The sequence below is a fragment of the Nicotiana sylvestris genome, chromosome 8 (assembly GCF_000393655.2).
Source record: "Nicotiana sylvestris chromosome 8, ASM39365v2, whole genome shotgun sequence".
NCBI lineage: Eukaryota > Viridiplantae > Streptophyta > Magnoliopsida > Solanales > Solanaceae > Nicotiana > Nicotiana sylvestris.
Window position 1 is genome coordinate 101,829,477 of NC_091064.1, and position 65,602 is coordinate 101,895,078.

A 65,602-nucleotide genomic window follows, 5' to 3' on the forward strand; every position below is an offset into this window, starting at 1 on the left:
TTTTTCGCTTGGTACTTTTTCGAACTTACGACTATTGATATACCTTGATTCATAGCCTCAATTATCTATGCTTATGGTTTTACAACATCTAGGTAGTTCATACTATATCCTAACTCTTACTTTAGTTTATTATTACCAAGTTTTGCCACCCAACTCTGGGTTACTCTTTCGATGCTTGTCCTATATGTATAAATCTAAGTCCTTTAATGCTTCCTCATTACTATTCATCTTAATAATGACGGCCCAATCTCATCTCATACTTTACAACTTTTATCCATCCATTAGTGATTCACCTTAATGTTGATCCATAATATACTATTGATAACTTGAAACCTCTTATGTAATACATTGTCACTATGACTCACGTCTCATCGGGGAACATCTGAAGTGATTTGCCTGCCTTCACAGTTATCCTTAAATGTAACCAATTACTTTTCCTGGTCGTTCTATCACTTGTTGCATGAATACTTGGCTTGTCTTATTGCCCACGAATACTATAATTTCTTGTACTTCGTATGATCTCAAACATCACCTTTGATGACTTTTTTTTCCATTCATTAGCCATGATAGGTGCCACTTTCTTATGCAGTGTAACAATATCGTAGTGAGACTGTTGTTACAAGAACATTTACTCTTTATCTCACTATGCTTAGATGGAAACCTTCTTCCTTATTTCCTCAGTTAGTCTTTCATTGTAGTATTTAGGGAGACCTTCTGGCTTTTGTAAAGTTGCGAGCTTGTTATATCGTACACCCGAAGGAAATTTTCGTTGTTCTTACTCGCCTATAATAATCCTTAGTTACATAACTTCGTGCCCTTGTGCTCGTAGGGTTACTTCTAAGCTCAAATTTTGATTGTCTCCTTAGTGAAACTTTCTCTTATTTTCATAAAACTTAAACGGTACCTTTAACTACCTCAACTCCTATCTAAATTTTTTTAGATGATTGCGATCTCGTATCTGTGAGACTGAATTCCCTATGCTGCGGTTTACTACATTTATCTTGCATGATCTATTGATTTATCTGTGACCTCTTGTCTAGCCATAACCGCGCTCTTCCTGAATCAACTACTAATTACTCGTTGGTCCATTCTTATATATATATATATATATATATATATATATATATATATATATATATATATATATATATTTTGCATAATCTCTTTTGGGATATATCTTTTGGCTTAACTTACCTCTCGGCACTAGCTCCTGATATATCAAGTGTCCATTCACACTTATTTATCAATAACATCCTGGCCGGAAACTTTTACTGCCTCTCCCCGGTGTCGTGCTTGCATAATGTTCTAGAGTCGCAACATATCTGTAGGAACTGAATAAATGCAACATCATCCATTTCTCCTTTTTACCACATTCTTCCTTTACCATTCCATAGTTACCTGAACCGCTTAACTCTGACTTAATACCATATCACACCATATTCCCCCCTTTAGGGGAGTACTAAGATTTAGTACTACAACGATCTACTTATAGATGTTTTACCTCTTCATCTTTGGCGTCTTTTCACATTATCAATGAACCTTAATCGTCTTATGGTAACCTTCTGTACCAGGGATAACTAAATTTCTTAGGCACAAAGGTGACACCTAGTGTAACTGGCACACTTAGTCTCTTAAGATTAACTCTGCTCAGAGTGCTTGCTTTAGGTAAGCGACTTCCTAAATGACCTTTAAAGTTTATTCGTCTGTTGTCTATTATATTATTGTTGGAGCACGATCTCTGTCATTCTCACGATGTCGACCATTATCAAATCCTCCGATCCCTAACTCATGTTCGGTTTTATCTTGTTTACTAGACCATACTAATTTCTATTACTACAGGGAGTCTAACTTAGCCTTCTGGTAATCGCGTTGGACTCACCAACTCATTTCTCAAAATAAGGATATGACCTTTAGCCTATACTCTATTATTGTCTCAAGGCCTGTCACCTCTTGTGTTTTCCTTCACTTGACTATAGACTCTGTCATTCTATCATATTTTGATTTACCATTATCATCTATTTATCACATCTTACTCATAATGCTTCAATTACTCTCTTCTTATTCTCCGGCTAATATTTCTGTCTATCACTTTATTCTGATAACTTCAGCAAAACATTCTTTCACTTTTATCTCCCCTTGCTTCATCTCACTGACTCTTTAGGTCACCTAGCATTCTCTCTTTACTAGGAACGGGAGCCATACAAAGGTAAATATTTATCCCTTCTAGGATTCCAGTGCCAATCTTCTAAATTTTTCCAGACATTCTAGTATTTATATCTAAATGTACTATTCTAGATTACACCATCGGGGTGTCTCATGAGGAGAACTATTACCACATTTGCAACATCTTTCGGAAATGTTAGCTTATGATAATAATCCATCTACCATTTGCATTACTCTAGCCCCAATTGGATCTTGCTATCCACTTTTTCTCGTAAACTATATCGGTCAACTCCCATAAGGCATAATGAGATTGGCGTGGCTAATTTTACATACCTCTGTTACTGTTGAAGGTAACTCATAATACGTATATTTCTCCGCCTGAATTGTAGAAACGCAAAACCTTCACTAACTGGTACCTCGTAACCTTCGCCACCTTGCTCCTTTTACTTGTTGAAACTTGTATCTACCTTCTGATTCTCTTGTTGCTTTTTAAACAATATGGGTGGATAGATATTCATGCCTTAGGCCTCCTTATCAAGAAACTTACGTGTCTTAGGAATACATAATCTACTGAAGACCTTACATTTACACATCATAAGCATGATGCAAAATCATGTTCATCTTATCAACTCTTCCACAACCACATTCAATCTCTTACCGACTGTCTTTCTGGATGTAGGCATCATCGTATTATGAATAAGATAGAGTTTAGGAAATTGAGTTCTTACAACTGAGCTTTACCACACGATCTAGAATAAGAAGAAAGAGTGACAGTCCTAAATGCCTTGTAACCTCCTGCTTATAAGTATGGTGCACAACACACCCATAAACAAGACTCTACTAGACACGACTTGTAGACTCCCTAGGAAAGAATTGCTCTGATACCACTTTTGTCACGACCCAAGCCGAAGGGGCCGCGACGGGCACCCGGTGCCTTACTCAACCTAGTACCAACGTAACATATATTTCTTATCATACTATCATGGGTAAATGAGCCAGAAAACCCGTCATGAGATAACAAGAATGAAACATAAGGGAATACTCAACTTATAACAGCCTAGCATGATATGCAAACTTATACATGTGACTTACGGGCCTATAAGGCCGACATGAACTTTTGTAAACTCAAAACATAAGCCGACAAGGCCATACAAGTATCCATACACCTGACATCTGTCTATAACCTCTAAGAGTACATAATATCTTAAAGGTCTGGACAGGGCCCCGCCATACCAATCAATACATATCCAAAGCATACTGACCAAATAGGCAACTCCGGAGCAAGTGGAGTGCACCAACACCTTCCGCTGAGCTGATAGCCTACTTGTTGGACTATCAACATATCAATCGGGACCTGCGGGCATGAAACACAGTGTCCCCATGCAAAAGGGATGTCAGTACGAATAAAGTACTGAGTATGTAAGGCAGAAAAACTTAAACAAGAACAGTAATGTAAAGAGAGATAGAGGAGATACAACCTGTAACATATGAGTGCCTCTGGGGGCTACTGACATGAAATGCATAATACATATATATACGTAAACTTTTAAAAAGCATACGCCTCTGTGGGCATCATCATCATCATATCGTACCCGGCCTCAAAGAGGACTCGGTAAAAATGTACCCGACCATCATAAGGCTTGGTAGAATTGTACCCGACCACGTGGAGCTCGGTAATCCCAATTGATCAGTGGTTGCACAATAGGTGCCGTACTTGGATGACTATACCGCGGCTCGGTAGAGTAAAATAGATACATATATATAATGCATGTATGACACATTGGAATCATTTTCTGAACCTTTCGGAGTGACGTAAGGTCGATATTCTCCGTACACCTTATTAGAAATAACTCTTCATTAAGAATCTTATAAGAATCAGGAAGTACCAACAACATTGATAACATAAGGATAAGAGAAGCAACCTCAATATCAATTGTTCCACAAGAAGGGAAACAATGTAAGTACTGGTAGCTTCTAAGAGTAGAGTACCTTTGGAAGCTCGTTCATTGCATTATGTACAATCGAAGTCATGCAAAAGAAGGAAAGGGATAGCCTCACATACCTTGTGTATGTACTGTCCAACCTCAAGCTATGCAAATGTCACGACTCCTTAGTCTATAATAAGAGAAATGACACTATCATTATCGTTTAAGCGTCGTAACTATTATGTATCGACCACAACCTATTTTACGATGAAACGGACAACACCTCCCCTATATATATGACTTCACACAAGTCAAAACAATCACCAAACATCCCAACATACTATCACTTCATACATAACACGGCCACAATAATAGTGTCAAACAATTCGAAAATGTTACGACGAACGACCAACAAACAATCCTGCCATTATGTGGTGTTTCTCCACACACTTCCTCCTCTAAACTCCATAAAATAGTAGCAAAATAGAAGACCCAATAGCAACACAAAACAACCCACAAAACAGTCGCACAAGTTCATCAACTCAAAATTAATTTTTTTCAGTTTACTTAAACATTTTTCGACTTGTCTTTTCTTTTAAATTGAGAAGCACAACCAAAAGTACATAATTATACCTCTTATCCAATAAACCAGCCATGATTTCAACGTAAAAATAAGTTCACAACCAGCCAACCATGACATAAGAACAAACAACATACCATTCTTTCGAAACTCGATAGGTTTATTCTTTACGATCGAGTTACAACTCGCAAACGCATAGATAATGGAAGGAGAAGCATAACCTTACCTTGTACTGAGTATAACCCACGAAACCTGGTCCTTCTTCATCAAAAATCAGTTCCTCAATATGACTACAAGAAGGAGAAAGAGAAACTAGCAAGCTGTCCAGACTTTTCAGTACTAGAATCATGTCGTAACACCCGAAATACCCTAGGGTTTGTTTGCGATTTTTAGGGAGGAGTTGTATGGGTTTAATTAGGTTTTCAAGGTCTGAAATATGGGTGAAATAAATGAGTTTATAATCCCTTAAAAGTCCCAACTTGGCTGACTTTGGGGCTTTAAATTGAGTCCTCTCATTTTGGCAAGTAGGTGATGCACCTACTTGTCACCTACCAATCTGCGCAGTCTCGCAAAAATGTGAATATGTCTATACTCTAAGATCGTATTGATAAACGGTTTAATGCATTGGAAACTAGACTCATGTATCTTCAATTTGATATATATGTCATCCCTTGATTCCAAGCATATTGGGAGAAAAGTGCAGCTACATTTGACCTAAATTTCAGCACATTATGAATGCAACTTGTGATGACCTTTGCCAACTTTTTGTTCCACAACTCGCTTGACGTAAAAACATAACACACGAATATCATACGAATAAAATAACTCATAACTTAACCTCCTCATCATGTTAATCACCCTAGTTTCACACCAAAAATATATGTTATAACATTCCAAACTTGTCGACTTTCGACGAAACTTATTTTCTTCAATTCGTTTAGCATTTAAGCTTTCCAACCCTTTTGGTACTTGTTATTCATGATATTAAAGATTTGAACCTTCAATATAAAATGATGAACTTACATTATGTACCTTCAAAAATGATCTCATTTTCGAGCTTACATCAATTGGCTTACGACTTATTCTCACGTACGAAAATATGGGATGTAACATTTGGAGTTAGCAGCCATTATTCATGCGTTGAAGATTTGGAGGCACTATTTATAAGGCGTGTCATGTGAGATGTTCATGGATCATGAGAGTCTACAGTATTTGTTCAAGCAGAAGGAGCCAAATTTGAGGCAGAGAAGGTGGTTGGAGTTGTTGAAGGACTATGATATTACCATTTTATATCATCCGGGGAAGGCCAATGTGGTGGTCGATGCTTTGTGTAGAAAGTCAGCTAGTATGGGTAGTCTTATGTATATTCCGGTCGGTGAGAGACCGCTTGCTTTGGATGTTCAGGCTTTGGCTAATCAGTTCATGAGGTTGGATGTTTTCGAGCCCAGCCGTGTGTTAGCTTGCACAGTCGCCTATTCTTCATTATTTGAGTGTATTAGAGATCGGTAGTATGGTGATCCTCATTTGTGTGTCCTTAGGGACACAGTGTGGCACGATGGTGCCAAGCAGGTTACATTGGGAGATGATGGAGTTTTGAGGCTGCAGGGTCGAGTTTGTGTGCCTAATTTGGATGGACTTCGAGAGTTGATATTAGAGGAGGCCCATAGTTCCTGGTATTCCATTCATCTGGGCGTTGCTAAGATGTATCAGGACTTGCGGCAGCATTATTGGTGGAGGAGGATGAAGAAATATATTGTTGTACATGTGGCTCGGTGTTTAAATTGTCAGTAGGTAAAGTACGAGCATCAGAGACGTGGTGGTTTGTTCCAGAAGATTGAGATTCTTGAGAGGAAGTAGGAGCGTATCACTATGAATTTCGTTGTTAGACTCCCACAGACTCAAAGGAAGTTTGACGCAGTGTGGGTTATTGTTGATAGGCTGACCAAGTTAGCGCATTTCATTCCGATGGAAGTCTCCTATTCTTCTGAGTGGTTGGCAGAGATCTATATCCGGGAGATTGTTCGTCTTCATGGTGTGCCCATGTCTATCATTTCTGATCGAGGTACGCAGTTTACCTCATGTTTCTAGAGGGAAGTTCAGCGTGAGTTGGGCACATGGGTCGAGTTGAGCACAACATTTCACCCTCTGATGGACGGGCAATCCAAGCGTACTATTCAGATTTTAGAGGATATGCTCCTAGCTTGTGTTATGGACTTTGGAGGCTTGTGGGACCAGTTCTTGCCTTTAGCGGAGTTTGCCTACAACAACAACTACCAGTCAAGCATCCAGATGGCTCCTTATGAGGCTTTATATGGTAGGCAGTGTCGGTCGCCGGTTGGGTGGTTTGAGTCTGGAGAGGCTCAGTTGTTGGGTACGGATCTAGTATAGGATGCCTTGTACAAGGTCAAGATCATTCAGGATAAGCTTCATACAGCTCAGTCCAGGCAAAAGAGTTATGCCGACCATAAGGTTTGTGATGCGGCATCCGTGGTCGGCGAGCGGGTGTTGCTTCGGGTGTCACCTATGAAGGGCGTGATGAGATTTGGAAAGAAGCGCAAGCTAAGCCCTAGATTCATTAGTCCTTTTGAGGTTCTTGATTGAGTGGGAGAGGTGGCTTACAAACTTGCGTTGCCGCCGAGTTTATCAGCCGTGCATCCAGTGTTTCATGTGTCCATGCTTCGAAAGTATTACGTTGATCCATCCCACGTGTTAGATTTCAGCACTGCCCAGTTGTACAAGGACTTGTCCTATGAGGAGGAGCCGGTAGCTATTCAAGACGGGTAGGTTTGTCAGTTGAGATCGAAGAGTTTCCCTTCTGTTCGTGTTCAGTGAAGAGGTCAGCCTGTTGAAGCAACGACCTAGGAGTCTGAATCTGATATTCGGAGTCGATATCCCCATCTTTCTCCTACTTAGGTGCTTTCTTATGTCCATTCGAGGACGAACAATTTTTTTAGAGGTGGAGAATGTGATGACCCAAAAGGTCATCACTCCTTTTGGAAGAAAATTCTGTGTTCCGAGGCCTTAAAAACCTCTTTTTGTCTCACCTCGATTTGCATGCGCAGTCCGGGCGCGTTTCCAGAAAGCGTTTATGTGAAAACTAAGAAAAAAACGGAAATTGACTTTTAAAATTGAATAAAGTTGACTTTGATCAATATTCTTGGTAAACAGACTCGGACTCGTGGTCCGACAGTCTCGTAGGGTTCGTAGTAAAATATGGGACTTGGGCGTATACCTTGAATCGAATTCCGAGGTCCCAAGCCCAAGAAATGAATTTTTTAAAGAAAATTATTTTCTGGAAAATATAAAGGCTTTTAGAATTGAATTGATGTAAATTCTTGATGTTATCGGGCCTGTATCTTGGTTCCGGAGTCCGGTACAAGTTTGAAATAATAATTAAGCTGAATCTGTGAAGTTTGGTAAGAATCAGAGTTCGTTTAGTATAAATCGGACCTTTATTTGAGAAATTGGAAATTTTGACATTCTTGAGTGATTTCATGAATTGAGGTTTAATTCATATTTATTGATGTTATTTTGATGATTTGATTGCACGAGCCCGAGGGCTCGGGTGAGTTTTGGATATGCCACGGAGTGAAATTTAACTTAGGAAAACTGCTGTTGTGTTGAAGGTCTACATTGCGAAGCTTGGCTCTCAAATGCGAGCTCGCATATGCGAAAAAACATCACAATTGCGATGATGGGCTAGGGCAGGGAACCTTCGCATTTGCGAGGCTTATGTCGTAAATGTGACCTTAGCAGGCATTGCAATTGCGAATAGTTGTTCGCATTTGCAAAGAAAGCAGAGGCAGGTCTTATTCGCAATTGTGAAGCTTTGGATGCAATTGCGAGTTCGCATTTGCCAACATGACATCGCAAATGTGATATCTGCGCCTGTGTAAAATCAAACTTAGACGAAAATTTTTCATTTTTCAAAGTCCCTCAAACCCCAAGCTCTCTTGGGCGATTTTCCAAAGAAAAGTTCTTCTCCAAATCGATTGTAAGTCATTTCTATGTCATTTTCTTTAATCTATAACATCTTTTCACATGATTTCAATTCAAAATCAAGGGTTTTCATGGAGGAAATTGAGTGTTTTGGGTAGAACTTAGAATTTTCAAATTTTGGGGATTTGGACCTCGATTTGAGGTCCGATTTCAAAACAAATTATATATTTGAGTTTGTGGGTTAATGGGTAATCGGGTTTTGGTTTGAACCTCGTGTTTTGACCATGTGGGTCCGGGGTCGATTTTTGACTTTTTGGGGAAAACATTAGAAAACCTATTTTCATGCATTAGAATTGATTCATTTAGTATTTATTGATATCATTAAGTAAATTGTGGCTAGATACAAGCAAATTGGTGGTGGAAACAAGAGGTAAAATGGTATTTGAGGCTTGAATTGTGTTCGTGACATTGAGGTAAATGTTTGGTCTAACCTTAGCTTAAGGGATTAGGAGTTGTGTCTTATTTGCTATGTGTTAACTGTTGAGTACGATGTATAGGTGTGGTGACGAGTATCTATACGTCAGTGTCAAGCATGGCCGTGAGTCTTATACTATGATTAATGCGACTCCGTTTCATATTGTTCATGCTTTATATGATGATTTCTATTGTTGAACAAGACTTGTGGAAGTATTATTGGTAATTGAAAATTGTAGATCATTGACTCAAGTTGAGAATTGAGTTGGGAAGTAATTGTGGAAGAGAGAAGAGGTTTATGATATTGTCTCCCTTGTCGGGATGTTGTTGCTTTTGATATTACTCCCTTGCCGGGATGTTATTACTCATGATATTGTTTCCCTTGCCGGGATTTTGTTGTTATGCTATTGTTCCCTTCTCGGAATTTTATTGTGATATTATTGATTCCCTTGCCCAAATTGCTTTGTGATTGTTGCTTAGGTGAGAAAGAGTGTAAAGTACGAAGGGTGATGTCGTGCATGATTTTGAGAGTGTTAATGCACGAAGGGTGATGCCGTGCCGATATTGTAAGGTAAAAGCATGAAGGGTGATGCCGTACCGCACGATGTAAAATACCGTGCCATAATATGAGTGATAATACACGAAGGATAATTCCGTGTCTTGATTATGTGAGGTAAAAGCACGAAAGGTGATGTCGTGCCGATTATATTGATTCTTATGGTGAGGACGAGAGTAAAAGCACGAAGGGTGATGCCGTGAACTTGTCTTTGATTTCCTTAATCTTGATTACAGTTGAATTTTTGTGTTCCTTTCACTTCTTTACTGAGATTTGTTTGTACATGATATTCCCCGCAGCATGTTTCCCCTTCCCATATTTAACTACTAGTTTCTGTCATTATTACTTGTTGTATATGATATAACTGCACAGGTTTATTTGGTAGTTTTTTCCTAGCCTTATCACTACTTTGCCGAGGTTAGGCTAGGCACTTACCAGCACATGGGGTCGGTTGTGCTGATACTACATTCTGCACTGTGTGCAGATCCCGGTGCTGCAGCTTTTGGACCATAGTGAGGTTGCTGCCTTCAGTCCATCAGGTGACCCGAATTAGTCCTACATGCATTCGCAGGCCTTGGCGTCTCCTTCTATATTTCCCTTCTATTTCTTTTATGTATTTAAGAAATATCTTTGTAATTACCTTTCAGACCCCTATTTGTAGTATTCTTAGATAGTCTGTGAGATTGTGACACCAGTTCTGGGTAGCTCGTGCTCTATGGATTTGTATCGGTATTATTTTAAATTATTACATTTTATTCTTTCGCTTTATTATTTCCGATGTTTATAAATGTTACTCACAATTGCTAAGGGAAAAAAATAAAAAAGATTAAGTAATTGGAATAATGAACTTGCCTAGCTTTCACTAGTAGGCGCCATCACGATTCCCGAGGGTGGAAAATCCGGGTCGTGACATCTTTATACAATTTTTCATTCTCTAATAAAGCCCAACGATGATCCTCCGTTACTTGGAGGTAGTTAAGATCATCCAGTGCATGATGAACGGCTAGTGCCTTTTCCATCTCTAAAATCTCCTTCATCAAATGCCGAATAACTTCTAGTTCATTTTTTGTGTGTGTTAGTTTGGAACATTGCAGACAATGCTTGTGGTACAACTAGCCCATTCCAATGACATAATACTTTATAATCACACCTTTTTGAGTATAGGGGAACCCATTGTAGGTTTTCACCCCAAATTTACATACCTTCGGGCTTTGTAGAATACACTTCCCCCTCAATAATGTGCCCTGCAATTTTGAGATCTAGATGTATATTGATGGGCTTATTTTTCAAGGGACGTAAAACACCATATCACTTGTCATCCACCAAATCAGTATAGCAACCTAGCATGTTTTTTCAAGGAAGGGATCGATTATGTTTTGACGTGTTCCATGTAGATCTTTTGAACTACCTTCGCCCTTTTGCCTCTTCTTAAACCATTTATTAAATTTAAGTTGCATTTTTGAAACTGTTGTTTAAATGAATAACTATAAAATAAAATTTGGTTCAACTTAAGAAGAACCAAATAAGAGGTAGTTCAACAGGACGCATGTGCAATATGCGCTATCTTATCTTGTCGACCTGGAAAAGCTTGTACGCACTAGTACCGTAAGGATTCCAGTGTAAGTGAACACATGGCGCATGAACAATATGTGATATGTAGTAGCTTAGTAAACAATACAAATTTAACATGTGTCTTGTCTTATCGACCTGAAAAGGCATGCACGCACTTGTACCGTAAAGAATTCATTGTAAATGAAACATAGCACATTAACAATTTACGTTATACACCAGCTAAGAAATAGTATAAATTTAATGCACGTCTTGTCTTGTTGAACTGAAAAAATCTTGTTTGCACATGTACCATAATTATTCCATTCTTAGTGAAACATGACTCATGAACAATATGCGTTATGCAACCTAAAATCACTCATTCTAACCGATAAAACCCCCGCGCATTTTGCGTTATTCTTTGCAGATCATCACAACTTAATCAAACAAAGAATACTGTTTTCCATAAATTTTCAGGTTCAAGTAATACGATATGTTTGGACGCGATGAGGTTCCTAGGTGTTACTGCGCAAAACGTGCGATTTTGAATCCATGTTGGTCAACTTGCAATCTAGGGCGCAGACGTTGGATGTGTAAATAAGTTGTGAGTTAATAATATTAAAATTTATGTTGAGTAATAGATTATTTATAACATCTTCATTAATAGTTCATTTCTTATCATCACCATTTGTAGGACGAAAATCAATGTGATTCTCAAGAATAGTACGATGAACCCATTAACCAGGAACACTACAAATCATGTTTGCTAAACCTTTGGAATCGTAGCGGGGAGTACAAAATACAGATTTAGAAGCTCGAAAACTAACCTGCGGCAGTGAAGGAGCAACTGAAAGAGGCAGAAGAATAAAATAATCGGTTGCAAGAAAAATTTCAGAGGTTGAAGAAGAGAATAATGGGCGATAGGGACTAAACGAACATATGACTGTTTTAAGTGTATTGTTTATTTTATGTTTTATATTTCATGTATTACGTGTTTTGTTTATCATATTTTAATGTATGTTAATCTGACGTATTTTTTGTGTTCTAGTGTTAACCTAATCAATAAGACTAAAACTAAAAACACAAAGCTTATAATGTAAAAACATCAATAATATTAAAAATAATATTTAATGTGATATATACAAATTAAACTAAATATCAATGTGTCCCACAATCTATATGCTTTAGTGCATTGGCTGGCCTAAGGGGCATACCTTCTCAACCGGCTACACTATCCAGATCATCCTCGTCTTGTCGCCTCTTTAGCTGAGGATGCGTTGCAGCATGATCATTTGGAAGGCTAGCAGGATCAATAGAGGCGTCCGTTGGGCCAGCAGTGAGCTACAAAATATTAGCAGATTTTAGTATATGATATATAGAATATTAATATAATAGCTTAACAAAATTTCTAGTCAAACCAGTGTCTCCGCTGGCTCCTGAATAAGATCCTATGTCTCCGAAAATGGAGTATCACACGATGTCGTCTCCATAATAGGTGATGGCGAAATCTTAAAAAAAAAAGAAATTAGATATTACTGACTAATAATGAAGGTCAAATAAATTTAAAATAATGGTAATACAAACAAACCTACGTCTGAGTAAAAACACAATGCTCCGAGGTGAGCTGGACTAGATGAAGGCTGTGCCGTCTCCACCGGATATGATGTCTCATTCTCCGTGCCTGGAGGATCCTCAGTATCCCTCGATGCATAGCAATAAATCAAACGTCTGCCACTATGCACATCTCACACTGGACGATCCTCTGCAACCCTCGATGAGCCTGGAATATCAGGATAATACTCATCCCAATCAAACGACGTAATGCCAGTGCCCCGTGATCAGTAATGGAGATTTTGGGGTAAATTGTGAAGTCTCCGATGACAACATTCTGAATGTAGGAATATCATTGCCATCGTCCTGTGCCGCACCAAAGTCATACGACAAATCTTTACCAATATCTTTCAAGGGTGCCTCAGCACCCCCTTGCTGGGGAACCCATCTTCGCCGAGCACCACGACCATGAGGGTCACTCCTTCCTCTCTGGCCACGCCTGGCCCATGAAGTTAATCCTCAAGCAGTATATACACATGATCAAAACCTAATCGTGCATCTGCTCGTGCAACTACCAATGTGGTAGTAGCAAGCTGAGAAACCTAACGACCCTAATGGTGCACAAATGACGCCTCGTCGCCTACATGCTACTGCATCTTCAAATCTATCTGGTAAAAATGGTGTAAGCCAATAGCCTACATAGCATATAACATATTAATTAAGGAAGATAAGAAAACCTAACATGAAACGTAAGCATATCAAATAATATATCAATGCCTTATGCCACACGGCGTATGGAATGTACTGATCACCCTCCCAATGATCGGGATTACCGATCAGAGTGCGAGTAACACGACGATACCAAGCCATGTACTCATGATCACCGTCAATACGGTCATGTGGAGGATTTGATGGAATCATGACTAGTCCCAGATTGCAGTCCTCTATTTGGGCCTCTAGCTAGGCCAAGTGTGTTTGGTCAATTCTGTTGTGATCATCCCGCTCGTAACATATAGCATGCCAACTAGGAGGAGCAAGTATAAGTTGTCAGCGACCAAACTGTCACAGGACTCTTCCAGTCGGATGATTCTTGACTATATCAAGACATATCAGTGGGAACCTTAGACATCTATATAGCTCGACCGCGTGAGCAATACTCTGTCAAACTGGTGATGATCTCGTCGCTATATGTCCTCCATATGAACTATTAATTAAAATCAAGAATAGTAAGTAAACGCAACACAAATCAAGTATTTCCAAACCAACTTAGTCAAATATTTACCTGAGAAGCTTCTAGTAGATCCAACAGATCCCTGTAAGAAGAGAGATGATGCTGAGCCTCGACGTTGTGGGCGCGGCCTCGCCTATCTACCCACCTCCTAGCACGTGGTAGAAACAGCGGAGGTGGTGCATCTGGAGCTAACAGTCGAGGAGGGGGTTGCATATGCAAGAATCCCTCCCAAGCCCAAACCTAATTTTGATTGTGGACGTAAATTTGAGTATTTTTTTTTACCATACCAATGATAATCATGAAAAGAACTGATAATGTTATCACCTGCAGTAGCGGAATAAATCCAGCGACTTCTCTCACTCTACCCATCGATGCCCTACACAGCTACCTATAAAGGTATGCTAGAACGGCTCCACCCCAGCTGTACATGGGTAAGTGATCTAAGCGCTCAAGAATATGCAAGAACCATAGGCTCAATTTATAGGAATTTCTTCCCAACTTTGTATTAAACTCGTGCTACAAAGAACACATATAAACAGCCTTACAAAAAGGAATCAAAGACAACCAACACTCTGCCTTGACAGTTTGCCTATCTTAACATAAATAGGCAATGTTTTTGGCTCAGAGCCCTATCCAAAACCTAGCAGTTGACATCCCCAACTGCAAGAGATTTTAAATTTTAAATTTCAAACAGACAACTGCCAACAACCCCACATAGCCACTCAATGCTGAAAAATAGGAAACTGCCCAAACTGGACAATTGCCTTGCATGTGCATGGCACATGGGCGCAACCTTTGAATTTTGGCGCCAACAAGCCAACTCTGTCATGTCTTCGTGCTAATCCCTCATGCATCATGCCTTGCGCGCATGTTTGTCGCTGCCGCATGCCCAACTCGCCTATGACACTGCCTTGCCCGCGCCCATCTACCTTGCCATGCCCTGCCTTAGCTTGCCTTAGTTTTTCCAGCCTTTACTATGCTTTTGCTATCCATTTTCTTTGCCTTGCCATGGACTTGTCATGCCTTGGCACCTTAGCAGCATGTCATCGTGCCACAGTCCATGCCCATAAACACCTGCCCATGTCAGACAACCTTGTCAACATGATGCCACAATAATCATAGGGCCAAGCTGAGGTTCATCATGTAAATCCCTCATCACGCTTATGCCATGTTCGATCAATCAAGACGAGGGGCTAACAAACTTCCCCCAGCCAGATGAGTTTGTCGCCCCCAATGAGGCAGAATCCAGATATGCCTTGATTTGATCCTGAAATTTCCATAGAGACGGTCCTTTCTCCTGAGTTGTATCACACTCATGCTGTCCCATCCATTGAACCAGGAACTCTATTCGCCTGTTCTTTTTGCTTTGACCCAGTATACAGTGATCCAAAATCTTCTCAATAGTCTCCGCAAATTGCTTGCGCTCTATTGGAGTAGCACACTTTGGCACCACCTATGTCGGATCTTCAACATTTTTATGGACCGTTTCAGGAAACTCACATGGAAAATTGGGTGAATTTTAAGACGTTCCGACAATTCAGTCGGTAGGAAACTTCACCCACGTTCTTTACAACTTCAAACGGGCCGTCATATTTTGGAATCATCCCACGATGATACATCTTGCTACTAATTTTGTTCCATATCTGTGGAGTAAGCTTCAGCAACACCTTGTCACCAATATTGAACTCCAAAGGCCGCCTATTTCTGTCAGCATTCCTTTTCATTCTTTTAGCCGTTGTTCTTAAGTTGTCTCGCACCTCAGCCAACAACTCATGCTTGTCGTGAGCATATCTATAAGCAGTAGGACACTTGCCCCCTAGTTTCAACTGAGCAACTTCCAGCGGTGTGTCAGACTGTCTTCCTAACACTATCTTAAAAGGACTCATTTCAGTTGTCGAGGACCTGTGCAAGTTGAAATAAAACTGCGCACTGTCTTGTAACTCAACCCAATTCCTCTGACTAGAAGTGACATACTGCGTCAAGTACTATTTAAGTAGATGATTGATACGCTCGGTCTTCCCATCGGTTTGTGGGTGATTTGCAGTCGAGAATTTCAAATCAGTCCCCAAGAATTTAAACACAGCAGTCCAAAATCGGCCTGTAATCTTGCATCCCAATCACTCACAATATCCCTTGGAACCCTAAAGTGATTCACAACAACTTATAGAATAATTCAGCAGCTACTTAGGAAGAACACACAGTTGGAGTAGCAACAAAAATTTCATACTTTGAGAATATGTCTACCACCACCATAATTGATGCTTTGCCATCAATTTTTGGAAGCCTGCTGAGAAAGTCCATAGTAACAGAAGCCTATGGACACTTCGGAATCGGTAGAGGTTTTAGTAAACCATCTTCCTTCTTTCGTTCAGTCTTGTCAAGTTGACAAACTAGACAAATTTTCCCATAGGCCTCAACATCGTCTTCCATTTTCGGCCAAAAGTAATTCCGAGAAAGCAACACCAACATCCTTTCAACACCCCGATGACTAGCTTAAGGAGTATCATATGTCTCCTTTAGAAGAGAACGGCGCAATCCAACAACTTGAGGAACCACAATTCTCCCCCCTTTAAACTACAGCAGATCGTCCTCGATCCAATACCGCTTAACTGTCTCGTCTTTCATTTGATCCATCAATTTCATATACAATAGATCATTCACAACGCATAACTTGATTGTATCTAGAAAATCAGATTCAATTCAAGTAAGTGCATAAATTGCAGCAAATACCTCTTTGTGACTAAGTGCATCGGGAACCTGATTTTGTTTTCCAGGTTTGTGCACCCAAACAAAGTCATACTCAACCAAGAATTCTTGCCACTGGGCATGCTTCAGACTCAATTTCTATTGAGTTTTGAAGTAGGTAGTCCGTCTGCACCACAAACTTTGTTCCCAGCAAGTAGACTCTCCAAACTTGAAGGTAATGAATTACTGCAACCATCTCTTTTTCATGTGCAGAATAACGTTGCTCCGCACGTTTTGCTTTCTGCTTTCAAATGCAACCGGATGATATTCCTGGACCAGCACACTACCAACAACATAATCTGAAGCATCTGTATATACTTCAAATGTCAAATCAAAATCTGGCAGCTTCAAGATTGGTTCGGCTGCAATTGCCTACTTCAATGCATTGAAAGTCTTGTCACACGAATCCAACCAAACCCATTTGACATTCTTTTTCAGCAAATCCATCAAAGGATCAACCCTTATTGAATAGCATACAATGAACTTCCGGTAATAATTTTCCAAGCCTAAAAATGATCTAAGTTCCTTTATCCCGCTTGGTGCTTGCCAATCAACTCCGCACTTGGTTTTCACTAACCAAATGGCCTAGAAACTTTATCTCGTGACTTGAAAATTAACACTTCTCCATCTTGACATAGAGTTGATAGGCTCTAAGTCTTTCCAACACTTTCCTTAAGTGAGAAAAATGATCGTCAACGGTCCGTCTATAGATGACTATGTCGTCTAAGTAAACAACTACAAAGTCATCAAGATACTCATAAAGAACATTGTTCATTGAATTACAGAAAGTTGCCAGGGCATTGGTTAGCCCAAACGACATTACAAGAAATTCAAAGCTACCATATCTAGTTACACAAGTGGTCTTAGGGGCATCCCCCTCGGCTATCCTAACCTGCCAATAGCCTGACCTTAGGTCTAACTTAGTAAAATAACTAGCATTCGAAAGCCTGTCCAGTAGATCTTGAATCAAAGGGACCGGATACTTATTTTTGGCAGTCACCTTGTTCAACGCCTTATAGTAAACACACATCCGTAATGTACCATCCTGCTTTTTATGGAACAAAACAGGAGCACCGTATGGAACATTCGATGGTTGAATTAACCCAGCATCAAGCAACTCAGACAATTGCTTCTTTAGTTTAGTTAGTTCCATTGACGACATGCGGTAAGGAGGCCGCGCAGGCGGCAGTGATCCAGGAATAAGTTCAATCTTCTGATCAATCTCCCTCCTTGGTGGTAACTCCCTTGGCAATTCTGGAGGCATAACATCTTTGAATTCTTTCATCAAATCAACAACACAATCTGGGACCTCAATCTACACATCTGGCTTGACTTCAACGAGTGCAACGAGGTAAGTCTCCTCACCCCTCTTCAAGCCTTTCTCAAATGTAGTGGCAGAAATCAAAGCAGCAATCCCAGCATTCTTTCTTTCATCCCCGTAAGGCCAAATACCTTTCACAAAGCTGGAGTTTATCTCCCCCATGAACATAAGTTCATCCAAATGGGGAATTGGAGCGACTTTGTTCTTCTTCAGAAAATCAATTCCCAATAGCACATTGAAGTCATCCAATGGCACAACAGTCATATTGAACTTTCCAGACCAATGGCCCAATAGCATTGAGACATCCAGTGCCACCCCATAACCAGAATACGCCTCTGAATTCACAGCCTTCATCTTCGGTGGACACTTTGTCACATGCAGCCCATACTCTTGAACAATTCTGGAGGCAACAAAGGTGTGCGTGGCTCTGGTATCAACCATTGTCACGATACTCTTGTTTCCGATTTTCAGATCCACATACATTAGTGTGGAATAAGCATCGGCCAAATCATTCCCCGTAGCATTCATATATGCAACTTCTTCCTTGGCAGCATTTTATTCATTATCCGCCACATTACACAAGGCAAAGTGTTCAACAGCAGCAACAGATTCACATAGACAACAACTTCCTATCACTTTCCTTGTTTCTCCTATTCGGCAAGAAGAGAATTTATCTTTCCTTGATTTGGACAGTTTCATGCATAATGTCTAGTTTTTGATATGTCCATCAAACCTTTTCACCACCCATTGGCCTATTTGTTTTTGACGAAGAAGCATCCATCTTGCCTTTGCCTTTGTCATTTCCATCTTGCTTCTGGTTGTCCTTCTTCCGGTCCTTACTATTCTCCTTTTTCTTTGACATAGAAAAAGAGGCAGGATCAGAAGTTAGACCAGTTGAGCAAAAATCCACCAGTGCGTCCGCTGCCACAATTGCACTAGGCGGGTCTTTAACTTTCTGCCTATGAATTTCGTTTTGTGCCCAACCCTGCATTCCGGAAATGAAATTGTGTAGTTTATCCTCATCCGACATGTTTTGGATGTCCAGAAACAAGGATGAAAAATCCTTGACATAGTCCTGAATAGAACCAGTCTATATTAACTACTTCAAACGATCCCTAGCAACCGAAGACGAGTTGCTAGGCAGGAACTTTTCCCTCAGCGCATCACGAAGTTTCTCCCAAGTATCAACCTTGGGTCTTCCAGCACTTACATCGTCTGTATTTTTCGTACGCCACCACAACCATGCATCTCCTCTGAAATAACGAACTGACATAGTCAGTTTGTCCTTCTCCAGGACGTGAGCAGTAGAGAAGTAATGCTCCAACTCCCATAAGAAGTTTTCCAGTTCCTTGGCGCCTCTCACGCCATCAAATGCCTTTGGCTCTGGAATCTTAATTTTGGTATGTTCTTCACCTCCTTGGGCACATTTACAACAGTTCGTCGGAGGATCTGAATTTCCATTTTAAGATCCCCGTTCTCCTTTTGTAATCTTTCCAATTGTTCTGCAGCAGTTTCCTAGAAAGCCTGCAATTCCACCAGTTGGGTATCAACACTCTCACGAACGTGTTGAAGTTCTGTGTTAATGCCATTGATCTGCATCAGAATATCCACCAGATCTACTGCGTCACCAGTAATTCCCACTAGTGCCTCCAATTTCTGAAGTCTTTCACGAAGTTCTGCATTTCCAGCCTATAATAATTCCAAGATCTTGTCGACATTGCTCTGATACCAGTTGTTACAAGGTCATTTTTTTGTATTGACACTGCACGACAGTCACATAACAATGACTCAACCCTCTTTCTTTTTCCTTCACATTTTGTCTTAACACTTAGATTATGACAACATATAGAAATCAGACAAGGCACACAGTTTATACGAATTTCTTCCCAACTTTGTATTAAACTCGTGCTACAAAGAACACATACAATCAACCTTACAAAAAGGAGTCAAAAACAGTTAACACTCTGCCTTGACAAGTTTGCCTATCCTAACATATATAAGCAACGTTGACATCCCTATCCAAAACCTGGCAGTTGACATCCCCAACTGCAAGAGATTTTAAATTTCGAATTTCAAACAAACAACTGCCCACAGCCCCAGATAGCCACTCAATGCTCAAAATAGGAAACTGCCCAACTGCCTTGCATGTGCGTGGCACATGACCGCAACCTGTGAATTTTGGCGCCAACAGGCCAACTCTGTCATGTCTTCACGCCAAGACCTCGTGCAACATGCCTTGCCCGCATGTCTGCCACTGCCACTCGCCCATGACACTGCCTTGCCCGCGCCTATCTGTTTTGCCACGCCTGCCTTAGCTTGCCTTAGTTTTTCCAGCCTTTGCTATGCTTCTGCTGCCCGTTGTCTTTACCTTGCCATGACCACGCAAATGTCATAGTCTTGTCATGCCTTGGTACCTTAGCCACATGTCGTCATGCTATAGTCCATGCCCATCAACACCTGCCCATATCAGATAGCCGTGTCAACATGATGCCATAGTAATCATAGGGCCGTGCCGAGGTCCATCCTGTAAATCTCTCGTCACGCCTATGTTATATTCGATCAATTAAGTCGAGGGGCTAACATCAAGCATAGCACATGTATTACATGCGCTATACCTTAACGGGGTAGCTGGCCGTTAATGTACAGTGCTTTCAACACATGCGCTATAAATAAAAAAGTCATCAATATTTTTTTTGTGCCTTGACTCCAAATTTGCATCATTTTGGTTCCAGCCTCCAAAGTTTGTCGTAATATGGAACCAACTTATTATGTCTTATTTAATTAGAGAAACCCTCTTACTGAAATTTACTTGCTGCCACAGAAAAGTGAAAAACTAACCCAGAAATAACTGGGTTCAACGCTCCAAGCATACCGTACAACTTCTTGGAAAGCTAGTTAGTTACTTGAGTTTCCATCTTTCTGATCACCAACGCAATATGTGGTCATCACTTTTTGCCGGAACTTTCCAACTTGCATGACTTCTTGTAACTTAAAACCACATACATACATATATACATACACCTCTCTCTCAATCAATTTCTTCCTAATAATTATATATGTAAAATCCCAATACCCTCTTCAATTTCACCATATTATCTTATTGATTTTGAGCTCCAAAATTAAAAGAAAATGGAGGGAATTTGCACTAGTTGCTTGTACTCTTCAATAACCCCATCAATTGAGTACAAAAGCAGAAGAAAACTGTTGAATTCCATTAAAAAAAACCGAAGAATTTGTGCAGTGAGTAGTGTTTCTCCTACAGAGAAAAGTGATGCTTTACAAGTGAAGAACATATCTAGGATTAGCGCTTTGGAGCAACTTGATTTTGAACGTGGTGTTTGCGTTCCCTTTCGCAAATATTCCCCTGAATCTGTATGTCAATGTCACTCTTTCCTTTTTAGTTCGTCATGTCAGGTTCTATATTTAGAAACAGCTTAATCTTAAACACATTTTGCCCATCTTTTCTATAGCCACACAACTGTCCTTGTTAGACTTTTTTAGTCTGTCCAACAAAAGGATGACATTTTCTGTATTTAGAAACAGTTTTATTTTAAAATTATTCCTAGTTGATTGTTTGCTGGAAAATTGATTTTACGTATGTGAATAGAATTCTGGTAATTATTTGCTAGTTTTCTTTTGTGTATTTGTGGGGTTGTCCGGAAAAATTAAGCTTGTATTATGAGAAATTGGTTTTGCTTAAAAACCTTGGAACCCCCTGATTAGTTGAGTTTTTATTTTGATAATTTTTGTTAGTTTATTGGAAAAATATGGAGTATGTGAATAACCTCCCGAAAGTTATTTGCTCTTTCTTGGTTAATTTTTTGGGTATATTGGAGAATTAAATTTGTATATCTGATTAAGATCATTGTGATTATTTGATTTTTTTTTTGTTTTACTTTTGTTGATTTATTGATTAGTAATGTATGAATTACCTCTCAATAATTATTTACTCTAATTTTTGTAACATTTTAGCAGATATATTGGAAAATTAAGTATGAGTTGGTGTGCTAGTCCTATGCGTTCATTTTCTTGATAAGGGCTTGTCTTATGTTCAATTTTGTGTGTTTATTGGAAATTTGTGTTTTTAGGTGAGAAACAAGGTGTTAGAGTCAAGGGGACAGATTTTATCTTTGGTTGGTAGAGGAATAGAGATTGTTTGGAATTTGGGGCTCTATTGGACTACATTGGTGTATGATTATTTGGTGGGCCGTGACGAAGAAGTTGTTCCTTTCCGTGCTCGGCAGCTGAGGACTCTGTTGTGTGATTTGGGACCTTCTTTCATCAAAGCAGGACAGGTTTGGTGCTTTTAAATTTCTAAAGTTCAAGAACAGTTGGTTATTATACTTGTGGACGAGTTTCTTATACTTGGAAATTGTAAAATTTAGAGTCAAATCTAAAGAAACTTTAAAATGATTCTGTACAAGTATGTATAGCCGAAGAAGAATTAAATGACAGTTAACGATGAAACAAACTGCTAGCAGAAGAATATGCATTGTGCAAATATCTAGTGGATGACTGAAGAAATGCTAGAAAGTAGAAATTGCTGTACAATTGCTGAATTGTGTAACAAAGAAGCATTTCATACCCCATTGGCTGGAAACTCCAATAGGCAGTGAAAGTTATCGTTGATGCTCGAACTCTCCGAAAATGTTTGTGAAGGTGTTGGTTTATGTTTAGTCAACAATGGCATGCCAATTGGAAGAGTTGGTGGAAAGAGTTGGTGTGGATGCTAAGAGGAAGCTTCCTCCTTTGATGTCACTCATGACATCAAGAGGAGGTAGTTTGATGTCACCAATGACATCAAGAGAAGGTCTTTACCTCTATAAATAGATGCACTGCTTCATTTGTAGAAACCATCCCAAAAATAATACAACACATTGTAGTGAGTAGAGAGTTAAGAGAGAAATTCTCTTAAGTGTAATTGGGAACTCTCCCCTTCCTTTGTTAATATTAAAAAGGCAACTGTTCTCTGGTGGACGTAGGATTATTTTGATCCGAACCACGTTAAATCTTGTGTTCTTTCTTTTACGTTTCCGCTAACAATTGGTATCAGAGCAACAGGATTCTTTAACGATCCAAGGAGGAAGAACAAGCAAAGATGAGTTCCATGAAGTTTGAAATTGATAGATTCAGTGGACGCAACAACTTCAATATCTGGAAGATCCAGATGATGGCGTTACTGCGGAGGGAAGGTTCAATCCATGCTATTGACGGAAAGTATCCTAAGGATATATCAACTCCCGACAAGGAGAAGATTGAAGGGGATGCATTGAGTGCAATCCAACTATCCTGCTTTGTGAAGTGAGTACGGGTACCGAAGAGACGGCCAAACAGTTATGGGAAAAGCTAGAAGGGCTATACCAAGACCGATCAGTGACAACAAGGATGTTGTTACAACGGCGTCTTCACACATTTAAGATGGGGTCAGGTACTTCGTTACAAGATCATTTAGATGCGTTCAATAAACTTGTCATGGACTTACAGATTGCAGGAATTAAAAAGGGAGGAGGAGACGCTTGCATGTGCTTTGCTATTTTCATTGACTTCAGGATATCGTGATATTGAGAATTCAATGATGTATAGCAAGGAGCCTATCAAGCTTGAGCAAGTGCGGCAGGCACTTAACTCTAGTGATGTGCGGAGGCACATTGAAGGAGATAGAGATGACCAGGCAAGTGGGCTCTTTGTGAGAGGCCGGACTAGCCAACAGGGAAAGAGCAAATCAAAGCACAGATCAAAGTCTCGTGTGAACAAGAAGAATACAGAGTGTTGGGGTTGTGGCAAGAAGGGGCACTTTGAACGAGACTGCCCAATGTCAAAGTCCAAGGAAAAGGCGAGTGCATCCACAGTTGAACAGGTACATGATTTTGATAATGATTATGTACTAACAACATCGTGTAATAATAATAGTAGTTATGGAAACAAATGGGTGTTAGACTCTGCTTGCACTCTGCATATGACGTTCCGAAAAGACTGGTTTAGCAGCTATGAGAAAAGTGGAGGAACCGTAGTAATGGGCAATAATGCAACTTGTGCAATAGTTGGCATTGGCTCAGTTCGGGTTCGCTGCCATGATGGAGTCGTGAGGACTATTACACAAGTCCGTCATGTTCCTGATCTGAAGAAGAATTTGATCTCCCTGAGTACTCTGGATGAACAAGGCTACAGGTACATGAGCGAAGCAGGAACTATAAAGGTGACTAAAGGTTCTTTAGTCATGCTGAAAGGCAAGCTGGAGAACGGCCTTTACACATTGGCCGGAAGCACCATTGTTGGCTCTGCAAATGCATCTACAGTGCAGTTATCTAATGATGACAAGGCAAGACTATGGCACATGAGACTGGGTCATATGAGCGCACGTGGACTGGAGATGTTGAGCAATCGTAACCTTTTGGAAGGTGAGAAGATCAGCACACTTGACTTCTGTGAGCACTGCGTTCTAGGGAAGCAAAAGAAGGTCAGCTTCAGCACTGGCAAACACAAGACAAGAGGAGTGCTAGACTACATCCATTCAGATTTATGGGGTCCCTCTAAACTTCCATCGAAGGGCAAAAAGAGGTATCTTCTCACTTTTATTGATGATTTCTCACGAAAGGTTTGGGTGCATTTTTTGAAGGCAAAAAGTGATGCTTTTGAAGCATTTAAAGAGTGGAAGATTTTGGTTGAAAATCAAATGGAGCGGAAAATCAAGTATCTTCGCACAGACAATGGCTTGGAGTTTTGCAATGAAGAGTTTAATGAATTCTGCAAGGTTCATGGGATCTCAAGACATAGGACTGTCAGGCATACCCCACAGCAGAATGGAGTTGCCGAGAGAATGAACAGAACTCTTCTTGAAAAGGCTCGTTGTATGCTCCTACAAGCCAAAATGTCCAAAGTATTTTGGGCTGAAGCAGTTCACACTGCTGCTCATATTGTCAATCGATCTCCAGCATCGGCAATTGACTTTAAGACTCCGAATGAGGTATGGTCAGGTGAACCCTCTAACTATTCATACTTACGAGTATTTGGGTGTCCAGCTTATTATCACGTTAATGAAGGAAAGCTTGAACCAAGGGCTAAGAAGGCCATATTCGTAGGGTATGTGGATGGAGTAAAAGGGTACAAACTTTGGTGTTTGTCTTTACTCAAATTTATAGTTAGTAGAGATGTCACCTTTGATGAATCCTCTATACTTGATCCCCGTAAAGTTTCCGTGGAGTTTTCAGGAAACAAGAACGACGAGCAGGTGGAGCTTCCGGTGGAGCTTGCCAAGGAAAAGGATCAAGAGACTCAGGTTAAAGATGAGTCAGAAGATGTAGACCTTGAAGAACTTGCTGTCAATGAACCATACACAATTGCAAAGGGGAGGGAGAAGAGGCAGACACGAGAACCGGAACGCCTTATAGATCAAGCAAACTTGATTGCATATGCGTTCGTAGCTGCACAAGAAGAGATTAAGGATCTGGAGCCCTCCTCGTATATTGAAGCAACTTCTTGCAAGGATGCTGTACAATGGCGGTTAGCCATGACTGAAGAGATGGAGTCTCTTCACAAGAATCAGACATGGGTCTTAGTGAAAAGACAAAAGGGGAAGAGGACAGTTGGATGCAAGTGGGTCTACCGAAAGAAAGAGGGAATTCCTGAAGTGGAAGATGCTAGGTTCAAGGCGAGATTGGTTGCAAAAGGATTCAGTCAGAAGGAGGGAATTGACTACAATGAGATTTTCTCTCCAGTCGTGAAGCATAGCTCAATTCGCGTGCTACTAGCATTGGTTGCCCAATTTGACTTGGAGCTTCAACAGCTTGATGTCAAAACTGCTTTCTTACACGGTGATCTAGAAGAGACAATCTATATGGATCAGCCTGAAGGTTTCCTAGCTGAGGGAAAAGAAGATCACGTATGCCAACTAAAGAAGTCTTTGTATGGTTTGAAGCAATCCCCTAGACAGTGGTACAAGAGGTTTGATGCATTCATGACTACACATGAATTCTCAAGGAGTGCATTTGATAGCTGTGTGTATCACAAGAAGATGTCTGGTAACTCAATGATTTATTTACTGTTGTATGTTGATGATATGCTTATTGCTGCTAACAACATTACAGAGATAAATGCTTTGAAGAAACTGTTGAGTAAGGAATTTGACATGAAGGATTTAGGAGCTGCAAAGAAAATCCTTGGTATGGAGATTTCAAGAGAAGACGGTGTTGTACATCTTTCTCAGAAGAGGTATATTGAAAGGGTTCTCAAGAGATTCAATATGCATACGTGCAAGCCTGTAAGTACACCATTAGCTCCTCATTTTAAACTTTCAGAGTTACAAATGCCTCAGTCCGAGGATGAGGTGGAGCATATGTCAAAGATTCCTTATGCCAGTGCAGTTGGTAGCATTATGTATGCTATGGTATGCACACGTCCAGATATTGCTCAATCTGTAAGTGTGGTAAGTAGATACATGTCCAGCCCAGGAAAGAGGCATTGGGAAGCTGTCAAGTGGATATTGAGATATCTCAAAGGAGCTTCTGGTGTTGGTCTGACCTTTCGAAAAAGTGGTGGAGGTATTTCAATTCTCGGTTATGTAGATTCTGACTATGCAGGAGATCTTGACAGAAGAAGGTCCACAACTGGATACATCTTTACCCTCGTTGGCAGTGCCGTTAGTTGGAAGTCGACTCTGCAGTCGATTGCCGCTTTGTCTACGACAGAAGCAGAATACATGGCAGCAGCGGAGGCGGTGAAGGAAGCTATCTGGTTGAAAGGTTTAGTAGCGGAATTGAGTTTGGTTCAGCTGGAATCAACTCTTAGATGTGATAGTCAGAGTGCTATTCATCTAATGAAAAATCAGAGATTTCATGAGCGCACTAAACACATTGATGTCAGATTTCATTTTATTCGAGATGTTGTTGAAGAGGGAACTATCAAGGTCGTGAAGGTTATCACAGACGATAATGCTGCAGATATGTTGACCAAGATAGTCCCACTCGCTAAGTTTGCACACTGCAAGGACTTGGCGGGGGTGTGCATCAACTGATGCAACTCCGAAGAGAACAGTTGTTAGGTGGAGGTGGTATGTTCAACAATGGTTTGATTCTTCTTGTTTCTTACAACGGGGTTGCCCAGTAAGCTTAGAAGTTTTGGCCAGAGTTGTTCACACGCACGCTCGAAACGCAAACCAAGGTGGAGATTGAAGGTGTTGGTTTATGTTTAGTCAACAATGGCATGCCAATTGGAAGAGTTGGTGGAAAGAGTTGGTGTGGATGCTAGGAGGAAGCTTCCTCCTTTGATGTCACCCATGACATCAAGAGGAGGTAGTTTGATGTCACCAATGACATCAAGAGGAGGTCTTTACCTCTATAAATAGATGCACTCCTTCATTTGTAGAAACCATCCCAAAAATAATACAACACATTGTAGTGAGTAGAGAGTTAAGAGAGAAATTCTCTTAAGTGTAATTGGGAACTCTCCCCTTCCTTTGTTAATATTAAAAAGACAACTGTTCTCTGGTGGACGTAGGATTATTTTGATCCGAACCACGTTAAATCTTGTGTTCTTTCTTTTACGTTTCCGCTAACAGTTTGTTGTGTGTGTGTCGGATCCTCCAAAAGCATCCATTTTTGGAGGATCCGACACGCACATTTCGGAGAGCCCGTGCAACATATTAGTGACTCAGCAACATGACTATAAGCAAGGTGTCCGGTTTGCTAGTGTTCATCGTTCTTTTTGGCATGAGTAGGAGTCTCACATTGGGTCAATCAGTGGCTTATTACTATACCACCAACATATTTAGAACTTCTAAGGGTCATTGCAGAAACAAATATTGCATGGTGAATACACGTCAATCCAAACTTTTAAAGGAACAAATGAACATTTGTGTTTTACACTATATAGTCAATACTAGTGACACTTGAGCTTTTCTTTTTTTCCTGATATATAGTCAGTATTAGTGCAATATGCTGGACTTGTGCTCTGAATTTACTTCACTTGTTTAAGCATCATGATTTTTGCCAAGAATGTGCACTTAAGCTTAGATGTTATTTCCTATTGTTTTGCTGTTCTTCAGCAACTATAGTCATTTATTTATTGTATTTATTACAGGTGCTTGCAAATAGGCCTGATATCATAAGAGAAGATTACATGAATGAACTTTGCATTCTTCAAGATGACGTTCCTGCATTTCCTAATCAGGTAATGAGATGACAACTGAGGTGCAGTTGATGCATGCTTTGTTACATAGACCACTTTTCCTTTGAACAGAAATCATTGACAATGATGTAGAAATGTAGGTTGCTTTTAACATCATAGAAGAGGAATTGGGCCAGCCTCTTGAAGCTGTTTTCAGCAAAATTTCTTCAGAAACTATTGCAGCTGCAAGTTTGGGTCAAGTATACCGTGCTACTTTACGTGCTTCAGGGGAAGATGTTGCCATAAAGGTTTGGCCTTTTCCTGTTGGTCTTGCAATCTTTCTTTTCTCTCGCCTGGTTTTACTGCTAAACCATTGAAGCCTGTTCTCGTCTTGTCGCCTGTGTCAACCGGACTTTCAACGATCTCCTTTTATAGTCATTTGGAGAAATACCTGTTGCAGAACGAGTAACAGTAAAAAGATGATTGTCCATTACATAAATAGCTGAAAAATATCTGGATAGCCATTGGAAATAGTCAAGTAGTAAAAGCTCTATAGATTTGTTAAGGTCCGGTATTTGAAACTTGGCAGAAATGAGTCTAGAGAATCCTTTGTGTTATCTAATCATTCCTTTTCTTTATGCTAGTTTCACCTTTAACATATATGCATCTCATTTGAAGCTTCTGGCTGTTTTGGAGAAGCTTCAATGAATTGAATTAACAATATGATGCAGTGGTATTCATAATTGGGGTTTACTCTTTTTGTTTTTTTAGGTTCAAAGGCCTCAGATAGAGCCTATCATCTACAGAGATCTTTTTCTCTTCCGCACTCTGGCTTCATTCTTGAATGGCATCAGTCTACAGAAACTGGGGTGCAACGCGGAGCTTATAGTTGATGAATTTGGTGAGAAGCTATTGGAGGAGTTGGATTATACCTTGGTAATGCTGCACATTCCTCTTTTTGCAAACTGAATGGTGAAAGAAGTTTTGCTTATATTGGAAGGCTTTCACGTCTGTATTTTCTAATATCCCTCCTACCTTCTCTTTTTTTTCCCCTTTAGGAAGCTCGTAATATCGAAGACTTCTTGGAGAATTTCAAAGATGATCCTACTGTTAAAATACCTCGGGTTTACAGACAGCTTTCTGGTCCACGTGTTTTGGTAATGGAGTGGATCGATGGAATCCGGTGCACTGATCCACAGGTGTGGATCTTTAGAGTTTTCCTCAAATGCATGCTTTGGGATGTCTTCTTTATATTAATACGTTATGATCCCTGTGACTTAGGCAATCAGAGAGGCAGGAATTGATATAGGTGGATTTTTGACTGTTGGAGTTAGTGCAGCCTTACGGCAGCTACTTGAATTTGGCCTATTCCACGGCGACCCTCACCCTGGGAATGTCTTTGCCATGCGTGACGGACGCATTGCCTATGTGGATTTTGGCAATGTTGCTGTGCTTAGTCAGGTAAATAATATGATGTGATTTGACTGTACTTCTCAGTGAAATTAGTTGAGTAACAATTTACAAGAGCAGCTCCTCATTTAGAAGTCTTAGGTTATGTACAATATGTTAGAAATTATTCTCTTTAACGAACAGGGTAAGTAAATACAAAATACTCTATCGTCTCCTTGTGAATATAATGAAATACTCTCCAAATTTATCCTAGTTAAGTTCACTGAATTAAGTTAACTTAATTTGATTCTATCTGCGTGTCTTCTCTTTTTCAGCAAAATAAACAGATTCTGATTGATGCTGTTGTGCATGCGGTGAATGAGGACTATGGCGAGATGGCAAATGATTTTACCAGGCTTGGATTCCTAGCTAGTGGAACTGATGTTGCCCCCATTGTTCCAGCATTAGAAGCAATATGGCAAAACTCCCTTGAAAAAGGACTTGCTGATTTTAATTTTAGAAGTGTTACAGGTACCTTGAATCACACGCTTTGTTTCCTGTTAATTGCACTCTGCTTCCAACATCTACAATTTTTTTGTTTTTTCCTGGGAAGCACATTACTTGGTAATTATGCTATTTGAAGTTGGCGCTAGGAGATATGCTAAGAATGAGAGACATTGTGATGCACTGAACAACAAGCTCTCATAGTTCAGATCCTTATGACACCTAAAATTTGCATGCCAGCACACTTGGTTGCACCAAGAGAAAGATTAAGCCATTTTTTTTGTTGGTTTTAATGTTTCCCTTCGTTCGATACTGTGTATTTTAGAAATTGATAACCTACTAATTTGAGCTTAGTATGTCTAAAGTATGACATTTCATGCTTTGACTGGTGCACGCTTGCCTCGGTTTATCAATTTGTTTTATTTGATTAGCATCCTTGGCCTGGGAAGAGATTAGATACTATACAGTATTGGCCTGTGGTATGGCCCGAAATATTGTATTTGTAGCTTCACCTAGAACACTTTAGTTTTTTAGAGATGAGAAAATCTTTTGACTGGAAATTTGTGCTGCAACCTACCCCAGTGCCCTAACTCGTGTGATGCAAGGATATATACTTTATTGTCTTCGTCTGTTTTTGATGAAGTAATGAGTTTTATAGAAAAAGGCATCAAGAAAATGTAAGAAGTACAAGAGGGGGAAAGAGTCAGCTTTGATACAAAAAAGAAAAGAAATACTAGGCTAAAGCAAAAGAGCTGACAAAATCCAAAAAGTTGATATGGCAATCTACAGGGGCTAAATACTGCCAACTAAATAACCAAAGGAGACATCTAGCTTTAAGTTTGTGTGTTGGAGTTGATATCCCATCAAAACATCTGTGATTCCTTTCTGTCCAGACACACCAAAAGATACAAGCAGGGATCATCTACCAGACTTTCCTGATGACTCTATCAACTTTCCAACCAGACCAGCATTCATAGACCTCTCTGATGCTTTGTGGCATGACCCAACTGAGACCAAAGATAGAAAGAAACATGCACCACATGTCTGAGGCAACTGAGCAATGTAGCAAAAGGTGTCTGTTGGACTCTGAATGTTGCCGGCACATAAAACATCTGTTAACAATTGGCATACCTCTTCTGTTAAGGTTGTCCTATGTTAAACAAGATCCATTAAGGGCTATCCAGCTGAAGCAAATGATCTTTGGGGGAAGACTTGTCTTCCAGATGTACTTCCAAGGCCATCTATCAATGATTTCATTAGTTGAGCATAAATGAGAGTACCCTGCTTTCACTGAGTAGAGGCCATTCATCCACTTAATATTGTCAGCAATGTTGTGGTTGACTGAGTATCCCTCTAATTTAGCCAGGAGACTCAACAACTGTGGAATTTCCCAGTCTTGGAAGTCCCTTCTGAATTGGATTTGCCAGCAATTGTCTTGCCAATTCTGAGAGATAGAGGAATCTTGATCATTAGCTATCTGGTAGAGGTCTGAGAATTCATTCATTAGGACAGTCCCCTGTAACCATCTATCCTTCCAAAATCTGATGTTGATGCCATTTCCTAACTTGAAAGAGGTATTCGTAGAGAATTCATTCCAAAGTTTCCTGATAAATTTCCAAGGCCCTACTCCATATGGTCTTCTTGACAGATTGGTGCACCAGTGGCTTTGAGATCCATGAATTGCAGTTACCACCTGTTTCCATAGCGTATTCCCTTCTTGACAATATCTCCATAGCCACTTCATAAGCATGCACTTATTATGTATGTTGAGGTCCCTGATACCTAGTCCACCAAGTTGCTTTGGCATGGTAACTTTTGACCATTTGACTAAGTGAAGTTTGTGACCCTTGCTGCCTCCTTCCCAGAGGAAGGTTCTTCTGATTTTATCCAACTGCTTGATTACCTTGTTCGGAATTGGAATCAGAGACATGAGATAAGTAGGAATACTATCCAATACACTATTAATGAGTGTCAATCTCCCCCCATAGAAAGATATTGTCTCCGCCAAGAGGCTAACTTTGTTTCAAACTTCTCAATCACACCACTCCAAACTTCAGTTGATTTAAATTTAGCACCAAGTGGGAGTCCCAAATATGTAGTTGGTAGTGCAGCTATATCACAAGATAGGATTCCGGCTAATTCATCAAGGTTGGGGACATTGTTGACTGAATATACCTTGCTTTTCAACATATTGATATGCAAGCCTGAGATAGCCTCAAAAAGTTGTAATGTGAGATTGAGATATAATACTTGAGATCTCTCTGCCCCACAGAAAATGAGTGTATCATCTGCGTATAAAAGATGGGAGACAGAGAGAGAAATCTCAGGATACAGGCTTACATGAAAACCATTGAGCCACTGTAGTTGTTTGGCTTTGTCAAGCATCTTGCTCAGACCCTCCATGGCCAAAATAAAGAGGAAAGGTGAGAGGGGATCACCTTGTCTCAAACCCTTCTGTGGAGAGAAAAAACCCACTGGTCCCCTGTTAACAAGAACTGAATATTTTACTATAGTGATGCAAAACTTAATCCACTTTAGCCACCTATTCCCAAAGCCCATCTTCTTGAGAACTGCTAAGAGATAAGACCAGTTTAGCTTATCAAAGGCCTTCTCCACATCCAGTTTGCATAGAATACCCGGCTGACCACTCTTAAGTTGGCAATCCAGAACCTCAAGAAGACCAGTTTATTGTATTCGTCTGTTTTGCTGATCAAGATGTTAAAAGGAGTTAGGTGCATTTGGTAATTGGAAAATTCCATGACGAAGTCATTTTTAGTGTTTGTTCCGGAAAATATTTTTACCAGGAGGAAAGTAACTTCCTTCACTTATAGGCGGAAGTCATTTTCCTTTACGATAATCCCAATTCTTACTCCATATCACTTGCTCCAACCAACACTTAAATATAATTATCAACATTTAATACTCGATGAAACACTATCCAACTGACATTAGTATCAATCCTTAATGAATATTGTTTTACGAAAATTATCTAGTCACCAACCAAACACTGATAAATAAGTGAGGAAACCGCTTATTTCCCTAGAAAACATTTTCCTTCGTACCAAACGCTTTATAGGTTAAAAGAAATTAGATATAATGAAAATACAGCTCTAAATAGTTCCTATTTTTTTCATCTGTTGCGACAATGCTTTGTAGACTGTATGGTTACTAATCTGTTTTGCTTAGTCAAAAACAAGCATTATGAGACTTTTATAGAGATTGACTATCCTATTTGTCTAACTGCAAAGTGGCTACATGGAGGCCTATGTTGTTAACCTAATTTGAGTTCAGTAACTCCATGTGACCATTTGGAACATTTTATCTTCTAATGATTGGCATTTGTGACGATCAATTCGGCTAATTAAGATTGCACCAGTAATTTTTTATTCTTTGCTGTTTGAAGACTCCTGGATTTATCAATTGAAATATATGATGTAAGTGCTGCCAGAGATAAAGTTCAATCTGGTCTCTAACAATGTAAATAATACTCTCATGCAGGCAAATTCAATCAACTAGTTTACAACTATCCTATCCGGATACCAGAAAGGTTTTCTCTCGTTATTCGCTCCCTATTGACTCAAGAAGGCATTTGTTTGACCCTGGAACCAGATTTCAAGTTTCTGGAGGTGAAACATCTAGCTTCTTATCTCGCAACTTTTGGAAAAATGCATGTTTACTATTATTTTATCGTTTAATAAGCCATTTGGTAATGCTGTTGGTCGGAAAAGCAGAAAAATTTCTCCACTACTCATTTGAATAAAAATTGAACCTGTTGATCCGCTGACACTAAGTTTGATTTAAAAAAAGAAAAGAAAAAGACCTGCTTGGAAATAATTTTGAAGTTTGGTATCACTCTGGACTAAAGTAGACTTTAGCTCATACTCATGGCCCCTTGAAAATTCTACTGAAGCACATTCTGTAATCTCTACCCTGCTTTTTAGACAGTGTAGCAATTAAGGCTACAGGCAAATTTTATTAATCGATGAATCATAGGGCTGTTTTGATTTTTAAGCATTCGCCCATTTTTGTCATGACATGTTGTCAAATAATATGAGGAGGCCTTCTGCTGAAAATATTTGATTCTAGTAATCTTACTCTTTTATGCATGCTATTTTTTGCATACCTTTTTTCGTATGTTTATGCTATTAATAATCATGAACATCATTCCAGGTAGCCTATCCTTATGTGGCAAAGCGTCTCCTAACAGATCCTAACCCAGCTTTACGTGAACGCCTTATACAGGTTGGTTAATCTTCTCTCATTGTACCATGCTTTATGAAGAGCGTAGTATTTTCTATTTAACCTCTTAGTCAACCTTTCTGAAACTCTTTTGTCGAAGTTGGATGATTTGGTGTCAACATAAAAGATATTTTTATATGTTAATCTTTAACAAGTGTAAATTTAGACCTGAGATAGTTCTCGATAAGCTATTCAAAAATAACGACAGAATGAAGACAAGGAGTTGCATGAGTGAATGACATCATTCTGAGACATCCCTAAATAATGGTATTTCCAGTTCTATGGCTTATCTGACTTGACTTGTTGGGGACCATGGCTCGACAGTTATGATATACTTAACTTTTGATATTTATGGCTGACGCCTTAACGTTTTCTGGAAATCAGTGTCAAATTTAATTATATGGAACATGTACTCTATATTACCATTCATTTAGTTTACGATGAATTGTATATCCAGAGGCAACCAATAGGAAGTATGGGTGGAAATGCAACCAATCCGGATGGACATAAAGTTTATCTTGTAGAAAATGGATCCAATCTGCTCCATATAATCCTTGCTTTTGCAACTAGCGTTGTGTTCTGATAGGTCGGATCAGATTGAAGTTCAACTGTTAATCTCGTGATAGCTAACTCGTGGATTATCCAGCTCAAGAGTCAAAATTATTTCTATAATGAGAGAGTGGTCAACTTCTTAAACCATACTGTGTCATCAGGTATCTGGTCAAAAAGTAAAGCATATTGTTGTATTCAATAGTAGTTGGATTGAAAGTAAAATCAAGAGGGAGGCTTTTCGAAAGAGTGTCTTGATTGAGTCCGGTCTGATCTTCCGCATCAATTAGCGCATAGGTATTTCCTACGCAAGCTATTGACAGTATCTGTTTTCCTTCCGGATATTGTTCTCTTGTTAGGTTCTGTTCAAGGATGGTCTCTTCCAGTGGAAACGACTGGAGAACCTGATAACTCTAGCAAAGGAAAATGTCACAAAACTGAGCGAAAACCCTGCATTTCGAGGGAATAATAGGTAACTTCTTGGCAAACCTTGTTTGGCGAAGTATAGTTATCGTGTTCCACTGTTATCACACTTTTCTGTTATGTTTTCGTCAGAGGAACCAGCAAACATTTGAAGATTGAACAGAAACTAGACCTCACTGACACAATCAAGGATGGAGCTCGACTTTTCATACTTGATGAAGGAATTCGCAGGCAGCTTCTTCTTGCTTTGACCGAAGACTCCAAGCTTCACATTGAAGAAGTATGTAATATCTGATTGATACATAGTTGTCTATGACGGAATATACTCAACTCTGATGCGGTTGTATCTTGCAGGTAGTTGATGTATATAGACTGCTTGAAGACCAGGTAGATGTACCTTCAATGGCTTTAGGACTAGCACAAGGTATAAGTCCATTAGCCTTTCCTCCAGTTACATACTAGTAAATCATACATTTCATGACTTCATCGCGAACTTTACGCGTCTTAACTTTTGCAGACTTACCATCTGTTGCTCGAGATATATTGCTTTCATGGAGTGCCTCTGTATTATCAGACCGATAGTTCCCTTCTGAGTGTATTCCTCGACGCTGATAATATTTAAATTTGTTATCCTTATGTAAAGTTGAGTTCTCCCTCTCCGCCCTTCCCTTCTTTCTCTTATTTCTTCTCCTCTTGGTCGCATTTTTCCTGTGTGATCCAGGTGGAATCTCCAAAGTTTTGGGTAAATATATTTGTATAGTTACAGGGGAAGCAGTAAAGATATGAAAGTCGTGTAATATGAGAAATTCGTGTTGATAACACCAAAATTTCACAGGTATGATGCAACGTGCAAACGTATCGAAAAGAGAGCATCATGTATAGTAGTGATTCTTATGCAGTTCTTGTTTGCTGAAAACCGGGCACCTATTTTTCTTGATTTTATTTTGTTTGAAATGCTCATTGCAAGTCCATATCCCCTTCTCACTACTGTTCTGCATATAATAAGCCTTTTGGCATGTATAAACTTGGTGCCTGCATATATTTGTGCTTATAATGTTACCAAGATGCAAGCTACATCTAAAGACTAATTCATGCAACGTAGCCATCACTTCATTAATTCCTGAGAACTTTAAGTAATTTTAACTTACTCGTTCTTAACCATTAATTACTCTCGCCTCTTGGTTCGTCTAGTGCGTGTAATGTTATCAAGATGCAAACCATATTTAAAAGGGTATGCAAATAAAGTACGTACAAATGCTAAGTAATTATATGTGAAAATTATTCTATAGTTTTCGTACTCGTTTATTGAACATCTCTCAATGGATAATACTATAACCAATTCAGATACTTCTTAACTTGTTAATGGACGCACACTGGTTTTTCAACTTTTCATCTCTTGTCGCTCTGAAGGAACTCGAGTTAGGTAGGAAGAAACCAAAGGATAATATGTAGTCATAATGTTGCGGCCAAATACACACGCAAGTATACGTAGTTGTCAAATAATAAAGTGACTAAAGTCAGATGTCGAACCCACAAAGACTTATAATTTAAATTAACTAGATTAAACTATCCTAATTATCTAAATAAGAATTAGATCCAAGAGTATTTGACTCTAACTAACTAAAATAAAAAAGACAAATACCGAACTTTAAATAGATGAAATGCAGATTTTTATGTTATCGATGTGATGAACCCGATCTAAGGTTATGTGCTATCTAACAATTCTATTGTATTCTCAACTAATTCAACTTCTTTATCTATCTAGTTTACTAGTTGACCGAATCGTTTATATACATAACATGTTACCACAATACTACCTGCTTATCCACAATATATCAACTCTATATTGCTACGGTATTGAATCTATCAATGAATAAAGAACACGACATTCAACTAAGCAAGATTGTTAGGTATATCCCTGTCCTAACCGCGAAATCATTTCCCGAGCTACGTGTTTAGAAACAAGCTCTATTCAATCCTATTTGCAATCTAGAATTCTTTCTCCTGAATTCAACTCTAGATTCGTAGTATTCAATTGGTGATCAAGCAATCAAATATTTAAGGGCATGAGTGAATAAATAAACCATTGTAATAAATCAAGAAATTAAAATCAGTTTTCAAACAACAATGGTCATGATAGAACCATAACCCTAGGGTTGTTTTATCCGATTTGATAGAAACTTCGGATGAATTTCTTGACATGCTTTTGAAAATATTCTTGAATTTGAAACAAGACTCGTGCACTTTGATTAAGTTATCATTTCTTTTTTCGAAATAAACTTGGTATTCAAGATTGTATAGCATCAGCCTTTACTTAGAACTCGAACTTCGATAATTAACTTCAATCACGAGTAAACCATTTGTTAAGAATTGATATTGGCACCAAGGGAGCAAAAAAATTGATCATAGCTCAATGGAAAAAATAAGAATTTTTTTCTCTCTTTAATAAAAAAAATTAGGAAACCCAAATGTATATGTGAGTGCCTATAATGACCGACGGATCTTTTTGAGCTTTAGCATTCCGTTTGGTGGTTCGAAACTTGTAGCTTCATTTGAGGCAATAAGACTTGTGTGTTTGGTTAGTTTTGATGTTCGAGAAGTTCGGGATTTTATTTAGCAGAGAAATTCACAATTTGGAAGCTTTAAGTTAAAGAGATGGCCAAGGTTTGACTTTTACGTAAACGGTCTCGGATTCGTATTTTGATGATTTCAATAGGTTCGCATGGTGATTTTAGACTTGGGAGTATGTCTAGATCTGAATTTGGAGGTTTCTTGGTTAAATTGGCTATTTTTGGCGAAAGTTGGCAATTTGAAGGTGTAGAAATTTCCTAAGTTTGATCATAGGTTGACTTTATGATTATCCGGTTCGGATTTTAGTTCGGGACTTGTAATAGATCTGCTCTATCTTTTGAAACTTTTGTGCAAAGTTTGGTGTCATTCCGAGTTGGTTTGGTAGGAATCAAAAGCTTGTTATAGTTTTTGCGATTCTTGAGTTTCATTGTGAATTCCATGTGTTTTGGTATTTGAATCGTAGTTCCAAATGTTATTTTGATATTTGAGCTTGCGAGCGAGTTCGTATGATTTTTTAGACTTGTGTGAATGTTTAGTGTGGAACCCGGGAGCCCGGGTGAGTTTCAGACGTGTTTCAGGTCATTTTTTGTTATGGTCAGGTGTTGCTAGTTCTGCAGGTCTCGCATTTGCGAGGCTAGGCTCGCAATTTCAATGTCCGCAATTGCAGACAACCCATCGCATTTGCGATGTAGGGCCAGGGGACCAATTTTGCATTTGCGGAGCTGGGTTAGAATTTTCGACATGCTCTGAGTTCGCATATGTGGACCATTGATCGCATTTGCGATGGCTTGTCCCTGGAGGATTTTCACATTTGCAAAAATTACAGTCGCATTTGCGATATTTTGCTGGGCAGGGGAGGTTCACATTTGCGAATATATTATCGCATTTGCGATAGCTGCTGAGGCAGCCTGGCTTCGCATTTGATGACCTGAGGTCACTTTTGCGGTAGTCGCACTACCTCTGGTCGCGAATGCGACATATGCAACTCGTTTATAGCTGGTTCATTCGGGACTTTGTCACGATTCAATTCTCACTATAGGTCGTGATGGTGCCCAACGTCACTGCTAGGCAAGCCAATGGTGAACTATCCATGTAATTATTTATTTTAATATTTCTGAAGTAATGGATTTTTATTTAATAAGAGGACGATTAACAGGTGATTGTAGTAATGTAAAGCATAAAATAATGAAAGAGTAAAATAGCGAGTTTAATAACAAAACCATAAAATGTCTTCTAGAATATTCCCAAACCCCGGTGTCACAAGTGCATGAGCAAACTAGTAGAATATACAAAACCTCCTATACTGCTGTCTGATGTAAGATAGACAGAAAATAAGTACAATAAGAAGAGACTTCGGGCGCTGTAGAACGGACATAAAGAACAGCTCACCACTAAGCCTCTGGATAAGTGGGTTACGCGCCTGAATGGTCGCCAGATGCACATGCCTTAGATCCTGCACGATTAGTGCGGAAGTGTAGCGTGAGTACATAAACAACATGTACCCAGTAAGTATCTAGTCTAACCTCGAAGAAGTAGTGACAAGGGGTCGACATCGACACTTACTAAGGGTTAATAAATAAAGTGAAGAAATTATAAATAGGCATGGAATACATGAGTAATGACCTAATAATGAACAATAAATAAGTGGTTCTTTAACTAGATGTCAATTAAGATCTCCAACTATTACATACTAGCTTCAACAAATAAGAGCCAACAAGAATTATAATTTCTCAAGTCATGGAAGAAATATCAAGTATAATCGGACTCCGAGCTATATCACGCATGTTTTATGCCAAGGTCGACGGCCCGAGGTTTCAGCCCGATCCACAAGAAGAGAGAATACGCTACGAACTCCGATTAATGGCAACTACAAGAATAATACACAAGGAGGCATGGTTTCCACTAACGGTCAAGTAACCCGCCAAAACTCAAAGTAATGAAGTTTGGTCTTTACAAATCCCTTATCAAATATCAAACACAATTTAAGTAATTAAACTAACAAGTTGAGTACGAATAATACAAGTAATACATGGTAGAGTCCTAAAAATACCCGTACATAAGCATGAGTTTTAGCAGCATGTGGACTCTCGGCACATTGTGCGCACGTAGCACCCGCAATTATTAGCAAAACAATTATTTATAGTACCTACAGGGAGAATTCCCTCTTACAAGGTTAGGCAAGAGACTTACCCCATTGTCAAGTTCTTTTTTCTGTCCACAATTCACACTAAAGCCTCAAATCGGTGTCATGTAATCCGAAACTAGCCAAATATTGTATGAATTAATATATGCTCAAAAGTTCATAATTTAACTATTAGATTAATTACCCAACCCAAATTGGAAGATTTCTAAAATACACCCTCGGGCCCACATGTCCAGATTCCAAAATGTTTTGTAAATAAAAGTTACCCATAACCTCACGAACCCAAATATTAATTTCCACTCAATTCCATAATCATTTTCGTTGTCTACTCCCATTTTTATCAAAATCTAAGTTTTTCAAATTTTCACATTTTATATGTTACAATTTACCTATAATCTACGTATTAAACTCACATTGGGTAGGAATTACTTAACTTCAATAGCTAGATGAAAACCCCTCTGCAAGAAGCTCCAAAATCAGCCGAGGGAAATGAAAAATGAGAGAAAATTGCCTAAGTCCCGTTTTTAAAACATCACTGCCTAGGCATTCCTTCTTCGCGATCACAGAAGAGGACTCGCGAACGTGAAGGCTTGACTCGCCTGAGGGTCGACTGGCGCGAACCATAGATGCATTTATTATGCTGTCGAGGTGTTCAGCCCGATCCACAAGAAGAGAGAATAATCTACAAACTTCAATTAACGGCTACTGCAAGAATAATACACAAGGAGGCATGGTTTCCATTAACAGTCAAATAACTCGCCAAAACTCAAATTAATGAAGTTAGGTCTTTACAAAACCCTTATCAAATATCAAATACAATTTAAGTAATTAAATTAACAATTTGAGTACGAATAATACAAGTAATACACGGTAGAGTCCTAAAACTACCTGGACATAAGCATGATTCTTAGCTACATGCAGACTCTCGTCACTTCGTGCGCACGTAGCACCCACAATTATTAGCAAAACAATAATTTATAGTACCTACGGGGAGAATTCCCTCTTAAAAGGTTAGGTAAGAGACTTACCTCGTTGTCAAAGTCTCTTCCCGGTCCACAGTTCACACTAAAGCATCAAATCGGTGCCACGAAATCCGAAACTAGCAAAATATTGTATAGCTTATTCAATATATGCTCAAAAGTTCATAATTTAACTATTAGAGTAATTACCCAACCCTAATTGGAAGATTCCTAAAATTTACCCTCGGGCCCACGTATCCGGATTCCAGAAATTTTCATAAATAAAAGTTATCCATAACTCACGAACCGAAATATATAATTTCCACACAATTCTATAATCATTTTCATGGTCTAATCCCATTTTTATCAGAACCTAGGTTTTTCAACAATCTCCTAAACTTTCCACATTTTACATGTTAAAATCTACAAATACTCTATGTATTAGACTCACATAGGGAAGGAATTACTTATCTTCAATAGATAGGTGAAAATCCCTCTCCAAGAAGCTCCAAAATCGGCCAAGGGAAATGAAAAATAAGAGAAAATGGCCTAAGTCTCGTTTTTAAAACATCACTACCCAGGCATTCCTTCTTCGCGATCGTGGAAGAGGCCTCGCGATCATGAAGGCAAGTTGCCCAAGACCCCAGAAATTGAACATTGTAAACGTGGGCTCCCTCTCGCGAACGTGAAGGCTTGACTGCCTGAGCTTTGTGAACGCAGGGCCCCCTTCACGAACGCGAAGAGTAACGAGGCTGACCCCCCTCCCAGACCCATTTCCCCTATGCGAACGCGGGCCCTTTCACACAAACGCGAAGGCCACAGGTCCCAGACCTCTGTGAACGCGTACTGGGTGTCGCAAACGCCAAGAGCACCCACCCAGTCCTCCAATTTCCTTCTCCTGGAATGCGACACAACCCTCGCGATCGCGAAAATGAAACAAGAACCAGCAATTGCAGATTTTTGGACTTAGATCCGGGTGGTCCGAAACTCACCGTAGCCACCCGGGACCCCATCCAAATGCACAAATAAGTCCATAAACATAACATGGACCTGCTCGAACTCCCAGAACACGTAAAACAACATCAAAACCAAGAATCACACCCCAAAACCAAATTGAATCAAATTATGAACTTCAAGATTTTCAACTTACTCCGAACGCGCCGAATTGTACTTAGACTACTCGGAATGACGCTAAATTTTGCGTACAAGTTATAAATCACCGTACGGAACTATTACCATACTTTAAATCTCAAACGGACCTTGATAACACCAAAGTCTGCTCCAAACCAAATTTAAAGAGCTTGAAAATCTTCAATGCGCCAACTTTCAACATTAAGCGCCGAAATGCTCCCGAATCATCCGAATCCCGATTCGAACACACTCTCATGTCCAAAATCATCATACGAACCTATCGAAACCATCAAATCCATGTTCCGAGGTTGTTTACTAAAAATATTGACTCAAGTAAAACTTGGTCATCTTAAGCCACTATTAAGGAACCAAATGTTCCGGTTTCAACCTGAACCCTTCCAAACCCAAGTCAACCATCCTCGCAAGTCATTAAACAGTAAAAAACATACGAGAAGTTTTAATTAGGGTAACAAGGACTTAGAAAGCAAAATGACCGGTTGGGTTATTACAGACTTTCTCTCATTTTATCACAATTTTGAGCTCTAGACTTGGTATGAGGCAATTTTTGAAGGGAATTTTCATATCTAGCTATTGGGTTAGTGATTTTTGACTCAATTTTAATATTTTAACTTGATTTCTTATAGAGTTTAACATCAAAATCATGGGATTTGAAAGGAATTTTTTGGAATTTTTGACTATGTTTTAAAAGTATGAAAATTTAAGGTTTGAGAGTCGAATTGGACTCGAATTTGAAAATTAATCACATATTTGGACTCGTGAGGTTATGGGTAGCTCTTGAATACCCCTCGAATCGGGTATTGATCGGTAGACCCAGGGTTAACTTTTGTTGACTTTTTGGAAATTGGACAAAGATAACAACTTTATTAATTTAACTTGAATTCTATTGCATTGTTTGATGTTATTAAGTCATTTTGCTAGATTTGAGTTGGACATAGGTAAATTTCAATGACATAGCTATTTTTGATTATTGATTTGGTAAGTATCTTGCCTAACCTTGTGTGGGGGAATTCTCTTTAGGATTTGGCTTAATTACTTATTTGTGGTATGTGTAAACGGCGTGCACACGAATGTATATGTGCCTTTATGATTGAATTTGACTCGTGGTTACTTTTATTGCCTTGTTGTGATTGAGAGGTCCTTGTATTACATGTTTTTTACTTTGGATAATTACTTGAGTCAATGTTCCATGTTAGAGATCATGTTTTAGGATCGTATTTCCTAAATTGTCCAAGTTGGACATTTGTAAGATTGTTACTGATTTGAGTTAGCTTTCATGCTTATATGTTGAACACCCATCCGCTTTTCCTTATTGAATTGTCCTAGTGCACTACATTGGTAGATTATAAAATTATGTCTTCGTGACAATTATTGGCATGTTATGTTGTTATAATTGTGACACATGTGGACTTATTGGGCGGAATATTCGGGTGTTTGCACCAAGTTTCGGTTGTGCTATTGTTACTGTTGATATTGCACATGTGGCGAGACAATGTGAGTTATATCGGGTTTGCACATGTGGCGAGACAAGGTGGGATGATTTGCTATTACGCGTGTGGTGATACAAGGCGAATATTTACTTTATTGTTACGCACATGGTGAGATAAGTGTGGCTATATGGGGATGATATGTGATAGTTTGGGCATTTTATTGATGATTTTTGTGTGATGGTGAAAAAGAGGTATTCTTTTTTGTGCTTATGACTTCTTTATGTGTGTCATGCATTTTTTACATGATTTGTTGTGTGATTTCTAACATGCCTCTGCTATGATGATTTGATTGCCAAGATGAATTTATCTACGTGGAGTTGTTATTTCATATTGGTTGAGTTTTCGGTAGTGTAACTGTTTGAAATAAAAAAAAGTTGTTATCATGCATTACTATATTTGATTCTTGAAAAAATCTGTTGAACGCAATTTCAACAATTGGCATGGAATCAGATTATATGTGTGGCACGAGGTCTTTAACGTGTGGGTGTGATTCACATTATAGCATGAGTTTTCCATACGAGTGGTATATATACTGTGACACGAGGTCTTTGTCGTGCAAGTGTAATTTATATTGTGGCACGAGGTCTTTTCCATGCAATGGTGATTGAGTATGTGGGTAAGAGGTGCCTTATGTGTACGACTCTCATTAATGATTGTTGTTGAAACCGAGCCTTACTTGTATTAAATTGATACTACTGATTCTGATGAGATTACAATTATTGCCTTTTGTTATACTTCCAGTCGTCAACCTTTGATATCTTTCCTAGGTTATTTTTGACTAGTGAGTATTAGGACTTGAACCTCGTCACTACTCCATCGAGGTTAGTCTTAATACTTACTGGGTATCGACTGTGGTGTACTCATACTACATTTTTGCATATTTTTGTGCAGATCCATATATTTTAAATTGCGTTGGCTATTAGAGAGTTGTGCCCGTGCGGTTAGAGACTTCAAGGTATACCTGTTGTTCCGCTCGCAGGCCTCGGAGTCACCATCTTACTTCATTTTGCTATTGTTTAGTGTATCCCAAAATGTGATCTATGTACACTATGTAGAGCTTATGACTTAGTAGAATCGGATTTTGGGGAGTTGCTTATTGTATCTGTGTTTGGCAATTTTAATACATTTCCCAACTTTTGTTTAATCTTTAAGTTGTTATATTCTGTTTGGCTTTATTGTATGATAGGCTTACCTAGTCTTAGGGGCTAGGTGCCATCACGACCCATTAACTTGAGATTTGGATCGTGAAAGTACGATGACACATAAGAGAGCATCAACCGTACAACGAGGAATTGAACCGTCTGAACAATATGATAGCATTGCAATGGCAAAGAGCTTCAATATGATATGGCATACAAGTAACGTAAATAAGATTCAAACACCACATAAATAACATGAGGGCGGAGTCGAATATGGACAGGTCGAAAACGAATTAGGCATAAATGAATAAGATATTCAACTTGCCCATATTTAATACTTATAAAAAATGATCATTTTTGACGTTTTGTCAAAATGCATACGTACGCCATTTATGCTGCAATACCCTACATATTAATAAGGGCATATAAGTTTTTAAATAACGTTTTACAAAAAAAGAATTAACAATAAAAGGGAACCTAACCTAATTAAAAGATGGGCAAAGGCCCACTGGAACGGTAAAACAAAAAAAAAGAAGAGGGGGAAAGGAAAAAGGGGAAAGGGGAATTGCAGCAAAGCTGCGGCAAAGAAGCAGCAGAAGCTAAAGCATAGAAAGAAAAAAAAAACCATAGAGGAGAAAGCAACGAAGCTTAGAGTTCCAAAGTAGGAGAAAATCAAGCAGAGTTCCATAGCTGCTAGCAACCTGGTGCTTCAATATTATTATTCTCAACCATTGTTATTTCTAAATTCAAGGTAAATCTTATTATTCCATTGATATGAGTGTCCTTGATTTATCATGATTTCAGTTAAATAGTGATACTAGTAACTCAGTGAGTTCCAATTGATTTGGATGCAAGAATGTTCATGAACAAGAAATCAGATTATTTTTTTTATATATTTGATGGATTAGTTGGGGAAAAAAATCAAATGATTATTTAGAATAATATGGAGATAGCAACAAAGAACATAATTTATTGGTTATATTTTTAACAATTTATTAAAAGGATACAAGATGTAAACTTATTATTACTAATTCTGTAAATTCCTTCTATGATTTAGTAAAAGAGTAGTACAAAGATTTTAATTTTGGAAGAATAAATTAGCGATAGATAGTTATTTTTCATTTTTATATAAAGATGATACATAGTCTAATGAATGTGGTAAAGTGGAAACAAGATGTCGGTGATAAGCGATGAAAAAACATCTACTGAAAGTGAGATAGATTACAAAGTTCAAGAGTGATAACACTAGATTTATATTGATTTATAGATTGTACACAAATTGAGCATTTGGATCGATAAGACGTCGAGTTCTGGCTAGTTGGTATGAAGGTGTGAGTATTAATATTATCGCAATTTGTATTTTCATAACTTGCATGATTTACACATGATTTTTGATATTAATATGTTACCAATTATTTTGAATTGCATGTGGGACAAGTCTTTTACTCGATATGATACCAAAATAGTTATTTGAGATGGTTACCGTGGTTTTAAATATTTCTGTTGTCACTAGATCTGTTTTACTGTTATCGAAATAAAATTTTATGATTTGATAAGAACCGAATTGCCATGTATTATTTTAAAATATTTTCTATGAATATATATATACGGATTACAGAGAGAAGTATAAATGGGAGTAGAAATTGAAGGATCCCGTAGCTAACGGCGGGTTGGTTAGACCGGGTGCACCTTGTAATTATCGATTACCGTTATAGCCCTCGCTAGTGGGAAGGTAGAACTAGCATAACGTTACGGATTTCCCTCGAGTGGGGACTACCGTTATATTTGACTTCTTGCGAAGAAGTTCACAGTTATACCGATTACATGATCCGTTCATTGAAACCTCCCAAATATGAATATTGATATTATATAGTAGTTACCGAGTATATTACTAAATTATTGATTGTATTATACTACAAGAAAAACATGATGAGACTGAAAATTATTTATTATTTCGAAAAGGGCATTTTTATGTTATTTTCTGTTTGAGATACTAGCATGTTTTTTGACTTGTCCCCAAATAAAAACGGTTGTGGTTAAGTGTTATTACTCACTGAGCTAGCGACTCATTCCCCGCTATTTTTTTTTTTACAGAGACAGCAGTTGACGCATGCGAGGATTTTGTTAATTAGAGCGCACATGTTGATAGTTCTTGGTGAGCCTCGCACTTGTTCGCGTGGGCGGAGATTTTATTTATTGTTATGGTCTTTTCTTTGAACTCTTAGAGTCGCTCCATAGTCAATATTTTAGTGTCTTGAGTATTCTTCGTTATTATAAATTTATGTTGAGTATCGCTCATTCTTATCAAATTTGGAGATAAAGTAGTATTCTAGTTGTTAGTGGATGATTATTAAAGGTAGATATTTATTTTGGTTAATTGATAAGGTCATTGTCATTTGAATTGCTATTAGGATGTTTGGTTGCTGATTGAAACATAGAAATTTTTGGGATAGTCCAAAAACAGGGAAAGTTTTGTCCGATTTTCTGTAAAATATCAATGAGGCGTACTTGGGGGTACTTGCTCCTAAGTGCCGGTGATTCCTAAATTGGATCGTGACATATGCAAAGGAGGAGATCTATATATTTACTCCATTTTCTTAGGTATTTTTCTAAAGAAAAAGGTAATCTCTGTCAAAGGTTGGATCACTCTTTATTTTGTATTATATAGGTGCTTTAATAACATTGTTAAATTGAATTGATATGATTATTTCATGATTAATATTTAGTTAGTGCACTTAACAATTAATTTTTTGTTTTGTATTAACATCCACATGTTTTTTCAATAATAATGATGTGTTTATTAATTTATTGACATTAATTTGGGGACTTTTAAACAAACACCCGTCTACCAGAATCTATTACCCGACCATGCTCATTTTTTTCATTTACTTTTAATACACATGCCAAGCTAAATAATTTCACCCTCTAGTGCTTTGGTTACTTATCTTCAACAAGTACGACATTATTTCATTACTGCTAAAAGAAAAATTGTATTTCTGTTATTCTAATTGTCTTGTTTTGACGTAACACAATTACTAAGGTGAACTTAAAATTGTTGTAGTTCAAGATATACTATTCATAAGTACTTGGTTCATTCTTTCTTTTTTTCTTCATCTTTTTTTCCCTAATAGGAAAAAGAAATTATTTCTAACAAGTAGAAAACTATATAAATGTGACTTTACTTTCAATAGACGACCAAAACTGAAAAAACTACACTTCCCTCAAGTCATTGGTTGAACGAAGTAATGTTCATATTATTCTTGTGCTCTCCCCCTTGGAGAGATTAGTTTGTCCATTCATTTAATTTTTTGTACCTTCATTTACCACTTATGTCTTCCCTACGGTCATATGAAAGCTTTGTACCAAGTATAGTCATGGTTTAAGTTAGCGCAATGAGGTCTACGTGAATGTATCAGATCATTTATTCCACCACCGAAGAATATAACTTCAAAGCTTGAAGTTAAAGAAATTGAATTTGATAGAAATTTGAAAAATGTGTAGCAAATATTATAAGACATTGGTTAATTTTGGAAAGACAATCACTGAAATATTAATTATTCCACAATTGATGATTATAGTTTCACTGAAATAATAGTATGTAGTTGAAGTATATTGTTGTAATATATTGTATACAGTTATAGTATATTATTACAATATACAACATTGTAAAGTTGTATGCCTTTGAGGCTATTTACCGTGAAAATGGTAATAACAATTAAATTTGATTATGGGACTTTAAAAATATGTGATCTATTTTTATACTAGTTGTTATGCAGTTGATGCTATGTATGTGAGACTTAGAAACAAAGTGAGGGTTAAGGATGGGGTGATAATCAAACCGTTAGGTTAATTATCGGGGCCTCGAGCTTGTCGATTCGGGGGCCTCGAGGTCGATTCCGGAGCTCGGCTGGGAGCTATCGAGGGGGGTCAAAGTATGACTAACAGCTATATATAAATCAACGAGGCTCTTTATGGCCAATGATAAGCAATAAATGATGAACAATAATGAAGATAATAAATGGAAGCAATAATATCAATAGAGTATGTTAGAGAGCAAATGGAATGTTCTTGTATATTTTCGTGTGGAGCAACTGAAGCAACATGCCTTTACAAGATGACAAGGATCCCCTTTATATAGGAGGGGAATCCCAACATAGTTAAAAATACATTGATTACAAAGATAAAGGGATGGAACAGCTAGATGACACCATGATCCAGGGCTAGGGTAGTCCGCCAGGCTCTGTCAGTCCTAGTCGTGTACCTTGGGAACTCCCCACTCCTACCATAGCTGTGGTTGACATTGACGAACCTCGAAGTGGAAATTCGACCATAGCCTCGAAGCCTCGAGGCTTCGAGATGATCTTCTGAGGAGCCTCGATAACAAGGAATTAGACCCTACGATTTTATCGTATACAGATAGTCTCCGCGTTTCTTAGAGTAAAAGTGATAAGAAATGACCTCGAACCTTTGCCCCCTCTGATATTCTTGCAATTACGGTAGTCATAAGGTGCCAAAAGACGGTGCACACGCAACCCTTGAAGGCCCCCACATTGATTACGGCAGTTAGCTTCCCTTTGGCCTCCTTCAATGCGCACGCGGGGCTTCTATAAATACTCTCTTACATGTTCTTCCCAACTCATCACATTTCAAAACCCAAAAAGGTTCCTTCTTCCTTTACCCTTGTTCTTTCATAAGAACGCGACTCCCCTTTCTCTTCCAGAAATTTCTAGCAATGGTGAAAACTTCCACCTCTGTTTCCCAAGAGAATGTGGCCTCATCCTCTTCTCTTTTTTCTCAAGGTGAATTGGCAATGCCTCCTCGTGCTGAGGAATGCATCCCAGGATCTTTCGCGATGGCTTCTGATTTCAAGGTCGAGAGACCTTCTTCGAAGTCGGGTCACAGTGAGCCCGTGACCCAGTATATTAGCTCGATAATAGACGTCGGAAGAGTGAAAGTTGATTGTCGCTAGGGAGACGCGGTGCTTATGGAGATCCTTTCTTGGGAGGAGTATATTACGACATACAAAATAGGTTTTCTCAGTATCTACACGTATCCGTTTACTCTAGGGCCAGTGGGGCCATCTTTGCCCCCGATCGACCCCGTGATTCTCGACTTCTACCAACGATGCTAAGTGACCCTTGGCCAAATTCATCCTTCATTCTGGCGTGTTGTTTACATGATCAGGTACTACGTGAACATGATCGGGGAGGTGCCCTTCACCCTTGATCATCTGATCAGGATGTACAGCCCCCGTCTCTTTCGTGGGGGTCTAATCAAACTCCGTTGCCGAGCCCTAAGGGCCCTCTTTACCTGCACCGATGAGCCCAGGAATAGGGAATGGATAAGCCGCTTTGCCCGAATAAGGACTTCTAACCTGATCCCGGCGGAAAAGATGCTATTTCCCGAGAGGTGGAACGTGGAATGTAAGTAGACACGTTATCTATCATTCCCTTGCTTCTCTTTGAATACATTATTCCACGCACTTAACTTTTCTTACTAATGCAGCCGCAGCAATTTACCCTGGTGCGGTTCCGGACCTCCCGGGTTGGGTCGGCCACCTGGACTCGATTTGCTCGTATGCTGAGCGAGTGTGGCGTGATTTATCCTAAGCCCGGTGGGAAGCTAAGGATCATGGTGAGCCTCTACCCTTGCTGTAGTCATCCTTTTCGACTTAAATCGCTATTGGCAGCGCTCTCGTTCCCTGTGTTTACCTCTTGCATTTGTGTAGGACTGGGGGAAGTCCCCTTGATAAAGGGAGCATTACCCGACGGGAAGGGTGATTTGGTACCCGACGAAGGGAAGAAAAGACAAAGGGATTCTTTGGACAGACCTTCTGAATCTAAGAAGATTAAGGCGGAAGAAGCTAAGGCCGACCCGGCAACTCTAACCCCGGAAACGGAAGGAAACCCTCGAGTTGAGGGTGAGGGGGAAAATAGCTTCTCGACAGCGCCCGAAGGAGGGATAAACCTGACCGATCCTGGGGCCGTAGAGATGGTGGCTTCCGAGCTGGAGTCTGATGTCGTTTCGATTCCACTTCATAGCGGAGAGACAACTGAGGGAGTATCGGGTTTTGCCCCTGAGCTAGTCGATGGTCAGAGTTCACCTCGGTCTGGGGTGCCTTCATTAGGTGGTTCGGAGGGGCCTAGTCCTGGGGCCCCGAATGAACAAAGGATTATCCTGACTAACCTTGCTAGTGTCGTGGTCGTGATTGATTCCCTTCAGGGAACGACCCTTCCTTCCAAGGGAGTGCAAGATGCCTCGTACGAAGAATCTCCCGATGCGGGGATGCCTGTCAGAGGCGGAGATGTGCTTGAAAGGCTTCCAACCATTCCCGAGGGAGTCCCTGAGATCGATGTTTCCCTCGTTGGCGAGATGAGCAGGCTTTGTGAGCAGGTAATCTTTGCAAACCCTGCCAAATAAGAAAGACAACCCTTCCCAACCATCCACTGGGCCTTCAAAAATGAAATCACTCTATTGGGAACATAATCCGTCGAACCTCGCCACTCAATTCGTGGCACCCCCGGCATAGCCAACGTTACTGTCTTAGCATGACAGTCCAAAATAGCACAACACGGAGACAACCAGTCCATGCCTAATATCACATCAAAATCAACCATACAAAGCAACAGAAGGTCCACTCGGGTCTCCAAAACCCCAATAGTCACCACACACGACTGATATACACGGTCCACAACAATAGTATCGCCCACCAGAGTAGATACACGAACAGATGAAGGAGACTCACGGGGCATATTCAAATAACCAGCAAAATATGATGATATATATGAAAAAGTGGAACCAGGATCAAATAATATAGAGGCATCTCTGTGGCAAACTGAGACAATACATGTGATCACGGCATCTAAAGCAATAGCATCTGGTCTGGTGGGGAGTGCATAGAAACGGGCCTGACCACTACCTGATCGACCTCCCCCTTTGGGGCGACCCCTAGCTGGTTGTTCACCACCCCTAGCTGACTGGGTGGGTAGTGAAGTAATTGGTACTAAAGTCGATGGTTGACTCCTCTACTGAGGCAGACCCCCATGATGACAAGTACACTGCCTCCACATATGCCCCAACTCTCCACACTCATAACAACCCCTTGTGATGAAGACGGGGACTGAAGGGAACCCCTAGCACCGAGATGACTAGTAGAAGGACCTAGCATGGAAGAGCCCTGAACTGATGGAGCATGGGACGAACTCTGGGCTGGAAAGGCACTAAGTGATGAATGGCTTTGACGAGAACTATGAGAACTATGGCCCGATGATGCCCCATGATGAACTGGGCGAGCTGACTGACCATGTCTGAATGGACGGCCTCTGTCGTGCTAAAACTGTTCCTCATGAGGAGCACCACTGAATCCACCCTGACCACGAGGCCTTTTGGCCTCCCTCTCAACCCTCCCCTGACCATGAACCATCTCAATATGTCGAGCAATGTCAACCACCTCTTTAAAAGTGGCACCAAACACCCTCTCTCTAGTCATAAGCAACCGAAGCTGAAAATTGAGGCCATCTATAAACCTCATGATCCTCTCTCAGTCTATGGGAACCAACCAGACCGCATGACGAGCCAACTCGGAGAACCGCATCTCATACTGTGTAATAGACCTATCACCCTGATGAAGCTGCTCGAACTGCCTGCACAACTCCTCTCAGCGAGACTCAGGTACAAACTTCTCTAGAAAGAGGACGAAGAACTGCTGCCAAGTAAGGGGCGCTGCGCCAATCGGCCTACGCCTCTCGTAAGCCTCCCACCAACTAAGTGCCGCCCCAGAGAACTGGAGTAGTGAATGAGACCCCACTAGTCTCCAGAATACCTGCGGTCCGAAGCATCTTCTGACACTTGTCCAAGAAAGCCTGTGCGTCCTCACCCTCAGCACCACTAAATGACAGAGGCTGGAGTTTTCCAAACCTCTCCAATCTGCACTACTCGTCCTCTGGCATAACAGGAGCTACATAGTCCTGAGCAGCTGCAACCGGCTGGGCTGGAGGTGCCCCCGGTGTCTGAAGTCCCTGAACCTGCTAAGGTGTACGAGCGGTGGGAGTCTGAGTGCCTCCCCTAGCCTGAGAAGTAGTTGCGGTCGTGGTAACTGAGACTGCCTGAGCTAGGCCAGTGCACACTGATAGAATCTGATCTAGGGCCTCCTGAAGGCATGGGATAACAATAGGCACAACCGGTGTCTGAGCTGGTCCTGTTGGAGCATCCACAATTAGGACCTGATTATGAACTGGGTGGCTGGTGGATCTGCAAGTGCGGCCCTAGCTATTGTGCAGGTACACCCCTGCCCCTACCACGGCCTCGACCATGACCTCGACCTCTCACGGCCCCAACTGGTGGTACTGGTGGCCGTTCGTCCTGACTGGTAGCACGTGTCCTCACCATCTATAAGAGAATAGAATAACAGAAGTTTAGTTACCAAATTCAACAGATTCGCACGACAAGAGTTCAAGAATGTGAAGTTTTCCTAAACGTTCTGCAGCCTCTCGAAGATAAGTACAGACGTCTCTATACCGATCCGCAAGACTCTACTAAACCCGCTCATGACCTGTGAGACCTATGTAACATAGGCTCTGATACCAACTTGTCACGACCCCAAAACCAACCCAGTCGTGATGGCACCTATAATAGAACTAGGCCAGCCGACACAATCCCAAAACAATCCGACATTTCATAATAAAGATTTTTTTAAGGTATTAAATAATAAAACTTTATAGCATAAGTCCAAATAACCAAGTGCGGAAAGAAAACAAAAGCCTGACATTGGGGTGTCACAAGTCACGAGCATCTACTAAGGACTATCTGATAACATCTAAGACTATTACAGTTTGGAAAGCGCTATTACAGTCTAAGGAAGATAAGAGGGAGAAGAGCAAGGCTGCGATCGCCATGCAGCTACCTTGCCGACTCCGAATATCCACGACGGATGGAAGAATCAGCGCTCACTATCACGTCCAGCAACTCCTGGATCTGCACACAAGGTGCAGGGAGTAATGTGAGTACGCCAACTCAGTAAGTAATAAAGGTAAATAAAGACTGAGCAGTAAGAAACACACAAATCCATATCATGAAATCTTAGGAAGTACAACATGCTTTCAAATCAATGTATAAGTCAAATCGTCTCGTTTAAAATTCAATTCTGGAAAAAATTATTTGAAGATATTTTTCAAAACAGATTTAATAAAGGTTCAGTGAAATTTATAGTAATAGTGATGAAAATCATAAATAGCCCATCGGGCAAAGACATGTATCATAAACCGCCCATTGGGCATAACATCACTCAGAATCAGCCCATCGGGCAACCTCACAATCACTCGTAATTCACCCCTTGGGCACAACATGAATTAAGAACAACCCCTCGGAAACATCATATCACTCACTCAGGGTACCCGCGCTCACTGTGGGTGTACAGACTCCGGAGGGGCTCCTACAGCCCAAGCGCTATAACAAGCTATCTCGTGGCATAATCAATCAGGCCCTCGACCTCTCATATATCACAAATCAATAACAACATACTGCGGCGCGTAGCCCGATCCCATAATATCCTCACAATACAGGCCCTCGTCCTCACTCAGTCAAAAACCTCCCAAGCCACTCGGGCTATCAGTAAAACAGGGTGCTCAGCCCAAAATATCATTTTATATATCAAAACAGAGTAATAAAGACTGGATTATGAAATTAGTAAAGCATAGCATGACTGAGTACATATCTTAAGTCAAAACAGTGAGGAAATAACAAAGGTCCCTAAGGGTTCAAACAGCTTGGCACGAGGCCCATATATGGCATTCAGCCCAATTCATAGAAATTCTTTCTAAAGCACATAAGTATCAAATAGTTTCAATCAAGTACGCAACTTTATAGTTGCTACGGGACGAACCAAATCACAATCCCCAATGGTGCACGCCTGCACGCTCGTCATCTAGCATGTGCGTCACCTCAAAATAGTGAAACGATGTGAAATCCGGGGTTTCATACCCTTAGGACAAGATTTACAATCATTACTTACCTCAAACCGGTCAAATCCTTACTCTATGATGCCCTTATCTCTGGAATCAGCCTCCAAATGTCCTGAATCTAACCAAAAGCAGTACAATACGATCAATATAGGCCAAGGGATCAATTCCAAATGAAAAACTATCAATTAATACCAAAATCCCAAAATTCACCCCAAACCCGGCCCCTAGGCACACATCTTGGAATCCGACAAAAATCACAAAACTAGAAACTCCTTTTACCCACGAGTCTATACATACCAAAACCATCAAAATCTGACCTCAAATGGTCCCTTAAATCCTCAAATTAAACTCTCTAATTTCAAGCCCTAACCCCTCAATTTCATCCCTAATTTCTACAAATTCCATGATTGATCAACGGGAAATTATCACATAAACAAGTATTAGTGCTCAAGCCACTCACCTCTAATAAATCCTTGAATTCCTCCTCAAAATCGCCCTCAAAAGCCCCAATGCCGACTAAAAATGGTGGAAAATGAACTGAAATTCGCAAAGTCCACCTTATATACCTTCTTCCCAGAACTTCCACATTTGCGGAAAATCCATCGCAGGTGCGGTTTTCACTTAACCTTCGAAAACAGCTTCTGCGGTCAAGATCACGCATTTGTGATCTCGCAGGTGCGGTCCCATGTGCGCACCTGTGGTTCCTGCCCTTCTTATCTTTGGCCGCTTTTGCGGCTGCTTATGCGCTTTTGCGGGCCTCGCACTTGTGGTCCCCACTCCGCAGGTGCGGTTATGACAGATGAAGGAAATCTTCAGCACTTCCTCAAATCCCATCCTTGATCCGATAACCTCCCGAAATCAACCCGAGGCCCTCGGGACCTCATCCAAATATATGAACAAGTCACATATCACCATTCAAACTTATTCCAACCTTCGGAATACTCAAAACAACATCAAAACACCAAATCACCCTCGGATTCAAGCCTAAGGATTTCCAAACTTCCGAATTTCGAAAATAATGCCAAAACATATCAAACCTCATCCGAATGACCTAAAATTTTGTACACACGTCACAAATGACACAACAGACCTACTCCAATTTTTGGAATTCCATTCCGACCTCAATATCAAGATTTCAATTGCTAACCGAAAAACGCCAAATTTCCAATTTTGCCAATTCAAGTCTAATTCTACCACGGACCTCTAAATTACATTCTGAACACGCTCCTAAGTCGAAAATCACCTAACGGAGATACCCGAACCATCAGAATCACATCCGAGATCTTCTACACATAAGTCAACATCCGGTTGATTTTTTTCCAACTTAAGCTACTAAATAAGAGATTAAATGTCTCATTCCCCTCCAAAACCACTACGGACCCGAATCAACCAACACAATACGATGAAATATAGTTGAACAACACATAGAGAAGCAGAAATGGGAAAAACGGGGTTGTAACTCATGAAACGATTGGTCGGGTCGTTACATCACAAAAGTGAACCAAATGAGAGGAGTTTCCAACAAGCCTAATATATACAATCACAAAATAACAATGTTATGAATCCATCCACAAGGTAGAAACAAAACACACGGAGTACGCACAAAAAAATTATATCCAAATATAACACCGTTGCAGCGTGCATCTCATTCCAATCATCATACCTCTCCACACGGGAATACTTATTAAGTCAAAATCCTCATGCTAACCAAACATATGTATCAACAACAAGCACATATCGTGCATTAACATAACTATGGGAAGGCAGATAGCATAGAGCACTACAAAAGCCAAGACAACTATGAATTAACATCTCAATAGTCATCTCGCTCCAATGTTACCCAGGGCCTAAACATGGCCACCACATAAGTGTGAATAAACAAGTCATCTCACAACAAATCATAGCATAAGGTATTCACACATGTGATAGATAATGGCAAGAATAATATCCATTTGGCACGATGACATACCCATACAAGAAGTTGCGATGAGTAAGCAAATCCGATCTAGTATAAAATACCCATTCTCATTAAGCCTGCCAATAGGTTCCGAACAGATTCAGATCATCCCAAAATGGGTAGATAACTTTCCAAAAATCCATAGTGATAATCAATAACACATACAATCGACCGTCTAAACCCTAATATACTTTTCATAGTCCGCAACTAATGGAATAATTTTGCCTCCACAAAGATCAAATTTCTAAACCTCGAGAATACAAAAATCTCCATGCCTGATCTCTATCTCTCCCACTTAAATGACTGATATGTCATGCATACACAAGCGCCTCATGAGAAATACTCCTATAAACCTTCCGCACCAAGTAGCAAAAATCTAAACATCCACAGATACCATCCACACGATCTCTATAGTACCAGCCCAACATCCGCAAATCAAAATACAATGCACCTTCCACAATGCCCACTCTACACAGGGCGATAAAGGATAGTGCTAGCATCATCTTAAACATATGAAATCACCCATATTGTTTAGAACTCAAGACATTACTTTCAAAACCAAAATAAAACCTTGTCTATTCAATCTCAATCCCACATGGCTCACCGCATCTATCATACCACAACACAAAAAGACAAGAGTCTTGTTATCAACTCTGAATAAATAGAATACACACTTGACTAGAAATCTTTCGCTTAACTCAGTTCGAGAGAAAAATCACAACATGCAACAACCTCTTAATACAAGTAGAATACGTCAACCTCAAGTCGTGATCAAATTATCACCACTATTCGAAATCTATTTTCATAACCAAGCCATCAGAATTGAATTCCTCTAAATCAACCAAGTTGTGTAGATTGCCAAACACTAAGCGTATTATCACAAAACATCTATAAAGCCCTATTATACAAAAAGAACCGATCATCTCTATTACTATGTTGATCTAAGTCACTACTAAATGGACCTAACTTCTTCAGGTTACTCATGATCCACCTTCATGACATCACTTCTCTTCCATAGTACACTATGGACCTCAATAAAAACTCATACCAAGTGATCCCAATATGAAATATCGTCGTCCTAAGACTCTTAAACCATTGTATTCCCTCTTATACACTCAATAGTAACTCAATCCCAAATACATGCTCTAAAGAGATCTTCTATGAGTCTGAAGCCGTTCCTTCCATCTCTCAAACATTGCCTCGCATAACCGAAAATGTTGCAAAATTATCTCTAGTCTCTTCCATAATCTAACGTCAATCTCAACTCCTCAACCACTCGACGAATTTGATAATCCTTAGGTACCATATCTTGAACCTTGAACTCACTAGAACTATCCTCGAGCGTCACCCACTCTGACCCAATCCCTAATACATAACCAATCCTGTTGAACGACTAGTGTAATGACAACATATGACTACTCCAAAAAGACATAACCGGGTCAAATCCCTTTCTTTTACATACTACATCCACAAAGGAGTACTATCCAACTTGAGCCATTCCACGACCTCTATATAATAATAAGGTGAATATAACACGCCCCCAGGAAATTCCTTGCCTGAATTAATCTCGAAGTCATTCTCCTCAAGCCATAACTAATCCATAAGTGCACCGAAGTTCAGAACTACAACCATACATGACCATGTGATCTAATCGTAAATGGTAGGCTCCCCCACCTGGATTTAAACCACAATCACATAACCCAAGAACTCACAATAACCCTTCTTCCTTAGTTACCATGACCTCACACTGTTACTCAGCCGAATTTCTCATAAGCTCATGTTGCGCTAACCATAACACATCCCATATTATCATCCCAAATGCTTACTCAACCTCGTGAAATTCGTGCCATCTACCTCAAGCAATCTAGACTCACACTATAGTACTTATATCCCATTGTATAGAAGGTACAACTCTTCATAGCAACCTCATAACAAATCTTACTGTAATAACCCATTCCACTAGTGATATTGTCCGCTTTGGGCCTAGGTCTGTACGACTTTATCGATGTGGGATTCGCCTTGGGTATCACATACACCCCCTTAGGAACTCAGCGTCCTCACTGAGGTTTGACTCACAGTTGTTCAAGGTTACATGTGGAGTGGCTCTGATACCATATGTAACAGCCCATCCAACTAGTGATATTGTACGATTTGGGCCTAATACCGCACGGCTTCAAAATGCGTCACTAGAGTCTAAGGCGTGACTACTTATATACCCACCATCTCTCATGTATTTTGTTAATGTGGGATTCGCCTATGGTGTCACACGTACCTCTAACATTCTCATAGGAGATAGTATCACCTGTGTAGCCTCAAATCTTTCTATGACCTTTCCATGAGCACCACTACTATGTAATCAATTAATTCTCCCCAGTCTACACTCGTACACATTCCATAAGAATTTAATTTTTTCGTCAATGAAAAATCAAAAGATCCATCAACACATTCAAAACTCAAGATTGTATAGTACACAAAGATGATAATTAAGCATTCACATTCCCTTTGTAGCTCAAGCAAACCCTTCTTGTCAAATTCAAACTCCTCCAAATGTAAGAATTCATTACCAAAATGAAATGCACAGACTTAGTCATTTGTCCATACTGACCCAAATCGCACCAACCTACCTCAAAGCATGTGGTTACCCAACCACAAAGTCCATAACGATACACCCCCACTTCTACACGGGTATAGCTTACCTTCTGAAGTAAACCACTCAGTCTCTAATGCTCATTCTCGACATACTTATAATCAACACCATGAGACATACCTAATATTTCCCTTCTTCATCTTTCGCCACCCATAATGTTGCCTCAAAACACGATACATCTCTGTATTATCCGTATGAACAAAATACCCCAAACTACAAGCCTCCTCAAGGATCATCTCTATCGAACCATCAACACTGGAAATACAAATCCGACCTTGAAGTTACAACACACTGATTCATTAAGGACCACCTCCTTAGCACCACCCAACACACCATGTCTGTAAGGATAAGCAAATGTAAATCATCACACTAACAATCTTTGATGCGCATAAACAAACAAAACTGCCCAACCACACAAGTAAGAACTCCAATATGCTCAGAGATGCCCAACTTCATAAATTTATAAACCAAGGTCGGAACTTCCATAGCCCAAAAACCTCTCCTCTACTAGAACAAATGCCAAACTTCAAATCATGAACTAGATAGTTCTCCCCAAAGGGCTTCAACTGTCGTGATATGTCCAAACTAACACGTGAAGCATCATGATATGCTATGTAAGGTCCCAAACACGTGGGCGATACCAACACTAGGGCGGCTATTTATGAAAATCCCTCCACAAAGCAATGATAGTAGTCAACCCTTAACATAGGGAAAAAATATCGCACACCACATGCGCAACATCACCACAAATCTCCGGAGCTCAACTGATTTCGCGTGCTCAACATTGCGTACGAACAAGTAGGAGGAAACTGAAGATATATGCTTCAAGCTGAGATAAAGTCGCACGATAAGGAATCAAGAAAGGGAAATTTCCTAACATCCCGTAGTCTCTCGGAGATAAGTACAGATGTTTTCGTATCATTCCACAAGACTCTGCTAGACCTGCTCATGACTTGTGAGACCCTTAGAACCTAGATCTCTGATACCAACTTATCACAATCCAAAGTCCTAGCCAGGTCGTGATGGCGCCTAGCCGTCCTTGCTAAGCAAGCCAACTCACAATCAACAGAATATACTCTAGATTTCTTTAATTAACAAAGTTCTATCATAAATTTAAACAATACAACATCTTATACAATCATAACATGGTCTGAACATGACCAAAACAGTACAACCCTCCCCCTCCCCCCAAAGCACTAGGTGATATAAGTACACGAGCAACTACTGAATAAGTATAAGTTTGAATACATAATCAAAATTGTCTAAGAGGAAGAAAAATAGATAGAATATAAATAAGAATATGGACTCGGGCACTGCGGAACGAATCTGTGATGTGCAACTCGCCCTAAGTCTCTAAATAATTTCCTAGGCTCAATAAAAGGCTCCTAGCTAGAACCCACTTGAGGATCTGCACAAAACGATGTACAAAAGCTTGTATGAGTACACCACGGTCACTACCTAATAAGTATCAAGTCTAACCTCGAAAAAGTAATAACGAGGATATAGCATCAAGATACTTACAACACAGATACAAATAACACAGCCTAAAACTGAAAATAGTAATTAGTCTCAAGAATAACAAGTCTCAAAAATATCAACCGTTGAAAAGTATAAAGCATGCTTTTTTCAATTCAAGAGACAATCAAAATGCAGCTCAGATATAGTATTTAAAGATGGCATGTCTTCAATTAACGGAGCCGAGGCTCCCAACTAGCATATACATGTGACATGCAACAATTATCATTTAAATAAATACTTCTAAATGAATCAAGGATGTCTATACATGCTCAAGACTCTATATTTTACCATGACTGGTACAAGATCCAAGTACCCAGATACAAAATCCTTGTATCACTAAAACTCGATACGAAATTCATATATCGGCCACACAATCCATATAACTACCATACTTACAAGGCCCAAAGTAATATGGGTAATAACTTGATTGTAGAGGGATGGTACAAAACCCAAGCGCAAAAAGAAGTTTGATAACTCGCATATAATTAAGTATTCGTTCATCATGTCATGTGCAGCCTCTCTACTCCTTCAGGTTAGGGGTAAGGTCTGCGTACACACTACCCTCCCCAGACCCCACTAGTGGGATTTTACTGGGTTGTTGTTGTTGTTTTTGTTCATCATTAAAAGAGGTAGAGGGCGGCCTAAGAAGTATTGGGGAGAGGTGATCAGGCAGGATATGGCGAGGCTTCAGATTTTCGAGGATATGACACTTGATAGGAAGATGTGGAGGTCGATTATTAGGGTTATAGGTTAGGAGGTAGTTGATTCTTGCCTTTGTATCTTTGCGAGATTGGTCTGGTAAGTTTTTATTTATTTATTTATTATTTTATTTGCTATTTCGCTTTTCAGTGCAGGACATATTTACTAGCTATCGCTTATGCTTTGCATCTTTCTTCTGGATTTCATGTTGCTCCTATTCTTAATATGATTTCTGTAGTGATACTAATATTGTCTTCTTTTGTCTTTTTCATTTCTTGAGTCGAGGGCCTTTCGGAAACAGCCTCTCTACTCCTTCAGGATAGGGGTAAGGTCTGCGTACACACTACCCTCCACAAACCCCACTAGTGGGATTTTACTGGGTTGTTGTTGTTGTTGTTCATCATGTCCTATGCCATAACTGTATTTAAACCGCACAATCTTGCCTTTCATACCGCAATCTCAGTCCAAATCAAGTATCCAATTACAAAACATATGCATGTGCCCAAATATTTGTAACAACCCGACCGGTCGTTTTGAGCTTTTGCACTTCGCTCGCTAGTTCTCGGGCATGAATTGCCCTGTGTGATGTATTATGACTTATGTAAATCATTGGTTTTGGTTTTCAGGGTAATCGGAATAAATTTGGAAGAACAGTTCTCAAGTTGAAGCTTGAAATTTGAAGGGGTTTGACCAAGATTTGACTTGTTTGTATATGATCTCGGATTGGAATTTTTATGATTTGGTTAGCTCTGTTAGATTATTTGGGACTTAGGAGCATGATTGTAATGCATTTTGGAAGTCCGTGGAAGGTTTAGGCTTGAATTGGCGAAATTGAGATTTTGGCTTTTTCTAGTTGATAGGTGAGATTTTGGTATAGGGGTCGGAATGGAATTACAGAAGTTGCAGTAGCTCCGTTTGTATTATTTGTGATGTGTGTGCAAAATTTTAGGTCATTCGGATGTGGATTGGTTGGGATTTTGATCAAAAGCATAATTCGGAAGATTTTGGAATTCTTAGGCTTGAATTCGATGCAAATTTGGTGTTTTAATGTTGTTTTGAGTGTTCCGAAGGTTGGAACAAGTTTGAATGATGTTCTGGGATATGTTGGCATATTTGGTTGAGGTCCCGTGGGCTTCGAGTGAGTTTCAGGTGGTCAATCGGGCCATTTCATGTTTTGAAAAGTTGCAGAAAACTGCTGAAGGATTTCAGGAAAATTGACCTTCGCGTTTGCGAAGGGTAAGCTGGTGAGGATGAGGAATTAGCCTTCGCGTTCATGATGAAGGCTCTGCATTTGCGAAGGGCTGGAGTCTTGTGCATCGCGTTCGCGAGGTTCATGCCGCGTTCGCATAGAAGGAAGGTGAGCAGCTGGGTCCGGGGTGTTTGTTCTTCGCGTTCGCGGAGGTGGTATCGCGTTCGCAGTGAGTTAGAAAGTCAAGCTTTCGCGTTCGCATGGTGATTGTCGTGATCGCGATGAAGGAATAATTGGTCAACTTGAGTTTCTGCTTTGCGAACGCGAGGCTTTGACCGCGTTCGCGAAGAAGGTTTTTGATGCATGGGCAGAATGTTTAAATAGCCATTATCCGCGATTTTGGGGCTAACTTTCACCATTTTTGGGCGATTTTGGAGCTTTTTGAGAGGATTTGAAGAGGGATTCAAGAGATAACACTTGGAGGTAAGATTTTTGAACTCAATACTCGATTCTTGTGCGAATTCTACCTAATTAATCATGGAATTTAAGCCTAGTATTGAAGAACTAGAGCTTGTAATTGGAGACCTAAGATTTGGGATTTGAGGGGTCATTTATGGTTGGATTTTGGTACTTTTGTTATGTATGAACTAGCGGGGAGATAAGGAACCCATTGATGTAAATTTTATCGGAATCCGAGACGTGGTCCTGGGGGCCGGGTTTGAGCAATTTCAGGATTTTTTATGTTAGTTAGACATTTTCGAGTGGGCTTTGTTCCCTTAGCATATTTTAATAGTTATATACTAATTGTGACTAGATTTGGAGCATTCGAAGATCGATTCGTGAGGGCAAAGGCATCGCGGGCTAGAGTTTGGTCCGGATCGAGGTAACTAAATGTCTCATTCCCCTCCAAAACCACTACATACCTGAATCAACCAACACGATACGATGAAATATAGTTGAATAACACATAGAGAAGCAGAAATGGGAAAAACGGAGTTGTAACTCATGAAACAATTGGTCGGGTCGTTACATCACAAAAGTGAACCAAATGAGAGGACTGTCCAACAAGCCTAATATATACAATCACAAAATAACAATGTTATGAATCCATCCACAAGGTAGAAACAAAACACACGGAGTATGCACAAAAAATTATATCCAAATATAATACCGTTGCAGCGTGCATCTCGATCCAATCATCATACCTCTCCACACGGGAATACTTATTAAGTCAAAATCCTCATGCTAATCAAACGTATGTGTATCAACAACAAGCACATATCGTGCATTAACATAACTATGGGAAGGCGGATAGCATAGAGTACTACAAAAGCCAAGCACAACTATGAATTAACATCTCAATAGTCATCTCGCTACAATGTTACCACAAGGCCTAAACATGGCCACCACATGCGTGTGAACAAACAAGTCATCTTAAAACCAATCATAGCATAAGGGATTCACACATGTGATAGATAATGGCAAGAATAATATCCATTTGGCTCGGTGACATACCCATGAAAGAAGTTGCGATGAGTAAGCAAATCCGATCTAGTATAAAATACCCATTCTCATTAAGCCTTCCAATAGGTCCCGAACAGATTCAGATCATCCCAAAATGGGTAAATAACTTTCCAAAAATCCATAGTGATAATCAATAACACATACAATCGGCCGTCTAGACCTTAATATACTTTTCATAGTCCGCAACTAATGGAATAATTTGCCTCCTTAAAGATCAAATTTCTAAACCTCGAGAATACAAAAATCTCCATGCCTGATCTCTATCTCTCCCACTTAAATGACTGATATGTCATGCATACACAAGCGCCTCATGAGAAATACTCCCATAAACCTTCCGCACCAAGTAACGAAAATCTAAACATCCACAGATACCATCCACACGATCCCAACATCCGTAAATCAAAATACAATGCACCTTCCACAACGCCCGCTCTACACAGGCGATAAAGGATAGTGCTAGCATCATCTTAAACATATGAAATCACCCATATTGTCTAGAACTAAAGACATTACTTTCAAAACCAAAATGAAATCTTGTTTATTCAATCTCAATCCCACATGGCTCACCGCATCTATCAAACCACAACACAAAAAGACGAGAGTCTTGTTATCAACTCTGAATAAATAGAATACACACTTGACCAGAAATCTTCTGCCTAACTCAGTTCGGGAGAAAAATCACAACATGTAACAACCTCTTAATACACGTAGAATACATCAACCTCAAGTCGTGATCAAATCATCACCACTATTCGAAATCTATTTTCATAACCAAGCCATCAGAATTGAATTCCTCTAAATCAACCAAGTCGTGTAGATTGCCAAACACTAAGCGTATTATCACAAGACATATGTAAAGCCCTATTATACAAAAAGAATTGATCATCTCTATTACTATGTTGATCTAAGTCACTACTAAATGGACCTAACTTCTTCAGGTTACTCATGATCCGCCTTCATGACAACACTTCTCTTTCATAGTACACTATGGACCTCAATAAAAACTCATACCAAGTGATCCCAACATGAAATATCGTCGTCCTAAGACTCTTAAACCATTGTATTCCCTCTTATACACTCAATAGTAACTCAATCCCAAATACATGATCTAAAGAGATCTTCTATGAATCTGAAGTCGTTCCTTTCGTCTCTCGAACACTACCTCACATAACCGAAAATGTTGCAAAATTACCCCTAGTCTCTTCCATAATCTGACGTTAATATCAACTCCTCAACCATACGACGAATTTGATAATCCTTAGGTACCATAACTTGAACCTTGAACTCACTAGAACCATCCTCGAGTGTCAGTCACTCTGACCCAATCCCTAATACATAGCCAATCCTGTTGAACGACTAGTGCAATGACAACATATGAATACTCGAAAAAGAAATAACCGGGTCAAATCCCTTTCCTTTA

General features: G+C 39.7%; 1 protein-coding gene across 2 annotated transcripts; it reads left to right on the forward strand.

The window, feature by feature from the left end:
- Positions 1-20,884: 20,884 nt before the first annotated feature.
- LOC104239905 (protein ACTIVITY OF BC1 COMPLEX KINASE 1, chloroplastic) lies at positions 20,885-36,175 on the forward strand. Of its 2 annotated transcripts, XM_070155416.1 has the most exons (14): positions 20,885-21,405; positions 22,122-22,328; positions 28,108-28,197; positions 28,296-28,442; positions 28,906-29,070; positions 29,193-29,333; positions 29,416-29,595; positions 29,859-30,054; positions 33,526-33,653; positions 34,198-34,269; positions 35,175-35,287; positions 35,371-35,518; positions 35,593-35,662; positions 35,756-36,175. In XM_070155416.1, the coding sequence occupies exons 1-14, from the start codon at positions 21,163-21,165 to the stop codon at positions 35,818-35,820; spliced, it is 1,965 nt and encodes a 654-aa protein (XP_070011517.1). In that variant the 5' UTR covers positions 20,885-21,162; the 3' UTR covers positions 35,821-36,175. The 2 variants fall into 2 exon arrangements, with proteins under 2 accessions (XP_070011517.1, XP_070011518.1); XM_070155417.1 differs by lacking the exons at positions 20,885-21,405; positions 22,122-22,328 and adding an exon at positions 23,471-23,890.
- Positions 36,176-65,602: the final 29,427 nt, after the last annotated feature.

Coding starts and splice junctions, on each gene's coding strand:
- LOC104239905 (XM_070155416.1), top strand. CDS start 21,163: ATGGAGGGAATTTGCACTAGTTGCTTGTACTCTTCAATAACCCCATCA. Junction 28,198..28,295: donor TTCCTGCATTTCCTAATCAG/GTAATGAGATGA, acceptor GTAGAAATGTAG/GTTGCTTTTAACATCATAGA. Junction 35,519..35,592: donor CCAAGCTTCACATTGAAGAA/GTATGTAATATC, acceptor TGTATCTTGCAG/GTAGTTGATGTATATAGACT.